The 71,278-nt window shown below is 45.9% G+C and overlaps 2 protein-coding genes across 8 annotated transcripts in view; both read left to right on the top strand.

Annotated features, from left to right (window-relative positions):
- Nucleotides 1-15,061: 15,061 nt before the first annotated feature.
- LOC147021007 (KH homology domain-containing protein 4-like) lies at nt 15,062-53,121 on the top strand. 6 transcript variants are annotated; one of them, XR_015061306.1, is made up of 15 exons: nt 15,062-15,291; nt 15,508-15,735; nt 26,655-26,802; nt 30,342-30,446; nt 30,755-30,831; nt 33,422-33,474; nt 33,608-33,762; nt 36,489-36,700; nt 38,093-38,153; nt 38,257-38,317; nt 38,968-39,152; nt 40,307-40,486; nt 40,851-40,923; nt 51,356-51,471; nt 52,643-53,121. XR_015061306.1 is itself a non-coding variant. In XM_085893580.1 (15 exons), exons 1-15 carry the CDS (start codon nt 15,269-15,271, stop codon nt 52,753-52,755), a joined length of 1,794 nt encoding a protein of 597 aa, XP_085749706.1. In that variant the 5' UTR covers nt 15,062-15,268; the 3' UTR covers nt 52,756-53,121. The 6 variants fall into 6 exon arrangements, 5 of the variants coding, with proteins under 5 accessions (XP_085749706.1, XP_085749704.1, XP_085749709.1 ...); XM_085893580.1 differs by having other exon boundaries at nt 40,331-40,486; nt 40,823-40,923; XM_085893578.1 differs by having other exon boundaries at nt 40,823-40,923.
- A 6,501-nt stretch (nt 53,122-59,622) lies between these two features.
- Nucleotides 59,623-71,278, top strand: part of NSA2 (NSA2 ribosome biogenesis factor) — a 34,007-nt gene continuing 22,351 nt past the window's right edge. For both annotated transcript variants that reach the window (XM_085890787.1, XM_085890786.1), the window contains exons 1-3: nt 59,623-59,793; nt 61,143-61,330; nt 70,011-70,161. In XM_085890787.1, coding sequence (XP_085746913.1) covers nt 59,791-59,793; nt 61,143-61,330; nt 70,011-70,161 — 342 coding nt within the window. In that variant the 5' untranslated portion in view covers nt 59,623-59,790. The remainder of the gene's footprint in view (nt 59,794-61,142; nt 61,331-70,010; nt 70,162-71,278) is intronic.

Here is a 71,278-nt window from a genome sequence, read left to right as displayed (position 1 = left end):
ACTTCGAGAGTAGTTAATGCATGGAATGGTCTCCCTGGAAAGGTGGTGGCAGCAGAAACAGTAGATAACTTTAAATTATAATTAGATAGGTACCTGGAAGTTATGGAGATGGAGGGGTATGGGGATGTTGATCGGACTTTGAGGTAGCTTGAGCATTGATTGGTGGTTGTATGCGTGTGTGAGGAGTGCTGTTGGTGGGGGTCTTGTCAAGGGGGGTTGGTGGGTGTTATGTGGTTGATGTGTATTTTTAACAAAGCCCATGCCCCCCCCCCTGAAAAGAAAGAAAAACAAAAACTCACAAAAAAGACATCATTGAAAAAAAAAACATTTTGCATTTTCTTATTTTGATCTTGTGTTGATAAATTAGTGTGGGGTTGATGTGGTCCAGGCATGATTGGCTGAATGGCCTTGACCTGTGTCTGATTTCCTTGTGATCAGCAGGTAATTATTTTCATAGCATAGGGTGTGGGGGCTGGAATAAGGATTTCAGATTTCTTTTTATTTTTCATCAAACTTTCTGGTAATATTTTCCTTTGATTAAGGTTTTTTTATTGCTTGCATATAGTTAAATTTTTGTTAATGTTCTGATGTGGGGTTTTCTTTTTAAATGATTTGAGATATAACCATGGACTGTATTTGGAGAGAGGGGCCGAGTAGAAACACTGTGCAGCACAGCTGTTGACCCAGGAAAGGGGTGGGGGGGGGAGGGTAGGAATCACCTCCCCTTTCCCCATCCGCCATGTGTCTTTCCCTCTCTCTCCTCGGGAGCTTTGAGATAAACAAAGATATGGTGATTGCGAATGCAGATGTCCTGTGAAAGTGCCACGAACAAGGACCCTGTTGACTGTTCAAACCAGGTAGAGACGCCCATAAATGGCGCTTCTCCGGATCCACACTCTTATCGGCGAAACCATGAAACATGCTCTGTGCAAAAGCAGGTCAGGCCACTCACCGCAAAAAGGGTCTACTCGAAGAGTAATGCGCCAAAAAAAGTATATAAGCAGCGGTGACTGCAGATAGGCAGAGCAGATTGTTATATTCGTTCTGGCAATCTGTTCGACCTGTGCACAGGAGTTTGGTTAAAGTTAAATGCTTAGTTGGGTTGTTGGCAAATTTATTGTTTGTCCAATTAATTGTTAGTTTTATCGTCAGTTTAATTGTAAGTTCTTTTAATTCATTTGTTCAAGTGATTCTTTTGTTTGGTATGGTTTATTCCTTTGTTTGGTGTGGTTTATTCTTTTGTTTGGTATGGTTTATTCTTTTGTTTGGTATGGTTTATTGTTTTGTTTGGTGTGGTTGATTATTTTGTTTGGTTTGGTTTATTCTTTTGTTTGACATAGTTTATTGTTTTGTTTGGTTTATTGTTTTGTTTGGTGTGGTTTATTGTTTTGTTTGGTATGGTTTATTATTTTGTTTGGCATAATTTATTGTTTTGTTTGGTATGGTTTATTGTTTTGTTTGGTATGGTTTATTGTTTTGTTTGGAATGGTTTATTGTTTTGTTTGGTATGGTTTATTGTTTTGTTTGGTATGGTTTATTATTTTGTTTGGTATGGTTTATTGTTTGTTTGGTGTGGTTTATTATTTTGTTTGGTGTGGTTTATTGTTTTGTTTGGTATGGTTTATCCTTTGTTTGGTATGGTTTATTATTTTGTTTGGTATGGTTTATTATTTTGTTTGCTGTGGTTTATTATTTTGTTTGGTGTGGTTTATTGTTTTGTTTGGTATGGTTTATTGTTTTGTTTGGTATGGTTTATTGTTTTGTTTTGTGTGGTTTATTATTTTGTTTGGTAGGGTTTGTTATTTTGTTTGGTATGGTTTATTGTTTTGTTTGGTATGGTTTATTGTTTTGTTTTGTATGGTTTATTGTTTTGTTTGGTGTAGTTTATATTTTGTTTGGTATGGTTTATTGTTTTGTTTGGTATTGTTTATTGTTTTGTTTGGTATGGTTTATTGTTTTGTTTGGTGTGTTTATTGTTTTGTTTGGTATGGTTTGTTGTTTTGTTTTTGGTATGGTTTATTGTTTTGTTTGGTATGGTTAATTGTTTTGTTTGGTATGGTTTATTATTTTGTTTGGTTTGGTTTATTATTTTGTTTGGTATGGTTTGTTGTTTTGTTTGGTGTGGTTTATTGTTTTGTTTGGTATGGTTTATCCTTTGTTTGGTATGGTTTATTATTTTGTTTGGTGTGGTTTATTATTTTGTTTGGTATGGTTTATTATTTTGTTTGGTTTGGTTTATTGTTTTGTTTGGTATGGTTTATTATTTTGTTTGGTTTGGTTTATTGTTTTGTTTGGTATGGTTTATCCTTTGTTTGGTATGGTTTATTATTTTGTTTGGTATGGTTTGTTGTTTTGATTGGTATGGTTTATTGTTTTGTTTTGGTATGGTTTAAGTGATTCTTATCTTGGGTTGATTGATTGATGAATAAAAGAAAATTATAGATCTGTTCTTGACATTTTGTGTGTGTGTATGTTAGTGTGTGTTTGTGTGTGTGCGTGCGCGCGTGCGTGCGTGCATGTGTGTGTGTGTGTGTGTGTGTGTGTGTGTGTGTGTGTGTGTGTGTGTGTGTGTGTGTGTGTGTGTGTGTGTGTGTGTGTGTGTGTGTGTGAAGGTATATTATCTTTGCTGTGATTAGGCCATTAAATTTGCTGATGATTGTGTCTCTGCAAATGGAAGCATTGTATTTCAAGGTACAGGGTTTGAGTCCCGACAAGGGTAACACTTGTGAGGAGTGCTATTTTATGGTCACATCTGATCTATAATTAATACATATATATTAGTAAGATGTAGGGATTCGAATCCATTCTTTTATACCCTGTAATGCATTTTAAAAACTCTATAGTTTTAGTGGCATTGTTCCTCGTAAGTCAGTCCACCAAATGCCCTCTAAAGGCACTGGCTGTGTTATTTTAGTGATAACAAACCGAGAAAGCTAAACTTTATCTTGGTTTTCCCAAGCATTCCACTCCTGGGCTCTTGTTTAGGTTGAACTGCAGTTTAAAATCTTCATAGCCTTTAGTGCTGCCAGTTAGCCCATCATAGGCACAGTGATCCTGGTCAACCCATATTCCACTCTTGAGAAACTAATGGGACTGGGCTCTTACTGTGAATAGGGCTGTGTTTTTACGGTGATACCAAAGCCAGACATGTCCTTACTCTTACCATTTCTGTGAATTAAAAGTGGTTTTGTGTGTCCTTCAAACATCCCACAGTGATAAGAAGCCTGGACAGGGGAGAGGGACTATCGAAGAGAATTGCTGGGCCCTAAGATAAGCTGTTTGGCTGTTCCACCCTCCCTTGTGGGAGGGCAGGAAAACTCTTAGCTCATATTTGAGGACACATTTGAAGCTCTTGTCACACCAACCAGGGTTAGAGTATAACCAGAGATAGATTGGAATTAGAGATAGAATATAGAAATGGAGAGTTTTATTTAATGTAAAACTCAGTGTGGTTTTGGTCGCTCTCCACTGTGCTGGTTGAGCTGCTAACATAAACTCCGCTGGCGTGTGGTCCTTCAATAAAGCTGCATTTGGGTGAATCCTCTTCGACTGACTCTCTTTATGCCGGGCCGGAGAACAGAGTCTTCACAGTTGGCACCCCAGAAGGGACCTCACGGACTCTGATGCTGTGGACAGGAGGAGCGCCGCTTGGTGTACAGCACTTACAAGGGTCTCAGCTAAACGGTACGTCGTGCGCAACACGTCGGGCACCTGCAGAACGATAGCTCTAATTAGGTAAGCACTGTACACCCAGCGGAGAGAGTTCCTTTGAACGCAGCTTCAGGTTCTGCTGAGGTGACGAATTAATAACGGTAAAGATATGAGGAAAGTCAAGTGCGGTTTTATTGAAGGACCACAAGGGGCTGTCAGGTTGTATTGGGTGACCAGGAAGGGTGGAGGATAAGGAATATCCAAGTGAAATATGGAGAAGCAGGTTCGAGTCCTGTATTCTGTGGTATTGTGTGGGGCCACGTGAAATAAGGTTGTTGTATGAAGAGGATAAGAAATATCCACGTGAAATAAGGAGAAAATAGGTTCGAGTCCCGTTTTCTGAGTTGGTGTGTGAAAGACAGATAGGTTAAAGTCCTGGAAGAAGGCTTAAAGGCTGTCGATCAGAAAGGGACCCCTGGTTCCGTGTACTAAAAGGAGAAATGTTTCAAAGCTATCAGGCTGTTGATAAGTTAACAACGAAAAATGGGAAAGAACACTGAGTTACCAAGAGGAACAACGCTGAAAGTTATCGGTGATAAGTACGGAATCGATAAAGTAAAGAGATGGAGATATGAAAACTACTTGCAGATAATAAACCAGCTCAGATGGGAGCTGAGCGAGCGTGTCCGATGAATGAACAAAGGGATTCATTGTGTATGGAGCAAATGTGATCTAATGTAAGGTGTTTATGTTGAGTTAATGTTCTGAAAGGTGTCTGAAATAATTTGCATACAGTGTGTGTGTGTGTGTGTGTGTGTGTGTGTGTGTGTGTGTGTGTGTGTGTGTGTGTGTGTGTGGGGGGGGGGGGAACACATACGTAGTGGTTATACAAGCGTGAGAGAATTAAAATAAAATCTGCATGAAGCTTGAGTGTGCAGCAGGCACGCAAGGTCTCTGTGTATGAAATGCAGGGTTGGTTGTAAGGATGACTGACCTTCAGATAAAGCATGAATGTGTGAGGTCATCAAGCTGGATGCAGTGGAGAGGTTATTGGAACAATAACATCCTATTTCAAGAGAATATATAGTTATAGTTTGGTTTCAAGAAAAGGATAAAAGAATGGATCTTCATCTTAAAAAGAAATGTAAGCAACAGCTGTTCTTATACACTGAAGCGAACTGCAATGAAAAGTGAGGCAGGAGGCAAGAACACACCCTACTGTGAATTTACCTGCTTGTCAGGTGTATGTGAGAGATTTGTCTGATAAGGGGAAAAGAACTTGAGGGCAGCTCGTCTTTGAAATACTAGGGGAACTGGTTTGGAAATATATATATATATATATATATATATATATATATATATATATATATATATATATATATATATCTTCTTCTTCTTCTTCTTTCGGCTGCTCCCGTTAGGGGTCGCCACAGCGGATCATCCGTATGATCCGTATAGTGATTTGGCACATGTTTTACGCCGGATGCCCTTCCTGACGCAACCCTGGTCGCCTCTTACGACACAGGGATATGGTACACCTATTTTAACCGGGGTATACACCGGCCCAGTACACTGGTACTCACTTCACCGACCTCGGAAGGATGACAGGCTGAGTCAACCCCCTGGTGTATTAATTCAGTGGCCCAACGGGGCTTGAACTCAGGACCTTTTGGATCCCAAGCCGCTGCCCTAACCACTGTGCCAACACCAGGCTCACATATATATATATATATATATATATATATATATATATATATATATATATATATATATATATATATATATATATATATATATATATATATATATATATATATATATATATATATATATATATATATATATATATGTATATATATATATATATATATATATATATATATATATATATATATATATATATATATATATATATATATATATATATATATATATATCACTGCTCATGTTGTTGCGGTCGAATGGCAGCTTAGCTGCCAGTGTGGCTGTTATTTCTTGAGGTGCAGCTGTGTTGATGATGCAGTGCCCCTCTGCTGGTGCACGTGCTGGAGCTGGTGTTCGTTTCGCCAGCCTTGGGAGGGATGACAGGCTAAGTCATCCCCCTGGTGTATTAATTCAGCGGCCGACAGGGTTTAGAACTCAGGACCCGGGTAGCTCGAGCCGCCACCCCAACCACTGAGCCAGCATCAGGCTACAAGTTGCGTTTACCTTCAAGCAAGTAAATTATCTTTGAGTTGAAAATTCCACGAAATAATCATTGTTGTTACAGTCAAAATTAAAACGCAGATTATTTTTTTAGTAAAGCCTTTTATGTTGTTAAAACATTTGCACTGTTCCGAAAATATACAATATTTCCTAAATGCTGATATATGGTTTTATATGTCTTTTTCCAGTAATAAAGCACGTTATTGACATTGTATCTATTTTTGTGTTATTTTTACAAAATTTCCTAATGGGTATTGGACACAACTCGTTACATAATAAATGTATTACGTATTGTCCCCAAATATAGCCGATATTGAAAATTTAAAACTTGAATATCTCGAAAAATATTGTCATTTTCAAAAATTCCAAAAGCTATGAGTTCATTTTAATCTATGCTATTAGAAAATAACATAAAATAAATATATATCTTGGGTTTTGAAATTTTAATGATAGTGCCTAATATCACACAACTGATAAATTAGTCCAGCAGCCATTTCTCATATGAGGCCAAATAAGGAAATTCGTTTAACGCCCCCAAGACAGAAAAGGTTTGACTTGACAGGGTGGGAGAATAGACCCTATAGAACACCTCCAGGTAGTATGTGGTTTCAAATTGTGGTATCATTAAAATTCTACAGCTAATTATACATAACAAGGCTACTTACCAAGAGGGTCACTGTGGGCTCGCAACATTTAGGGGGAGGGGTAACGTAAACGTGAATATCTTTGTCTCGACTCAACCAATTTTCAATATTTAGTTATCATTGGCTTCCTATTATAATTCTCTATCAGAGTATGTGCAGTTATTTGAAAATGGCCTTTGCCATGGCATCACCAAAGCTAAAATATCACAACAATTTCAAACTTTCTGACATTTTAAATTGTGTTCTCATATGAAGGTGAACGGTGTTTCTCAATTACGACTGGTATGTATACATTTTGGAAATCAAACGCTTCAGAAAGTATTGTTCTGCAGAAATTCATATACATACAGAGGCACGCATAAAGAAAACTGAAACTGTTATTTTTAGCCTTCGTCTTTTACTAGTGTATAGCAACACGGAAGTACATTAGTGAAAGCCGAGTATAATAGTTGTCTCTGGCAGCACGGAAGCTACTCATTCATCATAGTGGATGATAACACTGGTCAACAACAAATTTGTTGTCTGCATTTTTTAAGCTGATTTAGGACGAATCTGATGCGCTGAATCCAAAACTCACATTAGTTTTGTTCAATCAGGTCAAGTTTTTGAGATATGGCCACATGTCGTTTTTTACATTTTTGTTCACATGTACGCATGTGTGGAGCATTTTAGAAGAAGTTGGTGGGGGTAAAATGTCATGTCAAATAATTGTTTTGATTGGAAATAATTATTTTAATGACAAGAAGTATTCAGGTACGATAGTTCTGGGTGATTATGTCGAAAAGGGATCAGTTTGAAGTCATAAAACCTCAAAATCTTCCAAAAATTGGTGAGGCAAAGCATAAAGTTCGTGGATCAAAACTAAAGTTAATGGGGCAGATTTTGTAATAATGTGATACAAAAAGTTGTATTTCTTGAAATAACGAACTCTGAAGAATGTACAATACCTACATGCGCCAATTTATGACATGCGCTTCTGCTCAAGCTTGGAGTGCCACAGTACGAACCCAAAGATTGGAGACTGTTCATTGACAGCAGCAAGCGATCACTGAAATGTGTTCTGCTACACAACGGCAACCAGTTTGCCTCTGTACCCATCGCTCACTCGACTACACTGAAGGAGAAGTATGAAGCGGTGAAGTACGTGCTGGAGAAAATTGGTTATGATCAGCATAAGTGGTTTATTTGTGTTGACCTGAAGATGGTGAACTTTTTGTTGGGACAACAGTCTGGCTTCACCAAGTACCCATGTTTTCTGTGCATGTGGGATAGTAGAGACCGTGCTCAGCATTACACGAAGAAGGACTGGCCTGTGCGGGAGGAATTGGTGCCATGCAAAGAAAGGAACGTCATCAACGACCCTCTGGTGGACAGAGACAGAATACTCTTCCCACCGCTGCACATCAAGCTCGGCTTAATCAAGCAGTTCATCAAGGCTCTGGACAAAGATGGTGACTGCTTCACTTACTTGTGCCAGGCTTTTCCAGGATTGACCATGGAGAAGTTGAAAGCTGGCATCTTTGATGGTTCTCAGATCCGTCAGCTCATCAGAGATCCAGAGTTCAAAAACTCAATGAACGAAGTGGAACTGGAAGCGTGGAAGACATTTGTTTTGGTAGTGAAGAACTTTCTTGGCAACAATAAGGCCAGAAACTACGCAGAACTTGTCAACAACATGCTGACTGCTTTCAGAAACCTGGGCTGCAACATGAGCATCAAGATGCACTACCTATTTTCACATATGAACCGGTTTCCTGAGAACCTGGGTTCAATGAGTGACGAGCAGGGGGAGAGATTCCATCAGGACATGAAGGAGATGGAGACCAGATATCAGGGTCGCTGGGACGCAGTCATGATGGCTGACTACTGTTGGAATCTGAAGAGAGACCTCCCTGCCGCTGAACATTCCAGGAGTTCGAAGAAACGGAAGTTCAAGCCCTGAAGTTTGAACAGTGGTGACGCAACATGCAATTTACTTGTACTTACCTTTATCAATGCCCACCATTCAGATGACAGTAATCGATGTTTCTATCATGTAATCAATAAATGGTGTTGGCAAAACATTTTTTTTTCTTAAAAACATGTTTAGGATGATATGTGTTGACAAAAATCAGCTGATAATGCCACAAAAATGTAATTGATTTTGTCACAAGATCTGATTTTTTCAAATCAACTTAGCACAAAAACCTGACCTGATGGAGAGAAACGGATGCCATTTCCTGATTCAGCAGTGCCAGAATACCCTAATTCACTTGTAGAAATCTAGACAACATTCAGAAAGTAAAAAATTGTTGACCAGTGTAATAGTTGTCATGGTCGACACTGGGAGCTGTGCATGACAACACAGAAGCACATTACTGAGAGTGAATCATAATAGTTGTGCATGGTTGCACGGAAGCACATTCGGCAGAGCGGTTTGTAATATTTGTGTCTGGCAACAAGGAATCACATTCGCCATGGAAGCATGAAGATGTCATCTGTTGTAACTTTTAGTCAGCGTCTTCTTCACCATTGTATTCAAAGATTGTTCTTGGATTTTCACAAGTTTCTTCGGCCATACATGCACATGCTTCTGTGCATGGCATGTGGTTGGTTCTGCATGTGCAGTCGGCTCGGCGACATAGAGACTTCTTGCAGTGACAGACAGTCAGCTCCGGAAGACCCCATGGTGCTGGATCTTTGGTCATGAGCACAGGCTGCAGGGCCCCATCCTGAATTTTCCAGCCATGTCCAGCTGCTGGTGGAAGGCTCTGTGAAGGCCCCAATGCTCTCTTCCATACATAGGCCTGGTAATTTCCTTGCTTCATATGTTGCTGTAAGCTGTCGAATGTAGGGGGGAGATTTTCATTTCTTTGTCCCTTTTGACAGAAGTGCCAGTATCTCACATTGTTCACTTTCCTCCCAGCCCCCTTGGTTGTTGAGCACATTGCACATATGAAGGCTTCGCATGCTTCTGAAGTGCTGTTGCTGAGCTCGGGTTCTTCTCGAAGCTGTCCCAGACTGGTCTGATGCTCTTTACTGTCAAGTAAGACATTTAAACCCTTTTTCTTGCCGAGTCCTGAGAGTGCACTGTTTGAATCGCACCCAGTGAGTGCGTGGAAGCCGAGTAAAGCATTACACAGCTCAGGTCCTAGTTTGTGTGCCAAGCTGTGGATAGGAATATACCTCGCTTTATCCTTGATTCCAGTCCGAAACCACAGCTCCCGACACTGGAGTTTTCTGTAGTATGTGGTGCAGAGGACAGCCACATCTGTGTCAGGTGATTGACTCACAATCCTGTTGTGATAATGAGAGGCAAGTTTTGCATGTAGCAATATTCGTGTGTCTGCCTCTTCATGATCTGACTTGAGGGGAACCAGTTCTTCGCAGTGCCCTCTGATGACTAGCACAGACTTCTGCGGGTTCTTGAAACCACCACCGATGACTAGGTGTTGATCATCAAGCAGAGTGTCTACCCCCCATGTGGCACCATGTGTCTGCCAAGAAGGCACACAAGTTGACTTTGTTTTCTACATTTCCAATGTATTTGATCCACTGCTTTGGAATGGGAGTGGCTGGCCCTTGGATTGTCACCTCTGAGGCTGCAGATGTTCCTCGTTTCTCTCGCTTCCCAGCTTTGATTGAGAGGCTGGAGTACCAGTCGAAGACAACATTAACCCGCTGACAACCATTCCGACGTAGAGGGGCAGTAACCAGACTGTAATACTTGAATGCCATTTCATCGAAGTTTGCAGCACCAGCGGATTTTGTCATCTGTACCAGCGCCATCGCATCAACGATGTGGGCTGTAGACATCTGGTTGGTTGTGACTTGTGGCAGTTTTGGATGGACATCTACCTTCTTCTCTAACTCAGCAATGAGTACGCTCTTGTTGGTCTTCCGCAAGCTGCCATCGTAATGGGCCAGGGATAATGGCACTGTTGATAACTCGTAGCTGAGGAGTTCTCTCAGATTGATGTCCCTTGACTTTCCTGTGATCAGAAGGCGGCCAAAGAGTTCATGGTCAGCACTAAGAGTGATAACTTTCTCATCAGTTAGCTTCACTGTTTTCTTCTTGCTTAGTGTGGCAAATGTTTTGATCTTCAGGTTTCGCAGGGAATCCCAAAATGCCACTTCATTGGTATTCAGTCTCTGTTCAACAAATGTTGCGAGCCCACAGTGACCCTCTTGGTAAGTAGCCTTGTTATGTATAATTGGCTGTAGAATTTTAATGATACCACAATTTGAAACCACATACTACCTGGAGGTGTTCTATAGGGTCTATTCCACCACTCTATCAAGTCAAACCTTTTCTGTCGGGAGTGTTGAATGATCTCATTTTTTTCAGGTCCTTGCTCCTGGACTATATAGTGAAAAATGCATATTTGTGAAGATCGGTAGGGTCTGAAGAATTTATGCCTTAAATGGGCAGGATTTGTTGTACCTGGTTTTGTTTGGTATGGTTTATTGTTTTGTTTGGTATGGTTTATTGTTTTGTTTGGTGTGGTTTATTGTTTTGTTTGGTATGGTTTATTGTTTTGTTTGGTGTGGTTTATTGTTTTGTTTGGTGTGGTTTATTGGTTTTGTTTGGTGTGGTTTATTGTTTTGTTTGGTATGGTTTATTGTTTTGTTTGGTATGGTTTATTGTTTTGTTTGGTATGGATTATTGCTTTGTTTGGTGTGGTTTATTGTTTTGTTTGGTGTGGTTTATTGTTTTGTTTGGTGTGGTTTATTGTTTTGTTTGGTATGATTTATTGTTTTGTTTGGTATGGTTTATTGTTTTGTTTCGTATGGTTTATTGTTATGTTTGGTATGGTTTATTGTTTTGTTTTGTTTGGTTTATTGTTTTGTTTGGTATGGTATATTGTCTTGCTTGGTATGGTTTATTGTTTTGTTTGGTATGGTTTATTGTTTTGTTTGGTATGGTTAATTATTTTGTTTGGTATGGTTTATTGTTTTGTTTGGTATGGTTCATTATTTTGTTTGGTATAGTTTATTGTTTTGTTTGGTATGGTTTATTGTTTTGTTTGGTATGGTTTATTGTTTTGTTTGGTATGGTTTATTGTTTTGTTTGGTATGGTTTATTGTTTTGTTTGGTATGGTTTATTGTTTTGTTTGGTTTGGTGTATTGTTTTGTTTGGTATGGTTTATTGTCTTGCTTGGTATGGGTTATTGTTGTGTTTGGTATGGTTTATTGGTTTGTTTGGTAGGGTTAATTATTTTGTTTGGTATGGTGTATTGTTTTGTTTGGTACGGGTCATTATTTTGTTTGGTATAGTTTATTGTTTTGTTTGGTATGGTATATTGTTTTGTTTGGTCTGGTTTATTGTTTTGTTTGGTATGGTTTATTGTTTTCTTTGGTATAGTTTATTGTTTTGTTTGGTATGGTTAATTAGTTTGTTTGGTATGGTTTATTGTTTTGTTTGGTATGGTTCATTATTTTGTTTGGTATAGTTTATTGTTTTGTTTGGTATGGTTTATTGTTTTGTTTGGTCTGGTTTATCCTTTGTTTGGTATGGTTTATTGTTTTGTTTGGTACGGTTTATTGTTTTGTTTGGTGTGTTTGTTGTTTTGTTTGGTATGGTTTGTTGTTTTGTTTGGTATGGTTAAAGTGATTCTTATGTTGGGTTGATTGATTGATGAATAAAAGAAAATTATAGATCTGTTCTTGACATATTGTTTGTGCGTGCATGCGTGTGTGTGTGTGTGTGTGTGTGTGTGTGTGTGTGTGTGTGTGTGTGTGTGCGTGCGTGTGTGCGTGTGTGTGTGTGTGTGCGTGTGCGTGTGTTTATGTGTGTGTGTGTGTGTGTGTGTGTGTGTGAAGGTACATTATCTTTGTTGTGATTGGGCCATTACATTTTCTGATGATTGTGTCTCTCCAAATGGAAGCATTGGAATTCAAGGTACAGGGTTCGAGCCCCGACAAGGGTAACACTATGTCGGGTTCCCGAAGATTTGGAATACTTGTTTATGGAATACCCTCTGTGTGAGGGACCCAGATCGCGCTTTGTCCACAGTCGTACAGGGATTGGTGCTTGGTTCGTTTCGGCCTACGGGATGGACCTCTACGTTCTCTGCCGGTTGAATCACAACGCACAAGCATCCTCGACTCTGCAAAATTGTATCAAAATTCGTGAAAGAAACGGGACCAGATATCGACGTCTCCTTGATCTCGATGACTCCCTTTCCATGTCGACGTGTTAATTATCCTCGTCAGAGGAGAGGGAATTGCATTTGGTCCGTTTGTCTGTTTGTTTGTCCCCACAGAACTTTCGTGTTTTTCTCTGCAACCGCTTGTCGGATTGAGACAAAATTTTCACGCATGCTGCGACGACTCATTGTGCCAATGAAAATTATTGACATCATAGGTCACATGGTGTGGCAGCCATATTGGATAAACACCAAACTTTGGACCTCTGCATCTCTGAAACCGCACCAAGGAAAAAATTGAAACCGCACGCAGCAAGTACTCCTCATGGGGAATGAGTCTGATTTTTTTTAATGATGTCATAGGTGCCCTCGTTATGACGTTATAATTGCATATGTAGAACGCCACATCTGATCAGTATGAAAAATTTTGAGGGTTATTTCGGGATAAAATGGTCCACAGAAAAAAACAATTCACAACGTCATCGGTCACGTGATTTGGCATCCATGTAACTCTTTTTTTTTTTAAACCTTCAAAAATCTTCTTCTCTGAAGTGGCTGAACAGATCGAGGCGAAACTTTACACGTCGGAGTGCCAGTCCATGAAGAACAAAAGGTTCACACACATGACATCATCGGTCACATGGTTTGGCAGCCATATTGGATTTACCCGAAAACCTATAAAAAATACACCGCTCAAACGAAGTCCTGGCGAGGGTCTGCAATCTCTGATTGCTCTTTATTTTGTTCATGCTGTAACCACTTTGGTGAGTGGCGAAAACGGAGTTCACTTATAAGAATTATTGCGTGGTGTATAAGAGCCATGCGGCTTTGAAAACGCCATTTAAACTCAGGATAATAATAATAATAATAAGTCGAAGTAGAACCTGAAGGGTTTTATCCCATATCATTTTATTCACCGTAATATTGCAAAACAGTGGTGTTTGAGTGTAGCCATTTTGAACGTTTTGACAGAGGAAGAAGAAGAAGAGGAAGAGAAAGAAGAGGAAGGAGAAGTAGAGGAAGAAGAGGAGGAGGAAGAGGAGGAATGAGAGGAGGAAGAGGAAGAAGAGGAGGAAGAGGAAGAGGAAGAGGAAGAAGAAGAAGGGAATAAGATGAGGAAGAGGTAGAGGAAGAAGAAGAGGAGGAATAGGAAGAAGAAGAAGAAGAGGAAGGGAAGAAGAAGATGAGGAAGAGGAAGGGAAGAAGAAGACGAGGAAGAGGAAGGGAAGAAGAAGACGAGGAAGAGGAAGGGAAGAAGAAGACGAGGAAGAGGAAGAAGACGAGGAAGGGAAGAAGAAGACGAGGAGAGGAAGAAGAAGAGGAAGCAGAAGAGGAAGGGAAGAAGAAGATGAGGAAGAGGAAGAAGAAGAGGAAGGGAAGAAGAAGACGAGGAAGAGGAAGGGAAGAGGAAGAAGGGGAAGAGGAAGAAGAGGAAGAGGAAGAAGAAGAAGAGGAAGAAGAAGAAGAAGAGGAAGGGAAGAAGAAAACGAGGAAGAGGAAGGGAAGAGGAAGAAGGGGAAGAGGAAGAAGAGGAAGAGGAAGAAGAAGAAGAGGAAGAAGAAGAAGAAGAGGAAGGGAAGAAGAAGACGTGGAAGAGGAAGAAGAAGAAGAAGAGGAAGAAGGGGAAGAAGAAGAGGAAGAAGAAGAAGAGGAAGGGAAGAAGAAGACGAGGAGAGGAAGAAGAAGAGGAAGAAGAAGAGGAAGGGAAGAAGAAGACGAGGAAGAGGAAGAAGAAGAGGAAGGGAAGAAGAAGAAGACGAGGAAGAGGAAGAAGAAGAGGAAGGGAAGAAGAAGACGAGGAAGGGAAGAAGAAGACGAGGAAGAGGAAGGGAAGAGGAAGAAGAGGAAGAGGAAGAAGAAGAAGAGGAAGGGAAGAAGACGAGGAAGAGGAAGAAGAAGAAGAAGAAGAGGAAGAAGAGGAAGAAGAAGAGGAAGAAGAAGAAGAGGAAGGGAAGAAGAAGACGATCGTGGGAATGTCGCCTGTTATCTGGCGGCAAAGCAAACCCTTAAAATTGATATTTACCTCATCCCTCTTGGCGCATCAGAAATGTCGTCGAGTCAAGGAGCTGATTGTGATAAAAATGATAATTTCAATGGGACACCAGCACGAAGGAAAGATTCTGTCACAAGGTGTATCCGGATGAGATTCCTCCAGTGAAGCTTCCCAGGCTTGCCCAGAGAGATCAGGTAGTTCTGTGGAGGTAACGAATCGGGCACTGTGACCATTGCAGGAAGCCCGAATATTTGATGCACCCATTTAAAAAAAAAAAATGGCCGCTTTTTGAGCGCTGTAGACGGCGTCTTATACAGAATATTAGAGCGATGGAGATCAAAGTGTCGGATCTGCCGGGAATTGATAAGTTCGTTGAACTTGAATCTTCCTCGACTCTAAAGTCGTACTAAAATTCTTAAAGGAGAGCGAGAAACCCAATAGCTCTTTTGGTATGACGTCCAAGGTTTTAGGAGTGGTGTATATAGAGCCTCGTGGTTCTGAAGCATCAGCTGAACTTCATGAAGAAGAAGAAGAAGAAGAAGGAAAAGTCGAAGAGGATTGGTCGCGAGTCGTGCGGCCTTGTTTTATTTCTTCCATTTGATTGCCGAGCTTCGGCTGATTCGTTCGTGATTAATTGCGTCACGAGATGTTTGCGCAAGCAGCTCAGGGGTGAGTGGTCAGCACGTTCATCGTTATGTGTGTGTAATGTTGGTGTGGAGGGTATTGAAATGTCTGCTCTGCCATTTTGTTTTCTTAGTACGTGGTGGTTTTTATTTATATCTTTATTTCTCTCACGATTCACTTGTAATACCCCCCCGCCCCCCACCGCTTCCCCCTTTGTGAATACATTTGGTATTTGATGGTTTATATTCTGCTTCCTTGCAGCGGGAGACGCAGTAAATGGGACCAGCCTGCGCTCGGCGCTCTGGCCCTGCCACCCTTCATGGCTACCCCGAGTCCGTTACCCACCCAGGCCTCGTTACCCCATCACGGCGCGGGACAGTTCTTCTCCGCTTTGCGGTTACCCACCGCCGTCGTGGCTCCCATGCTCAATGTTCTGCCGTCCAGTGTGAACCTGAGGCACGGAAACTTTCTACCAGACGGGTCCCTCGGGTAGGCTTGATCTGTTTGGCCTTCGAGGTTTGGGCTTCTTTCTTTTGTTTTTAGCTCACCTGGACTTTAATCGGTGAGATTATGCCATCGAGTCGTGTTCAGAGGTGAGTGAGTGAGTCCCCCCCCACGCTCCCCCAAAAAAGTACTCTCCCCTTCCTCTTTCCCTCACTCCCACCCTGCCTCGCTCTCTTTCCCTCACTCCCACCCTGCCTCGCTCTCTTTCCCTCACTCCCACCCTTCCTCGCTCTCTTTCCCTCACTCCCACCCTGCCGCGCTCTCTTTCCCTCACGCCCTCCCTTCCTCGCTCTCTTTCCCTCACTCCCACCCTGCCTCGCTCTCTTTCCCTCACTCCCACCCTGCCTCGCTCTCTTTCCCTCACTCCCACCCTTCCTCGCTCTCTTTCCCTCACTCCCACCCTTCCTCGCTCTCTTTCCCTCACTCCCACCCTTCCTCGCTCTCTTTCCCTCACTCCCACCCTTCCTCGCTCTCTTTCCCTCACTCCCACCCTGCCTCGCTCTCTTTCCCTCACTCCCACCCTTCCTCGCTCTCTTTCCCTCACTCCCACCCTTCCTCGCTCTCTTTCCCTCACTCCCACCCTTCCTCGCTCTCTTTCCCTCACTCCCACCCTTCCTCGCTCTCTTTCCCTCACTCCCACCCTTCCTCGCTCTCTTTCCCTCACTCCCACCCTTCCTCGCTCTCTTTCCCTCACTCCCACCCTTCCTCGCTCTCTTCCCTCACTCCCACCCTTCCTCGCTCTCTTTCCCTCACTCCCACCCTTCCTCGCTCTCTTTCCCTCACTCCCACCCTTCCTCGCTCTCTTCCCTCACTCCCACCCTTCCTCGCTCTCTTTCCCTCACTCCCACCCTTCCTCGCTCTCTTTCCCTCACTCCCACCCTTCCTCGCTCTCTTTCCCTCACTCCCACCCTTCCTCGCTCTCTTTCCCTCACTCCCACCCTTCCTCGCTCTCTTTCCCTCACTCCCACCCTTCCTCGCTCTCTTTCCCTCACTCCCACCCTTCCTCGCTCTCTTTCCCCTCACTCCCACCCTTCCTCGCTCTCTTTCCCTCACTCCCACCCTTCCTCGCTCTCTTTCCCTCACTCCCACCCTTCCTCGCTCTCTTTCCCTCACTCCCACCCTTCCTCGCTCTCTTTCCCTCACTCCCACCCTTCCTCGCTCTCTTTCCCTCACTCCCACCCTGCCTCGCTCTCTTTCCCTCACTCCCACCCTTCCTCGCTCTCTTTCCCTCACTCCCACCCTGCCTCGCTCTCTTTCCCTCACTCCCACCCTTCCTCGCTCTCTTTCCCTCACTCCCACCCTGCCTCGCTCTCTTTCCCTCACTCCCACCCTGCCTCGCTCTCTTTCCCTCACTCCCACCCTGCCGCGCTCTCTGTCCCTCACTCCCACCCGGCCTCGCTCTCTTTCCCTCACTCCCGCCCTGCCTCGCTCTCTTTCCCTCACTCCCACCCTGCCTCGCTCTCTTTCCCTCACTCCCACCCTGCCTCGCTCTCTTTCCCTCACTCCCACCCTGCCTCGCTCTCTTTCCCTCACTCCCACCCTGCCTCGCTCTCTTTCCCTCACTCCCACCCTGCCTCGCTCTCTTTCCCTCACTCCCACCCTGCCTCGCTCTCTTTCCCTCACTCCCACCCTGCCTCGCTCTCTTTCCCTCACTCCCACCCTGCCTCGCTCTCTTTCCCTCACTCCCACCCTGCCTCGCTCTCTTTCCCTCACTCCCACCCTGCCTCGCTCTCTTTCCCTCACTCCCACCCTGCCTCGCTCTCTTTCCCTCACTCCCACCCTGCCTCGCTCTCTTTCCCTCACTCCCACCCTGCCTCGCTCTCTTTCCCTCACTCCCACCCTGCCTCGCTCTCTTTCCCTCACTCCCACCCTGCCTCGCTCTCTTTCCCTCACTCCCACCCTGCCTCGCTCTCTTTCCCTCACTCCCACCCTGCCTCGCTCTCTTTCCCTCACTCCCACCCTGCCTCGCTCTCTTTCCCTCACTCCCACCCTGCCTCGCTCTCTTTCCCTCACTCCCACCCTGCCTCGCTCTCTTTCCCTCACTCCCACCCTGCCTCGCTCTCTTTCCCTCACTCCCACCCTGCCTCGCTCTCTTTCCCTCACTCCCACCCTTCCTCGCTCTCTTTCCCTCACTCCCACCCTTCCTCGCTCTCTTTCCCTCACTCCCACCCTTCCTCGCTCTCTTTCCCTCACTCCCACCCTTCCTCGCTCTCTTTCCCTCACTCCCACCCTTCCTCGCTCTCTTTCCCTCACTCCCACCCTTCCTCGCTCTCTTTCCCTCACTCCCACCCTTCCTCGCTCTCTTTCCCTCACTCTCCCCTTCCTCGCTCTCTTTCCCTCACTCCCACCCTTCCTCGCTCTCTTTCCCTCACTCCCACCCTTCCTCGCTCTCTTTCCCTCACTCCCACCCTTCCTCGCTCTCTTCCCTCACTCCCACCCTTCCTCGCTCTCTTTCCCTCACTCCCACCCTTCCTCGCTCTCTTTCCCTCACTCCCACCCTTCCTCGCTCTCTTTCCCTCACTCCCACCCTGCCTCGCTCTCTTTCCCTCACTCCCACCCTGCCTCGCTCTCTTTCCCTCACTCCCACCCTTCCTCGCTCTCTTTCCCTCACTCTCCCTTCCTCGCTCTCTTGCCCTCACTCCCACCCTTCCTCGCTCTCTTTCCCTCACTCGCTCTCTTTCCCTCACTCCCACCCTTCCTCGCTCTCTTTCCCTCACTCCCACCCTGCCTCGCTCTCTTTCCCTCACTCCCACCCTCCCTCGCTCTCTTTCCCTCCCTCCCACCCTCCCTCGCTCTCTTTCCCTCACTCCCACCCTGCCTCGCTCTTTCCCTCACTCCCACCCTGCCTCGCTCTCTTTCCCTCACTCCCACCCTGCCTCGCTCTCTTTCCCTCACTCCCACCCTGCCTCGCTCTCTTTCCCTCACTCTCCCCTTCCTCGCTCTCTTGCCCTCACTCCCACCCTTCCTCGCTCTCTTTCCCTCACTCGCTCTCTTTCCCTCACTCCCACCCTTCCTCGCTCTCTTTCCCTCACTCCCACCCTGCCTCGCTCTCTTTCCCTCACTCCCACCCTGCCTCGCTCTCTTTCCCTCACTCCCACCCTGCCTCGCTCTCTTTCCCTCACTCCCACCCTGCCTCGCTCTCTTCCCTCACTCCCACCCTGCCTCGCTCTCTTTCCCTCACTCCCACCCTGCCTCGCTCTCTTCCCTCACTCCCACCCTGCCTCGCTCTCTTTCCCTCACTCCCACCCTGCCTCGCTCTCTTTCCCTCACTCCCACCCTGCCTCGCTCTCTTTCCCTCTCTCCCACCCTGCCTCGCTCTCTTTCCCTCTCTCCCACCCTGCCTCGCTCTCTTCCCTCACTCCCACCCTGCCTCGCTCTCTTTCCCTCACTCCCACCCTGCCTCGCTCTCTTTCCCTCACTCCCACCCTGCCTCGCTCTCTTTCCCTCACTCCCACCCTGCCTCGCTCTCTTTCCCTCTCTCCCACCCTGCCTCGCTCTCTTTCCCTCACTCCCACCCTGCCTCGCTCTCTTTCCCTCACTCCCACCCTGCCTCGCTCTCTTTCCCTCACTCCCACCCTGCCTCGCTCTCTTCCCTCACTCCCACCCTGCCTCGCTCTCTTTCCCTCACTCCCACCCTGCCTCGCTCTCTTCCCTCACTCCCACCCTGCCTCGCTCTCTTTCTCTCACTCCCACCCTGCCTCGCTCTCTTTCCCTCTCTCCCACCCTGCCTCGCTCTCTTTCCCTCACTCCCACCCTGCCTCGCTCTCTTTCCCTCACTCCCACCCTGCCTCGCTCTCTTTCCCTCACTCCCACCCTGCCTCGCTCTCTTTCCCTCACTCCCACCCTGCCTCGCTCTCTTTCCCTCACTCCCACCCTGCCTCGCTCTCTTTCCCTCACTCCCACCCCGCCTCGCTCTCTTTCCCTCACTCCCACCCTGCCTCGCTCTCTTTCCCTCACTCCCACCCTGCCTCGCTCTTTCCCTCACTCCCACCCTGCCTCGCTCTCTTTCCCTCACTCCCACCCTGCCTCGCTCTCTTTCCCTCACTCCCACCCTGCCTCGCTCTCTTTCCCTCACTCCCACCCTGCCTCCCTCTCTTTCCTTCACTCCCACCCTGCCTCGCTCTCTTTCCCTCTCTCCCACCCTGCCTCGCTCTCTTTCCCTCACTCCCACCCTGCCTCGCTCTCTTCCCTCACTCCCACCCTGCCTCGCTCTCTTTCCCTCACTCCCACCCTGCCTCGCTCTCTTTCCCTCACTCCCACCCTGCCTCGCTCTCTTCCCTCACTCCCACCCTGCCTCGCTCTTTCCCTCACTCCCACCCTGCCTCGCTCTCTTTCCCTCATTCCCACCCTGCCTCGCTCTCTTTCCCTCACTCCCACCCTGCCTCGCTCTCTTTCCCTCACTCCCACCCTGCCTCGCTCTCTTTCCCTCACTCCCACCCTGCCTCGCTCTCTTTCCCTCACTCCCACCCTGCCTCGCTCTCTTTCCCTCACTCCCACCCTGCCTCGCTCTCTTTCCCTCACTCCCACCCTGCCTCGCTCTCTTTCCCTCACTCCCACCCTGCCTCGCTCTCTTTCCCTCACTCCCACCCTGCCTCGCTCTCTTTCCCTCACTCCCACCCTGCCTCGCTCTCTTTCCCTCACTCCCACCCTGCCTCGCTCTCTTCCCTCACTCCCACCCTGCCTCCCTCTCTCTCCCTCACTCCCACCCTGCCTCGCTCTCTTTCCCTCACTCCCACCCTGCCTCGCTCTCTTTCCCTCACTCCCACCCTGCCTCGCTCTCTTTCCCTCACTCCCACCCTGCCTCGCTCTCTTTCCCTCACTCCCACCCTGCCTCGCTCTCCCACCCTTCCTCGCTCTCTTTCCCTCACTCCCACCCTTCCTCGCTCTCTTTCCCTCACTCCCACCCTTCCTCGCTCTCTTTCCCTCACTCCCACCCTTCCTCGCTCTCTTTCCCTCACTCCCACCCTTCCTCGCTCTCTTTCCCTCACTCCCACCCTTCCTCGCTCTCTTTCCCTCACTCCCACCCTTCCTCGCTCTCTTTCCCTCACTCCCACCCTTCCTCGCTCTCTTTCCCTCACTCCCACCCTTCCTCGCTCTCTTTCCCTCACTCCCACCCTTTCCACAGGCAGGAAAAAAGGATCAAATGAAGATTATTTACAAATTTAATTTTGAGATCACTTTTTATTGTAAACATTACAAAAAATGGAATGTACAATTTCATTTTATTTTTGTCGTTTTTATAAGTTTTAAAAATTATTTTCGTTATTTATTTATTTCCATGGGAGGGGGAATGGGCACAGATCTTGGCTAAAAATAAAAACACATAAACCACACAACACCCCTTTACGAGACCCCCACCGTCAACACTCCGTGCACATGCATACAATCACCCATCAATGCTCAAAAGAGCGATTTTTTTTTTTTTTTTTTTTTTTTTTTTTTTTTTTTTTTTATATCGCACGATATTTCAAAAAGGTTGTGTACGAGTTATGACAAAACTCGGTGGATGAGTTGTGTGGGCGATGATAAGCCGGTTCGATTTTGGTTAATCTCCAGATGTATATCCAGCCTTTCAGTGGGCAACAACCGACATGACTTTTGTGTCCTATTTATGTGTGAATTTTAACTTGCTTTTTAGGTCATCTCTATCATCTCAGTAGAGATGACCTAATAACCCCAGTCTCGAAGTCTGTCCGTCCTTCCACAATCAAACCGAGTGGAGACAAATAACCAATAGTGGAATGGATAGAGGTCGATGAGACATGCACAACGATATAACTTCCAAGGTCGAGGTCAATGTCACGAGGCTGTCAAAGTTGCGAAAATTGTCGATTTCAAATCGTATCTCCTCCCTCATTTATCAAGAGATCAAATGTTATTAGTGATTCAGAGACTCTGGACAATTATCGAGAACAACACGAGCCATTTTTTTGGAAATTTGCTCTCGTCCCGATTTTTATATCCCTTCAAGCTTCATTCTGATTCCCCATATGGGCTGTTCATAAAGTACGTACATATTAAAAAATTAAGAACCGGAACTCTCCGAGACAAATATTACATTTGAAGCTTTTGTCAGATTTAACAAACAATGGAACACAAGTTTATATGCACACTCACTTTCATTGATGACATTAACATTGTTTTGAATGTCAATTTGTACTTTTATTTTCATAAATGACATGTGCTGTGATATTAAAAGAAAAAGATAAATTACACCGCTTGGGACTGCATTGTCATGGCTTACAAACATCGGTTCTTAAGGAACTGCTGGCTTTGCAAGCGATTAGCGATGTATGAGGGGGGTGGGTGGTCACTCGCCTGCATACAGAGGGGGGTGGGTGGTTTTGAAACCCGGAAGTAGAGCGTACGTACTTTATGAACTGCCCCTATTCCAGTCTGGCACAGAGTTACTTTCGACCTCTGGCAGAGATGACCGGCACTCCCTCTTGGGGGTATTTTTTCTTGTGTATTGTGTTAATTTTGTCAACATTATCAATTGTCAAACTTACCTCAATTTGGCCCTTGGCAGCGATGGAAGGTGAATTGAAATGTAGAAAGAAAGAAGACAAAACGTAAACTATACAGCCTGAAGGAGGTATCCGATCTTCCGAGTGCCATTCTATATATATATATATATATAATTTTTTTTTTTTTTTTTAATTGTCCTATTTTATACTTAACATGTTTCTCAACAAGCGCACTTCAAAGGAATGTAGTTAGGCCTTAGTTATTTTATAACTTGGTTTCCCGATCCGCCGACGGTATATTTGCCGAAATGAAATATAAATATAAAACACATTTTTAGCCTTTTATATTTATAAATTTTCCGCCGAAGGTGCAAAAGTTTCAAAACCCAAAATGTAAACGTTGGCATTTATTTTCAAAAGATGATTTCATGCGCGCACCAAAATGCCGAGTCCCCTTTAACCAAACTGTGCAGTGGAGCTGCGCAGTAGTCTTCGGTCATGGCGTCTGAGCAGTGGCCAGCGTGGTTCAGATTGACTGTGGTTTCTGGGGCGAAAGTGATTGTTAAGAAGTATGTCAGCGGTATAAATTCGAGTGACTATTGGTGATTTAATCACGCAACATCTTGACGACGAATATTCTGGCTGAACTATTGCATCAATTCAGTGCAGCAGCAAGGATGATTCGCAGGCTACTCTCAGGGTTCGCACGCCTCCTGGAAAGTCCTTAAAACTCCTGGAATTAAATTCCTCTCCTGGAATATGCTCAAAAATCAAATTGAACTCCTGAAAACTCCTTTAAAAATTATATTTTGGATTTCCGACGATCACCTTGTTAACGTCTCGTAAATATGCCAAGGGAGACTACTTTGTAGTTCAAATTTGCACAAATGTGCCAAGGGAGACTACTTTCTAAACGTTGTAGATTGTCGTAAGTAATATTAATTTACGACATTAATGTTGTATCTTATTAGTGCCAAAAAGTGGTCCTTTACGACCGCATGTGCGAGTTATCCCGCGCTTTCTTTCTGTTTTGTGAATTGGATTGTTTACACATTTCAGCGATCGTGAACTATGACCCCCCGGGAAGTGCATATTCAACGAGCGCTGGCTCAAACATCCGGAATACGTATCTTGGTTGGAGTGCGGCACAGATAAATACAGTGCAAAGTGTAATATCTGCCTGAAGATTTTTGACATTTCGAACATGGGCGAGCCTGCCATTCGGAGCCACGGAAAAGGATCGAAATGCAAGCAGTTACTGGCGCAAAAGAAGGCAGCTGGTGGATGCACCATTCGAGATTTCTTCTCGAGATCATCGAAGGCAAATTAAGGGCAGGGGAGCACAGCTGCTCCAACTCCAACACAACCGAAGCCCTCAACTGCGCCACGAACCTCATTCGTCAGCCGTAACGATTGTCTTGCATCGGAAGTATTGTGGACTCTTAAAGTGGTGAACTCCCACTACTCTTTTAATTAATGTACAGATGTCTTGTCCTTGTTTGCGCAGATGTTTCCAGATTCAGAAATTGCGAAAATGTGCATACATGTGCAATTACGGTATTGCACCGTACTTCAAGCATCAACTCACGAAAAAAAATTCAGAAGAAGATGGTTATGTTCTTCTCTTCGACGAAAGTCTTAATCAAAATACAAAGAATAAACAAATGGATATGCATGCCCAAATCTGGGAAAAGGATCAGGTCCTGTAATTAATTATATTATACATGTAATGCAAGTTCCAAAGATATAGTTTGTTTTAAATGATTTGTTTTGTGAATCAGATAATTTTAATAGAATCTGAATACATTGATGATTGTGTGTGTGTGTGTGTGTGTGTGTGTGTGTGTGTGTGTGTGTGTGTGTGTGTGTGTGTGTGTGTGTGTGTGTGTGTGTGTGTGTGTGTGTGTGTGTGTGTGTGTGTGTGTGTGTGTGTGTGTGTGTGTGTGTGTGTGTGTGTGTGATAAACAATTACTTGCACAATAATATAATCTATATATTTCATCTGATTTTAGAGTTGTTATAATTGAGAAAAAAACAAACAATTTTCTTGTTTATTCCATTAGCTTATGTATGAATTTTATTATATTTATTAAAAATTGTGCCAAAAACTCCTGGAAAATTGAATTTATTGTCCTGGAAAACTCCTGGAATTTTATTTTAATGCAAGTGTATGAACCATGCAACTCGAGATCGTGCCGATTTTTGTTTCCGTCGAAAGTTGTACACCGCTGTTCGTATTGAAAGATTTCGGTGCCAAGTACATCAAAGCTTCCCTGCGAGATGCTGATATTTCAGCCTTCAATGGACCAGAAATCAGCCTTTGATGTGCTCATGGGGATGGGGAGACTGTACGATCAGATGCCTGCCGAAAAGTAAGAGCTGGTTATGGCTCTGATTGACCGTTTTCAGTATGTTGACTCAAGTAGACACCTTTTTAGGTCATCTCTACCGAGATGACCTAATAAAGCCAGACCAAATGTCCGTCCGTCAATTTTTCTTTCCGATCTTGATGAAACTTAGTATGTGGGTCGAGGTCGATGAGTGTTGCACAGCGATATAACTTTTGTCCCGGGTCAGGGTCAGGGTCAGGGTCAAGGTCACAGTCACGTAAGTTATAAAAATCGCCATTTTCAAAACCTATCTCGTCTGCCATTCCACAAGATATTCAGCAACTGTTTATTGATTGCGATAGTAAAAAATACTATCTTGTATCGAACCGGACAGATTTTTGAATTTCCGTCCCATTTGGCCGCCATGTAACCTGGAAGATGGTCAAAAACACCTCCCGGTACAAAGAAAACTTTTTACATCCGATCTTGATGAAATTTGGTATGTGGGTAGAGGTCGATGAGTGATACCCAACGACATTTTTTTTTTCCCGGATTCGAGCTCAGGGTCAAGGTCACGAGGTCACGAAAGTTGTGAAAGTCGCCATTTTCAAAACCTATCTAGTCTGTCATTTTAGGAGATATCTGGCAGTGGTTCATCGATTATGATAGTAAAAAAAAAACATTATAGAGATGACCGTCACCCCCACACGGGAGTAATTTTATTTTAATCAGATCCAGCACTATGCACTAGTGTGCACGCACACATCTTGGACAGTAATTTTCTCAGCATTGTTTCCATTTGTTTGATGATGCAACAGGTTTCTATAAGAAAAACATTCCAGACGATATTGTAAAAACAAGTTTTAATCCTTCTTTATTGTTTTTCACATCAGATGATACAGTGAACATGGGCATCCTGCATTTGAATGGTCTTCCATCTTCAATGTTTTCTTGGATCCTCCTGGTCTGGGATTTATATATTTTTTTTTCCCCCCATCCACCCTTGTCTTTTCCATGGACCATCCGAAAACGCATCATAAAAATATATAATTTCTAAAAATTGAAATTTATATTATTTCGACCTACCGACTCTACATTTTAGCTGAAGAACTGTCAACCAAGTTATAAAATAAATAAGGCCTTAGCTCCACCACCGAAGGTGAAGGAGGTTGTTTTCACACCTTTCTGTCTGTCTGTGTAGGATATCTCAAAAAGTTGTGGATTGGTTGGGTGTGTTACAAGGACGAACTGATTTGATTTTGGTGAAGATCCGGATCTGGATTTGGGAATTATTACATTTTTTTTCAGTGGTTCTTCATTGAGAGATCGGGCCAAAAACGAGACAAGGCACGATATGTCAAAAATGTGTTGGGCCCGATATGTTCTCATTGATCAGGCGTTACGTGGCAGAGGATGCGCTCGACCGAGCACCCTTCTAGTTTTTAACTGGAATGGCCTGAACATGGCCCGTGCCATTTGAAAGCTCAACGCTCAAACTTCTTCCCGTAGTTGTTTCGAGGTTGCACCCCATATGATTGATAACCATAACTACACAATTTTTGACAAAACCACAGATGATCTCTGAAATGTCATGTCCAGAGATCAATTGTTTTTTTTTTTCTTTCATGGATATAAATTAATTAATTAATTTCCTTTGTTATAAGTACAGTTGGACTAGCAGCAGAAGTAATTCCTTTAGTGGTGTTTTCCAGAGGGATCTACTATGTATGGTACTTCCAGCAAACAGTTTGCTCTAAACGGTGTGATGTGAATAATGAAATGATTAAATTACCGAGCAATCCTTAAAAAAATTGCTTTGAAGTTCTGTACTTCCAGTTTGTGGAAGGAACTTTGTTTTGCAGGGAAATGCCCACACGGTCATGAAGATGTGTTTTGAGTATTGAGCATGGATTATTTTCATCTGGTTGCTTTGATGGATGTATTGGAAATGGTGATGCACATGCCACCCTTGTTTGCCAGGAAAAAAGCAACAAACAAACGGGCAGGCCCTGTCCTGTAAGCGTGCCACATGTTATTCACACAAATGTCTGGTTGCCTCGCATAAATCTAATGTGTTCAATCCCTCCCGATTTGTTGCCGTGCCTAGGGCCGTCTCAAAGCCTGTGGATAACCGCAACGATGGAAGCACTGCTCCAGCCGGTGCTTTGGACGCAGCAGCCGCTGCAGCCGCACGGATCAATGCCATGCTGGTAGCGAAAGGCAAACTCAAAGCTCCACCTAACGTCGATAACCAGGTATATAGATTGCGGCTCTTGCATACAGCCAGAAAGATATGTGCAGTGAAACATGTTTATAACAATCGCCAAAGGGAACTGTTAAAAGGCCTTCATAGAAAGAGTTTTCCTTTCTATTCAAGTGTGGTGGCCATTTTGTTTTATTTTCGTTGAATATTCTATCTCTGTGGACCTTCTCATCAAAGTCCTTAACTCTCTCTCATAGGCTTTTGTCACCCTGGGTGATGATTATGAGCTCGATTTTTCAGAAAATTAGTGGCAACTTCATGTGTGGACTTGTACTTGACTGGAATATCCTCACGTCGCTTCCTTATTACTGTCCACGTCACGCTCAGCATTATTCCCTTCATGCGGTCTCAACAAATGCACAATTACCTGTGATGTCTCGGGAAGAATCTATGGCGACAGATTATTGAATAATTTTGTTGCATTCAGCTGCCATGTCAATTGGCTTATGCAGGGAGTCCAGCATCGCTATCACTGATGCTGCAGCGACTGAAACCCTTCTGAATTTGTTTACGTATCACCTTCCCTCCACGATTGGTGAAGCCAGCAGATTGCTTCAAGCAAGTTTGTCTGCCTTGGAACCTGGGGGTGGGGGGGGTCTGTCAAGTCCTTGTGAGTTTTGTTCAATACAGCAGCAAACTGTCGCTTCCTGAGTTTGAGCTTCAGACCTTAATCGGTCCTTGTTCCATTGCTTGAGTGATAATGTAGTGTTTTGAGGTAGATATAGACGCTTACTGTTCTTGAGCTGAAGATGTCAGTGGAAAGGGGCATTGTCCAAAATCATCAGAATTTTGCAACACTTTCTTCCCGTCTTGCAATCAAGCTTTCTCTTGTCGAGCTCGGACACATTGATTGTCGTCCATGCCTTTTTTTATTAGCATGGTTGTCCACTGGCAAGTTCTTCCTGTCAATTCTCTCCAGACAGCGAGGTTTGATCATCATTCTGATAACTTTCAGTTTCTCCTTCCTCCTCCTCCTCCTCCTCCTCCTCCTCACCTGCCATGTTGGTACACAGCATCAGCGTTCCGCTCCTTAGACCGCTTGCCACCGGCAACCTTTAGCTGCTGTGCTATGTCCAGAGCTTTCTGCTGAAGCAAAGGCCAGCCAACAGGAAACCTCACAATGGCATACATGAACCATTCAACGTCGGGTGTTGATTTATTTGCTCAAACTCTTTCCAGTCGGTTTTGCTTCTGGTTATGCTTCTTTTTTCACAATGTTCTGCATCTGTCGTGCCGCAGCAATGTCCCTGCAAGTTCCTCCTCCCAGCGATGTTCTGGGCACTCGATCGTTGCTGCTCGTGCATCCAAATTGCTTCGGTCTTGTCCTTCAAAGAAAGCTGATTTTAGAACCAGCTTTCCAAGATTTGCATTTGTGTCCATAATTGTAGCAGAAACGGTGCAGTTGAAATTGTACTGTACAGCATGTGTGATCTCAATCGTGTCTGAGTGATCCGACGAATTGCCGATTGGGCAGGAAATGTTACCCACCAATACTTCTATTGGCTCAATATAGGAATGTGCTCACCTAAGCTCTTCCTGCAAAAACAAAAAAACAATAGATTACATCACTGTAATAATTTTGTTTTTGTCCCAGCAATCGATTTTCCAAAAACAAATGGAAGGCAAGTTTAAAGAAGAAATCTCCATTTACGATAACCAACTACTGGGTAGGAAATGTTACTGTTTCTTTTCTTTTTTTTTCTCTTTTTCTTTATTTTTTTCCCTGGCTTGACATGGCTATCAGGAGAAGTGAATTCTTGCAGAATGTTTTTTTTTTATTTTTTTTATTTTTTTTATTTTTTTTTTTTTTTTCCCTGTAAGGCTCACTTGGCTGCGCATGGATGGGTTTGAGGGTAGTGGAGTAGCGGCTGAAACCCGAATCCTATCCAGGTTCCTCCTGGTGACTCCATCTTTGCTCTTGACTTCTTTGGGTTCTTTCATGGTCCTGTGCTTGATTTGCCATTCCTGCAAAAAAAAATTTTAAAAAAATAAAGATCAGTTACGCTGCTGTATATTTTCCTGACTATTCAATTTGACAAAAAACAAATGGAAGTCAAGAACTGCACTGAAGTCTGTGGTTTTGAAAGATTGATTGCGAATGAAAGGGCATCTGTAAATGGATGACTCTTTCTAAAATAACGTCAACTGCAATTTATTTGTCTGAATATTGACATGAAAATAGAAACAAAAATAAACTGTAACGGCATTCGGTGGAGCACGTACCACCACCAGGCTGAGCAGCTTAGGTTTTGTATCCCACCGAACCAAAGTCTAATCGGCTTGTTCTTGTCACCTACCCCCGAATCTCTACCGAGTCTCGTACGAATCAGTCCGCAACATTTTGAGATATCGTGCTTTTTATTGTTTTGAGCCTGATATCTCGATAGTGAAGAATCACTTTAAAGATTAAAAAAAAAAGTCTCAGATCCAGATCTTCAACGAGATCCAAACAATTTGTCCTCGTCAGACACAGATGCATCATGTCCACAATTTATTTATTTACTTATTATTATTATTTTTTTGTGTGAATCTGTCCATAACCTTTTGAGACATCTTGCTCACAGACACAGCCAAACGGGTGAATAACATCACCTCCATCCATCTTTGAAAGCAGAGGTAATTAAGATTGATATTTTATCCCCCGTGCAATGATGACCATGTACAGTAGCGATTTCACCATCTCAACTGTACACAACGTAATTTTTATGGCTGCTGACTGCATTGGACGTGTGGCTGTTGCGTGAAGGGTATTATTATTATTACCTCTGCCGCCAGAGGTGGAAGGAGGTTATGTTTTCAGCCCTTTCTGTGTTTGTTTATGTGCAGGATATCTCAAAAAGTGGACGGATTCAGATGAAATATTGTGGACAGGTTTGGTGTGTGACGAGGACGAACTGATTGGAATTTGATGAAGATCTGCATCCCGATCCGACTACTAAAATTTTAAAAGTGATTCTTCACCATTGAGAGATGGCGGCCAAAAACGATATATAGCACGATATCTCAAAGTTGTGAACGGATTCGGACAAAACTTGGTGGACACGTTGGGTGTGTAACAAAGAATTGATTCAATTTTAGTGAAGATCCGGATCTGACAATTGTTTAATTTTTGAAGTGATTCTTCACCATTGAGGGCTATGGCCAAAGGCATTTTTTATTTCGCCTGATAGTTCAAAAATGTATTGGGCCTGGTTACGTTCTTGTGGATCAGACTTTGCGTCGTGGAGGTCTTCTTCTAGTCTTCTAGTTATTATTATTTTACGTTGGTTTTTCATCGGGGGATTTCAAGTAGCTGCGAAGAACAGGTTACTGTTTTGAAGAGGTGGCTGCTTCCGCAGGTTTGACTGTAATTGATGATCATCCATTTGTGCCAAACGACATAGGAAGAACATAGCAATTTCTAAATGCTGATACTTGCATTGTAACTTTGGTTTGGGTTGTACAAATGTTTTCCTCTCGTATTGGCCTTATTGTGGGATATTCTTACTTTGATATACCTGTACCGATTTGCAAACATCTCCTTTCTCCAAGGCAGAGAAGTCGAGAAAGGATGAGTTGATCGTTGCGGAGGTGGAAATAAACGACATACCCATTGGCTGCCGCAACCTTCTAACAAAGGGGCAAATTCAAGATGAGGTTTGTCTTGGAAATCCGAAATACACTTTTTGACATTGTTCTTGGTTCTGGTGAATTGTTGCTGTTCTTTAAAAAAAATAAAAAAATAATTTATTATTATTTTAATTTTAATTGGAATTCCTTTTGTTTGTTTGATAGCGTAACTGTTTCCCTGAACATTTGTCTTATTGCTCTGGATCAATGTACAAGACGAGTTATTTAAAATGGTTCATTGATGTTCTGGTCAAACTGTCTCTGGTGGAATGGTTCATTGTGGAGTTTGTGATTCTTGAAATATGGTATAATAATGCTTTCCTCATTGAGTGCAGATAAGCAAGATGAGTGGGGCAGCTGTATCAACGAGGGGTCGGTACATGTCTGCAGAGGAGAAGGGCCTTTCTGCAAAGTACGTGTGCTTATTCCTTACAAATGTTAAACTTTATTTGTTGACTTGTCTGCCGTATAGGGCACGCAACAATCGGTAATTACTTCTGAAGGTTCTCAACATGACCGGAGCTCATAAGTAAGGACTTTGCTCGAGAATCAACTTCCATGTGGAGTTGTGCTGGAGGCGGAGCAACTGACATCGACAGCTTCATGGTCTTCCACAAGGCAGTGTACGAGCACCCTTACTCTTTGACTTCCACAGGAATGTCCAACAAATCCAACCCAAGCGAGAGAAACTACATTTACCTTGATTGCTGAGGATAGAGCCTCAGTGTTAAGTCCACATTGCCTGTGGGCTAACCTGACCAAAAAGCAAGCCACTCACTTCATTTAATGGCAGGCTAAATTCCAACTTGAGATCTCGTTGAATGGGACACAACTTGACCACTAACAGTCCAACTTATCCATGAGCGAGATTTGCCTGAACACCAACATAGTGCTTGTCAACTCATTGGGGAGCCAATTGAAAGATGACACAAACTATCACCATTGTTAAGTTCACTTGACATATGTGAGAGATCCACAAACCCCAGGAAAATTGACTCCATTGAATTCTGATTATCGTGGTCTTACCAGATGTCTCGAGCCAATGAATATTTATGTTCCTGTCTGAAAGAGAGGAGGGCTTTGTGTCTGAAGAGGGTTCACATGCTTTTCTTGGTGTAGCGGTTGTGCAAGGTATCACATGTTGAACACTCCTGTCACTGACAGAGTCGGAACGTAAGGCTTTGTGGTAACATGTGGAACAGATATTTATCTCGTGTGATTCAACGTCTGAAAGTACAAGGAGTCCATTCGTCTTAAATGTATGGAGACGTGCATAATAGTCATGTCACAACACTTCAGGTGCGTACACGTGATGTCATAAGACACGTGATGTCGCAACCGCCTCGCCCACTGGACGGACAATTCAGGCGTGACTCTCCTGGAACTACCGCCAGGAGCCAGTCACGGGTGGGGGTTTAACCTCACCACGATCGTGCAAATTGCCCACCCACGCAGGATAGTGTTGCTCGCCAAATTCGACCCACCCAAGTACCTGCGCGAATAGTTGACTGGGCGATCGTACCTCGCCGCAGGTCGGCCTCGGACACGAACCGCTTAAGCAGTCCGTTCCGTGCTACAGTGATAACCAAGCGGTGTTATCGCCGACCTCGACGGATCAGATTCTCTTCTTTACCCGGGTGTTCAAAACCCACTACTAATTTATTCCGTGATTCAAGATGGCACTTTCAAAAGGGAAAAAAAGACGACGAACGGGATACATTTCACACAAGAACATTTATTATAACACACGTATTCAGAAGCAAGGCAGTCATGCAATGTACAAGAAACAAATAGAAGCAAAAGCAATACCACTGAATACGAGCAATGTACAGTCACTTACACAGGTCTACTTAAAGGGACACAGCGCCACAGCAATCACACAAAAGCAAAGAAAAACCCTCCCCATAGGCAGAGAGGTAGACGGGGTTCATAAACCTTTATGGCACGGGACCTGGAGGACCGAACGGGTCCCGTGAGACCGAAGGGTCTTACCCGCGCCCTCGTGGCGTGACGGTGGGCAGGTCGTGACGTCGACTCCCCACGGCCTTGCGTAGCCGCGCCTGACCTCGGGCCCCTAGCGTGGTCAGCGAGTTCTCTCCGGCGTTGCTGCTGGTGCCTTCACGACCTACGACCGATCACTTCAGTTACAACAGTTACAACACTTGCGAGTAAGGACTGAAGGGCAGAAGGGGCTTCAGGACCAGAGAGAGATAGAGCAAGCTCGACCCTGGCCACCAAGAGAGAGTGAGAGCGAGCTCGACCCTGACCACCAAGAGAGGGGATCACTCGACCTCGACAGAGCTGAGAGCGAGCTCGACCCTAGCCACCAAGAGAGAGGAGCACTCGACCCCGACAGAGAGAGTGAGCCCCGCGTGCGGTCCGCCTTGTATAGCGCGGGGCTCTGCCCTTCGCTCTCCCCGTTTTCGGCTCCACCTCTCTTCGAGAAGGTTCCTGAAAGGGGCGTTTCCTCACCCCGACCGTCTCACGCTGTTCATCTACCAATCGGCGGCGAGCTGCCCCCTCCCCCTTTCCTTCACACCAAGCGCGGGGAAAAAATAGGCGGGAAAAAATCCGCACGCCTTTTTCGTTCGACGGTTTTCAACGCGGCTTGTTGCTTGCATGGAGGTTTGTTCAAAATAACAATAGAAAAAGAAAAATGGCTATCTCAGAGTCGCAGCCCGGTGAATACGAAGAAAGCCCTTTAAACAACGGGTAGGGAACTATCTGCACATAAACTTAGCGTCAACTGATCCAAGGATCCTTTATGGTGTATTGCGAATTTCCACAGCCGTAACAATATATGTAAATAAAACAAAGAAAATTCCAGAAGTTTACTGCCACTAATGTCTAATACACCACCTCATTTTAACATGTCCAAGAACTTCAAAACTGGATGTATTTGGAAGTGGTAAGATGGTGATTTGTGTTCTACAATGTTCAGTATTAATAATTTGTCTCTTTTTTAATTAATCTATGTGTTTATTTTTAAATCCACTCCGTAGTGATCGACCACTCTTCCTTAGTATTCAGGGGAAAACTCAAGAATCTGTTGACAGTAAGTTGTCCTTCACTCTATAACAAAAGTGTTTGGAATTTTTTTTTTTTAATTTTTGTTCTGTCTAATTTTTGCTTGCTCACGTGCACCCCTGGCCTCATTTTGGTAATTTTTTTTTTGCTTTCTTTTGCAGGAGCTGTGACCCGGATTAAGGAGATGATTGAGAGCACAGTGACCAGCACAGCCACCTCTCATTTTCCACTTTCATCCACCGATCCTGCTGCTTTTGTTCCCTCCTCATCGACTGTGCTGCCACCCCCGCCATCTGTACCGTTGCTGCAGCCCTGGGTACAAGCTAAGCCTTGTTGGAGCAAATTTGTGGGGATAATAATTTTGCAATGCTTTCTTTTGTATGTTTTCATTCCATGCAATGCTTAAAATGTTCATGCCTTTACTGTGGAAAACCAGAGGTATGTTTTTGGGTTGTTGTCCTGACCATTATTGATTTTTTTTATTGTTATTGTTTATTTATTTTGGTTACCTTGATAACTCGTGAACTACTGAAAGGATTTGAACCAAACTTCATGCAAGTCGGGACTCGAGAAAAGGTGAACAGATTGGTATATTGTTTAAAAATATCAAAGGTCATGCGTCGTTTAAGTTGTAATCATTTTTTCAGGCCAGAACTTCATTGAGGAGATTCTGGTGTGTGTCTGTCTGTCTGTCTGTCTGTCTGTCTGTCTGTCTGTCTGTCTGTCTGTCTGTCTGTCTGTCTGTCTGTCTGTCTGTCTGTCTGTCTGTCTGTCTGTCTGTCTGTCTGTCTGTCTGTCTGTCTGTCTGTCTGTCTGTCTGTCTGTCTTGGAACAAGCATGCGTACCTCTCGGTTATTCTTCCATGATCTGGCAATTCATGGTTTCATAAAACTTGAATTATTCCGACTGCTTAAAAATAAAAAAAAGCTTTCATTTGTCCAATTTGCACATTCTCTGATGGCCCTTCCCCTCCTTGACCCGAGTTGGATGGTGGAGGAGGGGGCTTGGCATGAGGGGAAGGGAGCACGAGGGGAAGGGAGGGAGTGGCAGCATGTGGGGAAGGGACGGATGGTAAAATGTGCCCAAACAGCAGTATTTTCTTTTTAACTGCCGGGTTCTATATAAAACTGGGCGGGAGCATTGAAAAACCCACACTATCTACCTGGCAAATTCAAAACTAAACAGTTAGTTCTTAACAGAGGTGGAGAGCAGGGGGAGAGAGAGGGATGGGAGGAAGAATTCTGACAGATGTGATGTCAAGTTTAATGGCACACACATTGATGAAACGCCATGATGACAATTTTTAGCTGGTTCAGGATTCAAACCCAGGTTAGACGGCTTGGAGCGAGCGTGCGTACCTCTCGGTGATCCTGCCGTGATGTTAACAAAATGTTTTTTTTTATTTTATTTTTTCATTCATATTTATGTATGCTGAAGTGACTGACGGGTTGTATCATGAAAGAAGATCGTACAAAAGCTAACGGGGTGTCGAATATAATTGCAAATTTTCAGCGAAGCAGCACCTGCCCGATACAGCGTGGGGCCAATGCAGGCGAGTGCACCTGATCGTTGTTCAAGTCTGCAGATCGATAATGCAGTGTTCAGTGATGGTGCGAATATTGTAGAGCGCTCTCTCAAGTGGCTTAAGAGCTCCAACAAAATGGTAAAGGAACGGCTGGCTTGGCAAGCAATTAGCGGTCACCGATCTGTCCTATTAAACGCACACATCCCAGAGGCACCCAAAATATCAATCTATGAACAAATTGACTTGTTTATCTATTTTTTTTTTAGCAGTCGGAACTGCTGCTAATTTCATTTCTGGAGGTTAAATTTTGTAACTTGGCTGAGTTTAAGAGATTCCCCAAGTTATGGAATGTGTGGAAATGAACTAAGCCGCGAACGCTGGCATCTCCCAGCATTGATAGGCATTGCGATGTACCCAGTGTTTCATAGCTATGATGATCAGGCATTTGATAACATGATTGAGGAAAGTGGGGGGAGGGGAACTATCGTAAGGAAACCGTTGCGGCCTGTTTCAAGTCCAGACATGGTTGAGCATACCAAAAACGTGGTGGCTTCAGACCCCAACAAGGTAGCCCAAGGAAACGACACCTTAAGATCCCAGAGAGCATGGTGGCCAAGGATCACTTGATAAAGGATAAAATTAAATGGGGCCATTGATCATCTTCAAAAGTGGAGTTTTAATTTACCCAAACACCCAATTTTCACTCGTACACTCCCTTGAAGTTATCTTTTTATGCATGCAAACTTTCATGCTGCGAGGTTTCATGGTTTTGGAGTAATGGAGGACACACACATACACACACATACATACACACATACACACATTCACACACTTTATTATTGTAGATTATATTTCCACGTTGCATGTAGGACAAATACATTGCTATTTGATTGACAAAATTGATACGGTAATTATAATTTGAGGACGGAATGTCAGCATCACGAGCTAAGTGCTTCGTTAGATAAGAGCAATAACCACAACCAACTAGAATGACACTCGGTAAAGTGCATACCTCCGCCAGGCTGAACAGTTCATGTTTTGTAGCCAACTGATAGGCTGGATCTAGATCTGGACCCGAACCAAAATTGAATTTGCTTGTTCTTGTCACATACCAAATTCATCCACCAAATTTTCTCATCTATCCGCAATGTTTTGAGATGTCATGTTATGTATCATTTTTTTTGGATCCGTGTCTTTGTTGAAGAATCTCTTGTAAATTAAAAAAAATTCTCAGAACCGGATCCAGATCTTCACCAAGATTCGTGTAAATCCTTCCATAACTTTGTGACACATCCTCCTCAGAGATCGACAAGGCAGGAGGTGAAAACAGAACCTCCATCCACCTTCAGTGGTGGAGGTAATAACGATTTAATAACATTAAAAATTGAGTTTAAGATGTTTATGATTTTATTGGAAAGTTGCTCATTCTCAAACTTCAAATATTCTCTTCCTGCCAGAAAAAATGGCTTCACACAATTGTGACCAAAGCTTGCTCTGACTGTCCTTCCCACTTACAGATGCACTATGTTCAGGACAAGGTGTTCGTAGGTCTGGAACACATGCACCCTTCGTTTGATGTGAAGGCACATGTCGAGGGGCCAGAGTATTCCTATCTCTACCACATTGTCAAGGAGACCGGTGCCAAGGTTCACCTGCGTGGTCGTGGCTCTGGCTTTATGGAACCTTCGTCCGGCAGAGAGGCTTTTGAGAGCCTTTACATATACATCAGGTATTTTGGTTTTTATGGCATCAGGCATAAAGTAGAATGAGTACCTTTTTACATCTTTGATATTTGATTTGGTCCTTTCACTTTCATGATATTTGCATGATGTGTCGGTACTATACAAGAGTCAGTTTCTGCTTCAAAAAATAAAATGAAAGTATAAATATTGTCGTGTCCAGAGGGGTTCACACCGACCTGGACGGATAGCCGAACTGTTTTACCTTGGAGGCAAACAGCTGAGCTCCTTGGAGATTATGGCGCACGCGGGATTGGAAGGCAGCAGAGCACGTACTGTGGATCATTTACCATGAAACGGTAGCAATACGGGTTTATCCTCGAACTCACAATGAACAAACACAAGGAAATGCAACGTAATGGTTTAATAACCATAAATCAAAGATTTATAATGAAAATTAATCTAAGCGTGAGGTGAACTAATTCCTTATTTGAGATGTCTCCAGTCAGTCATAAAAAAAACGGACAAAGGGAAAGGTGAAAATAAAAGTAAATTCCTCCCTTTATTCTGGCACTCGGCTTTGTCCAGGGACGACCTTTTTGAGCCTCAGTCGTCAAGCCTCAAAGCCACAGCACAGGAAAACGCACCAAAATGGTGCCAAGCTGCTCCTCGTGGCCACGTACGTGCGGTGATTCGCACGGACTGTCAACGCCAGGGCGCACAAACCGTCGCACAATTTCTTCTTACGATCGAGATTGCCACACCGTTCCCTCTAAGTAGCAAATGGCGCCGCCTTCTTCCTCGATCATACAACAAGGTGATTGCTGAGGCTCCGAGATAAGGCTGAGACATGCTGCTCCTTCTCTCCTCAAAGCGTACAAATTTCACGACCCAGCCGAACACTCAATGGCTTGCGTCTTTCTCCAGCACGTGAACATATTCGCATCAGTACAAACGAGAATTGTGTTGCTATTTTGTCGTGTTGAGAGGGACTAGAGCCTCAAGCTTTGCTTCCAACCACCCTCTTGTCTCTTTAGCGCCTTCTTGTCGCTCTTCTGTCACCCTGACCAATTTTTAGCCTCAGGCTTGGCCTGAAGGTACGAAGGCAGGATCTTTGCCTGTTCGGTTCCGTTCGGCTCTGTTGTTTTTAAGAACGTGATTCCTTTTTATAGCTGGCCTTGTAAATACGAAAACGTCGGAAAAGGTCACGTGGGGCAATCACAGACTCTGTTAGCTAGGTATGGTTTAAGGCTAGTTTCTCATAGCACGAACCCCAGTGTGGTGACATGTAACGATCTTAAGCTCTGTTTTCCCTACTTGATTTACATTGAGATGTCTCGTACCCATCCACAGACCATGCTGCACGATACAGTCCTACCTTTACGTTGAAATTCCTCCATCTACCCCACAAACATCACATTTTGCTCTTCCTTTTTCTTTAGCCATTCCAGACCTGAGGGCCTGTCAGCAGCAAGGAAACTTTGTGAGAACCTTCTTCAAACGGTGAGACTTGACAAGTTTTGCTTGGTTTGTCTCCTTTTGTGACTTAATGATTCACTTCGATTTTTATTAATTTATTTTATTTGGCTCGCTCTCCATTGAATAGGTGCATGCCGAGTATGCTGCATTCCAAGGCCGCATGGTTACAAGCAGTGCTCCTTTGCCTGGTAGGTACTGTGGATGAAATTGGTTGCATTGCTTTCTTCAGTCACTCGCCATCTCTCCCTGATAACCCGGGCATCATTTGTTTTAGGTGGGTGGCGTCGTTGCTTGGAGTGACGGTCGTCTCGCGGTCAAACTTAAGTTTGTGCCGAGAACCGCCTTTTCTATTCTTTTTTTTTTTTTTGGTTGCATTTTTGGAGTGACTGCAGCTGGAGAATTGCTTTCAATCCCACATTTGTTTGCAAAGATGTGTCTAAGCTAAAAGATGAGGTCACATTTTGCTTGTAGAATGTCAATGAAGCATGAAGTTATTTCATCAAGAGATGTGCAGTCTCCTTGAGGAATCAACTATTTGTTCTTTGGAGGGTTAAGAAAATAGATAGTTGTGAGATTCTATCTGTTGATACTACCCTCCAATATCAATATGTGAAAAATATAGGTTCTTCCCCTCTCTGTGGGGTTGGATTTACTACTTTCACAAACACTGATGCATCTGCAGAGAAATTTTGTTGCACTATTTAGACTTGTAAGGGGGGGCGGGGGGGGGAGAAGAATGGGGGTTGGTTGAATTCTTTGTGTGCCGGTTTGTTTTTCTTCGGTCTGATTTTCTTGTCGGAACTAATTTTTCATTGATTTTTTTTTTTTTGCTCCACAGGATATTCTCCAGCATTTCTCTCGATTCCTGGTTATGGTCAAATGCCGCAGTATTATCAACCGCCTGGTGCATCTCTTCCTGTTCCTTATGGGCCGCCGAGCTGGCCCATCTTGTCCACACCTGTTCCCTATCCCACTGGATACATGCAATATTATCAACCGTCTCTAATTCCACCGTCAAACCAGGTGTTTTGTAATTTTTTTTTTAATCAATCGTGACTGCACCTTGTTATTAGTCCTCAAGATTGGGGTACTTCGACTTTCGTGAAACGTCAAGCAGATTGCCGGTTACAGCAGTAGCAAATATTAATTCTGGAGTGCTAAATGGCCTCATTTCCTTGTTTATGGTCATGCAGGAGCGTCTAACCCCTTGTTATACGAGGTGTAGTCCTGAAGGTACTGTTGACCGTTTGTATATTTATTTCCATTCTGTACACTGAAAAATTATAAATGCAATCGTTTTGGTTCCCAACGGAATACTTTGAAATGGAGGCGAAAGCCAGTCTCCACTTGTCTTCCCACTGAGGGGAGTGTACGACGCTCGATTGCTCAAAGCGTCGACGGTTCATGTTGAACAAAATTTTGATGAGATAAATTGAAAGTTTTTTTTATTGTGAGTTGACCTTCGGCATTTGAAAATGTCGTGCAGCAATTTTTGGGAAAATTACATACTGTGGAACTTATCCTTGATCCCTACAAAATTAACACAGCACCACCCCCTCGTGTGGTGGCAAGTAACACTTGAGCTCAGTTTCCCGACTTGATTTACATTGAGATGTCTCCTACACGTCCACAGACCAAACAACTCTGTGCAGTCCTATCTTTCTTATGAAATCCCTTCATCTACCCTCCATCTCCCCTCATTTTGGTGTCTTCCACAACGCGAAGCGATCAGAACATGGGTGCTGACATGTTGCGTCACATGACTATGATGCTGCATGCTGATTGGTTAAATAGATAAATCTGGTTTTGCTAAAAAGTACGCATGGAATTTATCTGTTTCTGAAACGAAGCGTTAAATAGCAGAACATAATTGTATGGGTCATATATGAAGTTTTTGAAATTGTTGAGGAGGCACTGTGAGCTGCATCATGGCATGCATGCTGAGTTCAGTGTTGGTAGAAATGGCATTGATCGTTTTTTGTGTATGAAATCATGTACACCCAGGGTTTTCTCCACAGGATGGGCTCAGATGGCAACCAACACCGTCATGTTTCTGCTTGTCCAAAACGTTCGCTCGCTCGTGCTGCCGCTGGAGAGTGCCACAAGTTATTGGCTTGTTTGGTGTTGCTGTAGTTGTGAAAGATTACAATCTGTAGAATGTGCTCGTGTTTAAACAGACCTCACTGCTGCTCTGCCAACAGTGCAATGCTGTTGCTCCCAACGTTGATGGAGAAATCCTGAACACCGAATCTACCCAGTCGACTCCAAGCACTCGAGCAGTACTGCAACCTCAACCACAGAAGCGGCGTTTCACCGAGGAGGAGCCAGAGAAGGATGGGAGTTTGCTCGGTTACAAGGTATTGTCATCTGTTTGATCAGACTTTAAATAAAAAAAAAAAAAAGAACATTCGCCTTCTCACCCCACATAGCTTGGCAAACTTGTTGTGAATTTTCTCCAAGTAATAATGATCGAAAAAAAACTGTTTTTGGAGCAGTTTGAGCTGTATTGTAGCGTGGAGGGTTGGCCACTCGACTGTGCACATTTTGCAGCGAGTGTTGTAACCTTTTGGTGTGCAAGCACTCTCCTGGCTTGTATGCTGAGGGTGCCTGCATAGCATGGCGTTCGAAGATCAGAGGAGGGAACTGCTTGTCTTTATTGCTCATCACATTTTATTGTTTCCTTTGTTTTGTAGCATGGCCCCTTTCACTTGACTAATGCAGGTGCAGAATCCTCACAGTGCGTGATGCCCCCACTTGCAACGTCTACCCATGCTGCCTACCAGCCTGATGACAAGTAAGCTTGTATTTGGCCTGCTAATGTTTGTACCGATAAATGTGCCCCCCTTACCCCTCATTAGGATTATGTTGTTTTGTCTTACCATTTGGCTCTTTTAACCCTTAAAATTATCATGGACAAACATCTTGAGTTTATCACTTGTTGATGTGATATTTATCTTGGCGAGCCAGTTTTATTTCTGTCTTCAGATGTGAATGACTGTAAAAGTGTAAATTGTGCACCACACCAGAGAAGCGTGGATTTAACAATGTGGGGAATACATTGTCGCGGGTCTGTCCGGTTAGTTTAATCCCCACAACCCAATTGTGGTGGATGGGCGGTCAACACCGACCAGGTCGGATCGTCGAGCGGTTTTCCTTGGAGGGGAACACGTGATCCTCAGAGATTATGTGGGGTGGGGCGGGGGAGGGGGGCAGGGGCGGCATGTTGCACTTGCACGACGGAAGCATAGCACAAGGGGTTTGCACTCAAACCCACGACGGACACACGGACACCAGCAATTTAAAATAAACACAGGGATTTAATGAAAATAGACGAATATTTGCTCGAGTAATTCAAAATGTAATAATAAAACATGAGGTAAATTGAAGCCGAAAGTCTAGGTTCCTCTACACACGGCCTTTCCCCTTTAAGGGGAAAAAAATGAAACTATAGAAAATCCTCCCTTTATTCTGGCACTTAGCTTTGTCCAAGGATGGTCTTTATTGAACTTTGGTATCGATCCGCTTTGTCCTGAAGTGGGAAGATGCATTCCAATTGGCGCCGAGCCACTCTCTAGACGAAAAATGTGCGTGAGGTGGTATTTACCGTGCAGAAACCACCGTGCAGCCTCTTCGTTGATTGCGCTTACCTACGCTGCTGCTTGGAAGAATGGCACAGTCTCTCTCCCTGGATGACTTGACACGAGGCTTTGGCACTGGTCCCACACGATTCAGCTCGACAGTCGATGGCCAGAGTCTTGCTCCACCATGTGAGCCAATTCGCCTCAGCACGAATACGAGAATCGTGCCGCCGTCTTCACGCGTCGAAGGGAAGCCAGCTGTAACGCCCTGATCTTGCACGCAATCTCCTCGATCCATCTCTCGACTGCGTCCCTCACACCAAACTCAACCCAACTCCTGCTCTGTGCTTCTGAAACGTACACACTTCGCGGTTCAGCCCAACAGTCAATGACTAACATCTTTCCCGGCACGCTGACAAATTCACAGCACGACATTAGAATCGTGCAGCCGAGAGAGGAGAACAAAGCAAGATCCTCCATCCCAGCCACGTTCCACTCTCAACTGCTCCACCCAACAAAACCAACTGCTCTTCCTCTTAGCTTCTCATGTCTGACATCATGCCCATCAATCATCCACCTCCAGGCATGGCGTGCAGGCACAAAAACCGGGAAGGCGGGGCTTCCTTCCTTCCTGCTCGGCACGTTTGGCTTGCTTGTTATGGTTGTTGTTATAAAAAACATAATTCCTGTTATTGCTGGCTCGTAAATGCAAAAACGTAGGAAAAAGTCATGGGGCAATTAAATACTGGGGAAAATCGACCTTGATCCCAATCTAATTAACACAGCACCACCCCGTGTGGTGACTAGTAACACTTCAGCTCGGTTTCCCTACTTAATTTACATAGCGATATCTCCAACACGTCCACGGACCAAGCAACTCTATACAATCCGAACTTTGCTCTGACATTCTTCCATCTACCCCACAAACGTAACAATATATTGTCTTTTTAAAAGCGATTTATACCAGATCTTGCAAAGAGTGTGTGTGCCGTACGCAGACATTTGCTTGTGCCACAGTGGCAAGCAACATGCTTGGCCAGCACGGATAGCGTAGGTCTTCGTAGTTTGCAACTCCAGTCCAGTAAACCTTCAAATATCGTGGTGGTTAGGTTTGTGCAAAATGCTGCAATAGTAAAAACTGCAACGTTGGAAACCAGGGGCAAATGTGAAAGGGGGGGGGGATCTCTTCCTGGGATTTGAGGAAATTTAGAGGAAGGTGGGTGGCAGCCAGAAATAAAAATAAACATGTAAATTAAATACAAAGTATGTTAACATTGAAATAAACGTGAATAAAATATATTACGGTATAAATTGAGCCAAAACACAAGACTTACCTTTTCTTTAATTTATTCCAAAACAGCAAGGTGGGTGAGGGTAAACCTATTACGTACTCTGTCGTAAATGGAAATCACAAGACAGCTCGGGATGGTGATGATTATGCTGTTAGAGGAGGGAGGATGGAGGTTAGAAAGATGTGGATGCAGAACTTGCGATGGCTGTTGGATCATCGGGAACACGAAGAAGGCGCCTGCTACATTGCCACGTAGAAGAGGGATAAAACGATCCTTAGCCACTTTGACCTGGAGCAGATCTTTCCTGCTTTGACGGGGAGGTACGAGATGGCATCATCTTCCAAAATAATCCCGTCTCTTTGGTGTGAAACATGCCCCGGCGTAAATCCCTTCGCCCCAATTCGTTCTATGAGCTGCATTGGGTAATTTTTCACAGAATTATGGTTGAACTGGAGCTTTTGGTCTCGGGTGCCTTGTGGAAACGTTGGTAAATCCGCAATTATTTCTCCCATATCACCGGTCCCCTCAAAGGCATTTTGGTTTTTCTCTTTGGTCCTCGATCCAAACATCAAGAGCTTTTAGTCTGGGAACAAAAGGCAGATATTTTAGTGAACCTGGTTTTGCCGGATAAAGTTTATTTTTTTTTTTATTATTATTTTTTTTTCTATGCTGTTTCTTGTCACCTTGGGGTAGCTCTTCATGATTCAGGGGGGTGACCATTCGTAACCCTTGGGAAATTTGCTCTATTAACCATTTTTTGCCGGTTACACCCAAATGCGCCCAAAGTACTATTTTTTGCGATATCTTGTAAATAGCTGTGACCAAAAGTCATCACATTAATTTTTCATCATTATTATTCACAAGGCAAGTATTTTACAGCTAATTTGGACACAATTTGCCCAAACTTGATGATTATTAACCCTTTCCTGGCATTCCTTGGGGATCATATATACCCCAAACGTAGGCCTACATTTCCTGCTTTGATCTATTTATCACCCATGCATACTAAGATGAAGTATTGGCTGAGAGACTTCATTAGTTAGTTAAACTGACAAAAGGTGGCACCATTGCATTGTTTCAGATATTAGAAGCACATGGCTGGGCACCACTCCCACTCTGCTGTGCAGGTTTGTCATGGAATAGGCTACCAGACTTCCAGTTGTCAAGCTTTATATGAAGTAGTTCGTAAAATAGAATCTCCAGATTAAAATACTAGACAAATTCAGATTGTATAAATTTAGTCTTTACAATGACAGTTATCAAAATGGGCATGACAGTTGTTGTTGGGTGCTGCCCTCTTTTAGCAGGGAACCGAACTAATAAATGTGAACCTTTGTACGGTACCAGTATGCAAGGACGGAATGCGCACAGCAAAAGCAAAATCGGTACTCAAACCTTCACTACAGTCGTCTCTCAGGATGTGCAGATGTGACAGTCATTGATGGCTCAGCTCTTCTATGGACAATTAATTGGCCAGCAAATGGTACCGTAGCAGACTATGTCTCAAATGTGAAGACACGGGTTGCTAAATACCTGAAGGACAGTGATGTCTACTTGATATTCGATAGGTACCATGATTTCAGCATGAAGTCTGTCAGAAGGGATGGGAGAAACAGGAGTAAGCCACACCCACCAACTCCACCTGACAACAAAGCTGCCAGCGCAAAAGGTTGTCTTGTCTTCTGTGGACAATAAGAAGCAACTCATCAAAATCATCTGCGACGAACTGGCTCGAGATAGGTTGTTCCACACCAGTAGCACCAGGAATCACAAGTTGGTAATCACAGGAGAAGACCCTTTGCCCAGTTCATGTGTCCAATGAAGACATAACCGTAAGACATGACCTTGAGACATCCCATGAAGAAGCTGATATCATTATTGTACAACAGGCGTTGAAATGTGCAAGCGAGGCCAGCAAACTGTCAGTCGTGTCAGATGACACGGATGTCTTCGTGCTCCTTGTCCACTTTTACAAGGAGGCCAATCTCACCCTCCAACTTACCGTGGAATCCCCAAGTAAAGAGAAGACCATTGTGGACATAAAGCAGACTGTGGTAAAACATGACGAAATTGTTAATGAACTTCTCCCTGCCCATGCTATTTCAGGATGTGACACAGTTGCTTGCTACTTTGGGCTAGGGAAGGGCTGTGTACTTAAAACACTGAAGGCTGGCTATGAGTTGTTGGCTGGAGGCGACATTGAAGCACCATTCACAGCTGTAATGGAACAGGCCACAACCTTCATGCTATGGTATGAAAAAGCCAAAGACATGTCTGAGACAAGATTGCTTGTCTGGGGTAAAAAGAATGGGAAGGGTCACACATCATCACCCAAACTGTGCACCCTGCCACTGACAAAGGATGCTTTCACAGAAAATGTCAAGAGGGCTCACTATCAGGCAATCTTATGGCGAATGCTTAAAACCAGCCATCCACCGGCACTGGACCCTGTGGAATATGGATGGATGAGAGATGTCAAGAACAAGTCGCTGTCACCAATGACAGTCCCAGATGATGTGAAACTGGCCCCAGAATATGTTCTTGAAATGATCAGGTGTGGTTGCAAAAGTGAAAGTCCCTGTAATTCGAGAAGGTGTGGTTGTCAAGTCAGAGGTCTGCCTTGCACAATTTTCTGTGCCTGTTATGCAGTTGGCTGCTCACGTGTGCAGTAGCAAGGTTTGAGGAGATTGGGGAAGCAACTAGTAGTAGCAGATTATTTGTTTGTTTCACGAATTTGATTGATCTTACGGTAGGTCAAACGAAACACATTGAGGGTCCAACCCAGTCTATTTTGCATCAGTCAGCAGGTCGGAAAGCAAGTTGAGCGGGGATGGATCACGAGGGCATGAGTCCCGCCAGGTGCGGGGGAGGGGGTGCAAAGGATAAAGAGGACATCTTTTCTTTGTTCAAAAAAAGAGTCCCGTGGTAGGGCTGAGTTCGTGAAAGTCCTGTGTAAAGAGTTCGGGGGGAGTCCCATGGCAGAGTTCGTGTGCTGAGTCCCGTGGGAGGAGTAAGCTTTTTGCTTCGGCTGGCTCAGTGAGCTTCGGCTGCTGCTTTGTTTTGGAAGGAACTAGAGCCGGTTGTTCGGCTCGAGCTGTGAGTGGAGGCTTCTTCCTCTTCTTCCTCCCCTTCTTGGTTCGTGGAGCTTTTTGTTCTCCATTTTGTTTCCCGGCTTGGTGCGATGCATTGGCCTCTTCTTGGAGTTGGATCCTCGGGGAAGCGACGATCGACAGGAAGGATCGGCGCCTCGTCTCACCGGCACGTGTTGAGAAGCGCAGGAGGATTCGCGGGAGCTCGGGAAGGATCGCGGCGATTGGATCCAGCTCGCTATCGCTGGAGCCTGGGTCTGGACAAGTTGAAGACCACACGAGGTGGAAAGGTTCGAGTTAGGCTCTGAGTTTCAGCTCACCTGTCCGAGCAGGAGCTCGTGATTAAAGGCCTCAGCCACCGTTTCGTGTGAGTGTGTGTGTGTGTGTACGTGTGTCTGTGGGCCCGTCGAATAAGTAGGAACTGCTGTTAAGTGTAAATGACTACATAATAAGTAGACAGTTGTAGTTCTTTTGTCGTGCTTTTGTTGCTTGTATAATTGCATAAGTGTTTCATTATAATAAATGTCCTTGTGTGAATGTAAACATGCTCGTTGCGTCCATTCCCTCATTGACTGAACATTTCGTGTGTTGGGAGTTCGAAAGCCGTTGGTTTGCCGTAATCGGGGGACATTTGGACCGACGGTTCTCGGCGATTACGCCGCTCGGAATCGCGCACGGACAAGCTCGCCTCGGCAGTTTGTTCCGTACGAGATCCGTCGAGGGTGGAATTCTCCGGTAGTTGATCACGTGGGTATTTAGGTACATTGAAGATTGGCAATCGACCCTACCCCACGTGATCTGCCAACTGGCGTATTTTGGTTCTTGTAGAAGGACCCGTCGCTCGGAGTTATCCGGGCGATCGGTCGGGCCGACTCGACTTGTGGCTCTGTTCAGAGCGGTCGGTTGGCGGCTGACCCCCGGCCTGTAAGAAAATGTTTTTTGTGCTGGGTAAAATAAGTCAGGAAAGGGTTAATATTGAGTATTAAGTCATTATTCTATCTTTTAAGTTGTTTTTGGTTTCCTTAGTTGTGACGAAAGTAAGGATGAGGTGGTTATTGTGCAATCATATGTTGTCTCTTTTAAAATTTTATGTCCTGGGTTAAAATAGCCCGGAACGGCTTCAATTACTCAGGTTCAACTGAGTAATTCACAATTGTTTTATATCTTAAGTTGTTTTTGGTTCCATAATTTGTGAATAAACATCGACACAAGCAAATGTGGTGATGTTGGTTGGGTTCATTGCAATAAATAATGAAAAAAACTGATTTTTTTTTCCTTTATTTTTGCGTTTACCGGCACAAAAGAGTTGATATAGCAAATTGCCCAAGGGTTGCAAACGGTCACCCCCCCTGAATCATGAAGAGCTACCCCAAGGCTATAAGAAACTGCAAAGAAAAAAACTTTATCCGGCAAAACCAGGTTCACCCCCACTGCTCCCGGACTATTTTTCCATCCTTTCAAGATGACTATCGCGTGATTGGAATGAATGAAAGCCTTTGGCGCTTTGCTGGCAGGAACCCTCGCTCGGATATTTGACTCTCGTTTACTTTGCCGCACAGTCGATTCATTGATCCCACCCATAGGGGCAGCCTACAGATGCCGCTCTTTGACATCTTGCCAACCGAACAACTCAATTTTTTTCACACAATGTCATAACCTTTCTTTGCCCTTGGCACAATTAATTTTATCAATCGTTTTATGTTTGGGTGCCATTATTAACTGTGTGTCCACTAGATCTTGTAGATCTGGTATTGCAGGATCGCCGCGTGTCATTTCCTGTTCAACATACAGGAACAAAGGTAAATTTAATAATGAATCGTCATTGGTCTACAATTGACGGTGCTTTAGAAACGAGAAAAGGCTCGTAATGGGAGGTAATCGGACACACTGACGAGAAACAATGACTCGTCTCAGCTCACAAAGCGTTTGGCCAAAATTAAATACTGCGAAAACTAAATTAGAACGCAATGGGTTGCCTGCGATATTGGAACTCACAATATTTGAGGGTTTACTGTACTGTCGGACTCTGGTAGTCACAGGGGACATGTTTCTGAAGAATGCTGCAAATGTGGGCATTTTTTTTTTCTTCTACGTGGTCCAGGCTCGTAGAAGAGTGATAACACAGAAATGATCAGGACACAACAAAGGGAAAACACCAACAGCAGGGCTGGGGGGGGGGGGAAAGTATATCGAGACGGACAAACAAGGGATGCAGGTAATGATGATGGGTAAGGGAAAATGCAAAGGGTGGACAACATGGATACAAGAACAAAATTATTTGACCAGTTTGTCATTTTGTCATGGTCTGAGAGGGAAGGAAGAGGCTGCTGCCTGTCTGTAAGAAGGATGAGATGTCATTGCCAAAGATAGAGGATTTTCCAGAGTTGGTGAGAACATTGATGAAGATTAGCAATAATATGGGGCTGGGAACACTGCCTTATGGCACTCCAGCCTTGACAGGGAGAGGAGATGAAAGGTTTTCGTTGAGCCACACATTGTCGACAAGAGCGGAATTAGTCTTGGATTCTGGAGACGGACCATTTGGAGAGCAAGGCAGCATGCCAGAATATTGTTGTGGTTGAGGAAATTCGCAAACCACCATTCAGGTCCCATAGGTGAGATATCTCTGTAAGTATATGTGTAGTTCGCCCAAACCCGTTGTTTAGAGGGAATAAATGTCATTCATTCGGGCTGCGACCCTTCAAGATAGCCGTTTTTCTATTCTATCTTATTTTGAGCCAACCACGTCCCAACCGCCATCACACAACAACAACCACCGACCGCAACGCCGCTTCACAACAACAACGCCACAGCCACGACCTTTACCGTCACATCTCGCTCTCGCAACCATCGCATCACCGCCATTCCCGCGCCGCTTGTGGGCACCGATCCTGGACTCGTACAGGGCGTGCACCGAGCAGCGGGTGCAAAAAGCGGCCTTTCCGAGAAATCGGATCAAGAATGATTCACGCCCACTTCTGTTCCGTCCTATCAGCGAGCGTGGGGTGATTTGGCCCCGCCTCCAGGCGCGTCGGAGTATAATCGATATATGCAGATTCGAGGATCAGGAATGATTCACGCCCACTTTTCCTCTGTCCAATGGGTGAGCGTGGCTCCGCCCCCGAGCTGATCCTGATCCAAAAATCTGCATATGGTTTCTCCTGTCGCACTATAAAGCGCCGAGCGCGGGGCGAATCGAGGGAAGAGTTGGAGAGTTGTGGCGGCGGCGAAATCAGTCGAGAGAGTGTCTGTCGGGGTCCGGAGAGTCTGGAGAAGCCAAGGAGCTTTGTGGAGGTCTGCGCTCATGTCAGAGTCGGAGCTGCGGAGAGGGGAGGCCGGGAACGCGGTCGAGGTCGCAGTGGCGTCGCTCGTCGCGGGACCCAAGCCAGCCAGATATCATCTTTCCCCCGAGCATCAACAACCCCCTCCTGTTCCCCCCCGCGCTGAGTTAGTGTGAGAAGGGGGGGCCCGTTCCCACCCCATTCCAGGCAGTGCCAGCGAGGCCCGCGGAGTCGGGGCGCCGCCGCCATTTTGCGGCTCATCACCAGACGGGTAGGCTCGACGCGGTCTCGGCCCCAGGCCCGTCTGCCCCTTATCGTTGAGGGTGGCCCCTTTTTTCTTTTGCTTTGGAGTATATGTGTTGTCGGCGCCGTCTGTGAAGTAAAACTGTGTAAGTGTTGCCGTGTGCTCGCGTAGTCGGTAGTAGATCTGCATTGTGTTTCTTTTGTTGCATTTGCTTTTGGTGCATAATTGTGGTAATTGTATATGTGTGCTTTCCGTTTGCTGCGGAATAAATGTGCTTCATGTTGAACTGTTTCTCCCGTTTCGCTTCGTCTTTTCTCTAATTTAATCTCCATCTTACTTCACGTAAAGGGTTGGTCGTGGGCTAAATACGCCTGATAATTAATCGGAACCGTCGAGGTTGACGATAACACCGCTCGGTTATCCCGATAGTACGGAACGGGTCGCTTAAAGTGGCCCGTGTCCGAAGTCGACCTGCGGCGAGGTGCGATCGCCCGGTCTACCCTCCGTGTGGGTACTTAGGTAGGTCGAATTTGGCGAGCAACCCTATCCCACGCGGGGGGCCGATTGGCACGATCGTGGTGAGGCCGAAAGGCCCACCCGTGACTAGTTCCCGGCGTTAGTCCGAGAGGGTCACGACGGGATTGTCCGTCCGGTGGGCGACGTGCCGCGATTCGAGTTACGTGGCCGCTCGCACGCCGGCGGGTGCGAATTCGCAACAATATCAAGAGCTCAAGATTTGTCCAGAGACATGGCTCTGATCTCATGTCTGAGATATTGAGGGCCTCCACCATTGTTGGGAGAGTGGAAGCAGCATGTCCAAGGCGGAGTGACCAGGTCTGAATCCTAATTAATGATCTGAGATGAGGCTGTTAGAGAAAAGGACTGATTTTATGTCAACTGTGATGTTTGATTCCATGACCTTGCTGATGATTGGAAGTACAGTAAGCTAATTGGGCTGTAGTTGATGGGATCCGTTTTTGCACCTTTTTAATGTAATGCTGTGATGTTGACCGATTTCCAATTTTCCCAGGCAGATATAGGAGATCAGTCGTGAGGTGTATTAAAATGCAAAGCACAAATGTGGAAGCAGATTTCACGTTATAATCTGAGAAGAGCAGGGTCCAACAGTCCTGGACTTCAACGTAAAATGTACTTCGTTATTTGAAGCCAATTTCCAAATCGCACGAACTTTAAAGGTTCCTGAAACCTACAAGCTTGGTTAAAGCAGGGCTTGCTGCACTGTCTGTTCATGCTGTTACGAGGAAATATTGAAAGCTGGTCCGGGCAAAAGTCCCATACCAGCTTGTGGAGACGACAAGGTGACGATGCCGAGGGTACAGATTGAATGAATACAAATTTCCAATGCTCCCGGAGATCACCAATGGACTAATCGCTGCATTCGATGAAGTACCGATTTGATTCTGTTTCTCTTCAGTTCGAGTTACACTGTCAGTTATTTTCTCCCTTTGGAAATAACTGCTGGGGTTATCGATGTGATGAGGATTACGGTGTAACAATGCTCAGCAGCCGACAGCCGACAACAATGCTTAAATAATTGTTTGCCGACATGGGGAAATTTTCATTTTGTTCGGTGGGTTGATAAGCGCAGATATTGACTGTTGCTCTTCAAACTTTTTTTTTGTTGTGTAAGTTGGTCGTCCTTTTCGTCCAATTTCAATAAGATGTGTCAGTGTGGATAAAGATGGTTAATATTTACAAGCTGCTTTGTCTGTCCCCACCAGCAAGCAGGAGAGGGCCCCATCGCCACTTCCCTCGAGCCCCACAGCCAATAGTTGTGAAAGCAACAGAGACGCAGCCTTGATGCCACCACCCCCTCCTGGCCTCTCACCTTCAACCGGTAAGGTCCAGAGATACAGGAAGTGCCTTCGCGTTTTTTCGAGTTTGAAATTGTTGATTAATCCATTGTGAAGGTTTTGCCTTGAACACAGACTGCCCCATGTATGGAAATGCTGAGTTTTTTTTTATTCATTTATTTATTTCCTTTTTTATGCCTCCGTTGACTGAGTCGTTGGAGGTGTTACGTTTTATTTATTTTTTGGGGGGGTGGTTGTCCGTCCGTCCGTCCGTCCATGATAGGTTTTCGTTACCACAATAACTTGAGAACATCTGAAGGGATCTGAGTCAAACTTGGTGCTAGTATGTAATGATGCAAATATTAACTGATTAGATTATGGGGGCAAGAAGTCAAAGGTCAGATGTCCCCTTGGGTAAAAATTCTGTGACCCTGCTGATTGTGAACCATTGATCTGATTTTGACCAAACTTGGTCATGATGTACTTCAACCAAACCAAGCAGTGTATAATGCTGCAAAGATGAACTGATTAGATTTTAGTGTCAAGAGGTCATGTCAGGTAAAAATGTGATGCTTGAGAACAGTTGAGGGGACTTAAATTGAATTTGATTAAAATGTAATATTGTTGGCAAAGGCATATTGGTCGATGTCAAAAAGTACCGAGCTGTTGTTTGTTTGTTTTTGTTTTGTTTTTTTTTCTCAGGGGGGTGGTCGCCATATTTTCCAGCAAGGGGAGTGGAGGGGGGTGGGCATCTTTGATTGATTAATTTTGTCTTGATTGTTTCACAGAATGACCTTGGTACCACCTTTCATCAATATCAGAGCCTCTGACTTAATGAGGAAAGGAACCTGACCAGGTGGCAAAGCTTGAAGAATCCTATTTTATGCACTGACCCCTCTAACTGAATCACCTTTCCCTCTTTTGTTGTCCCTTTTTTCTGCTGTTTCTTCTTTTCCATGGATGCTGCTGCTGCTGTTGAACGTGGTGGCGTGCGTGTCACCTGCGTGCTCAACGCTGCCTCCCCTGGGTGCTGTCGTGCTGGAACCTCGATTTTGATTTAATTATTCGTGCGCTGGCATCTTCCAAAATTGTTGCATCTTTGTCTTATCAATACGTTGTGTGGATTTTTTTTTTTTCTTTTCGATTGCCTGTTGTTTTCCTGTTTGCTTGTTGTTGCTTCTTCCTTTCTTTTCCTTTTCTGATCCCTCCATTTAGCGTTAGAGCCTCCACTGGCTCCACCAAAGAAGAAGAAGAAAAAGGTCGAGATGCAGTGTCTTGTGCAGTATGGAGACTCTTCGGATGAAGATGAGGGGAAAACAAAAGAGTGACAGTCATGGACGGCAGCTTGGAGGTGGTGTTTCCTCTGGAATTTGTTCTGGAAACCTCCCGACGTTTTTCTTGCATCGTTTTGGGTGCATTTAATGTTTGAAGATTCATAAGACAGCTCATTCCTTCGACTGGTCTTTTTGGAACCAGACCTTGGGCTTGCGTAACCGGCATGTAACTGTCTGACGGTTTGACCGTGCATGAAAGGTTTAAGTACTATTTGGGAATGCATAAAAGTGGGGTTTTTCATTTTAAATAAATATATTGGTAGGTATAACTTGTTTGTGTGTATACTGTAAGGTTAGCTATTTAATAAGTTGAGTTTGCATACAGTTTCCTTCATTGTGCAAATAAACTTAATTTGTTAATACTATGTCAGGCCTGACTTTGTTATATATATATATATATATATATATATATATATATATATATATATATATATATATATATATATATATATATATATATATATATATATATATATATATATATATATATATATATATATATATATATATATATATATATATATATATATATTTTTTATTTAGTGCCAAGAGAAAGACTACACCCTCTTTCCAAATTTTCACCTTTTCTTACCTTAAAAGCCTGGAATTAAATCAGACTTTTTCCACCTTTATTTATACATCGTGACCCACAAATTCTACAAATTTCAGAAAATTATAAAACTAGAATATCTTGGTTCGATAAGTGTCGACTCCCCCCGAATTAATACTTGTTGGAAGCACTTTTGACAGCAATTACAGCTGTGAGTGTTGGGATAGGTCTCAATCAACTTTGCACACCTTGATTGGGCATTATTTGCCCATTCTTCTGAACAAAACTATTCAAGCTCAGGCAAGTTGCGTGGGGAGTGTTGATGGATAGCAATCTTCAAGTCATGAGACTATTTTCGATTGGATTTTGGCTGGGGATCTGACTCGGCCATTCAAGGACATTTATCTTTTTGTTCCTTAGCCACTCCAATTTATCTTTGGCTGTGTGCTTCGGGTCAATGTCATGCTGAAAGGTGAGCTTCCGTCCCAATTTCAGCTTTCTTGCAGAGGGCAGCAGGTTATCCTCTTGGATTTTTCTGTGTTGTGCTCCAGTCCCTGCTGATGAGAAACATCGCCATTACATAATGTTGTTGCCACCGTGCTTCACAGTAGGGATGGTGTTCTTTGGGTGATGTGATGTGCTGTGTTGGGTTTGTGCCAAACTTAACGTTTTGCATTTCGGAAAAAAAGTTCAATCTTTGTCTCATCAGATGACAACTCTTTGCCACATGTCTTCAGAATCTCTGGAGAAGTTTTTTGCATACCTCAAATAGGACTCAAGGTTAAGGTGGGCCTTTTTTTAATTAATGGCTTTCTTATTGCCATCCCACTGTACAGACCAGATTTGTGGAGTGCTTGGGATGTTGTTACAAGCACACAGTGACCAGTGTTTTTGGCACAAAGGCCTTGTAGCTCTCAAGGTTGTCAGTGGCCTCTCTGATCAGTCTCCTTGCTGGGTCACCTTGTTTGGAGGGACGGCCTGATCGAGGCAGGGTCTTGGTGGTACCATATGCTTTCCACTTCTTAATGATCGTCTTCACTGTGCTTCAAGGGATATTCAAGGCTTTTGAAATATTTTATACCCATCCCCTGATCTGTACCTTTCCACAACTTTGACCCAGAGGTCTTTTGAAAGCTCCTTGGTGCTCATGGTTGAGTCTTTGCAAAATGCACTACCCAGCAGAGGAAACTTAAGAACAGCTGATTACCTTTGCCACCAAAGGTGAAGGATGTTTGCTGTGTGTGTGCAGGATATCTCAGGTTGTGGATGAAGCCAGAGGGAGTTGGGTGTGTGACGATGACTAACTGATTCGATTTTGGTGAAGATTTGGGTACGACAGTGATGTAATGCTTTGTGATTCTTCACCATCGAGAGATTGTGCTCAAAATCGATACATAGCACGATGTATCAAAAAGTGGATGGATTCAGACGAAATCTGGTGGACAATGGGTGTGTGAAGAAGAATTGAGTCAATTTCTGGTAAAGATCTGGATCTGAGAATTTTTATTTTATTTTTTTAGACGTGATTCTTCCCCCTTGAGAGATGTGGCCAAAAACCATATGGCCTGATGTTTTAAACAGTTTTGGACGAGTTCGTGAAGTGACGAACAAGCTGATTTTGTTTCGAGTCCCGATCCAGATACGGTTTATTGGTGGGATACAAAATGTAAACTGTTCATCCGAAACGTGTGCTCTACCAAGTACCGCTCTCGTTCATGTTCAAATGACAATGGAGAGCTTTTCATCTTGCAGTTTTCTGGGTCATATAGTGCAGCTCAGGCAAGGTTACAAGAGGCGTCTGACCTATCACTCTACTCATGATTGTTATTGTTCCGTGCTTTGTCACCTGTTAGTCGTTATTCGGAGCTTGTTTGTGCACGAACAGACAGATGAGATTATTGTGAGAATCTTCACCGATATTTTATTTTATTTTTTCCTCAAAAACCAATCGTACTAAAATACATCGGGCTGTCAGCATGGCCAAGACCAGAGAGGTAGACACACTGCCGAGTCGGTTTGTCTGGTTGTGAATCTTGGGCCAGCTATGATCCATCGTACAGGAAGAGTGAATCCTCCATGTGTGCCGTCCTTGGAGGGACGGAAAACGGGTGTCCTGTCTGGCAACATGAGGTGGTGGCCATTCACAATACCAAGATTGTTCTTCATGAAGAGTCGGCGAGCTCTCTCTGGCACCCTGACTCAATCCATGCTCTCACCTTCATCGGCACACCTGTGCTCCCAGCAATGATGCAACCACCAGCCAAAGGCTGCATAGTAAACGAATGAAGTAAAATATGCCGTGTGTGTGTGTGTGTGTGTGTGTGTGTGTGTGTGTGTGTGTGTGTGTGTGTGTGTGTGTGTGTGTGTGTGTGTGTGTGTGTGTGTGTGTGTATACACCATGAAGAAACCAAACCTCGAGGCTGATCTCCAACTTTTACATGGTGGTCCAGCAAGGAAGGAGTGTATCCCAGTTTTTTTCGATTCCTCAGTCTGGAATGGGTTGGGTTGTGGCTTCCATTTCATGGTCTCCTGGAGCACCTCGCCCCTCCCCCCCATACTGATGCATGAATTTGGCCAGGGTGCCGGTGAGAGTTTGCCAACTCTTGGTGAAGGACACTGGGATCTTTCATGTTCACCAACGAATCTGGCAGACGAGATGCCCAGTTTAACATCCATCCGAGGGACGCCACACACTGGTGACTTGCCCTCTGAAAATCACGATGGGGGCAGTTTACAAGCTTTGACTGGATTCGAACCCCAGCTCGGAGGAAATGGGTGCACACCTCCAAGCTATCTTGACTCCAGCCTTCATATCAGGTGGGTTGACTCAGGCTGCCTGTCATACCAAGTGTGTTGACTCAGGCTGCCATACCAGGTGGGTTGACTCAGCCTGCCTGCCATACCAGGTGGGTTGACTCAGCTTGGCTGCCATACCAGGTGGGTTGACTCGGCCTGGCTGCCATACCAGGTGGGTTGACTCGGCCTGGCTGCCATACCAGGTGGGTTGACTCGGCCTGGCTGCCATACCAGGTGGGTTGACGCGGCCTGGCTGCCATACCAGGTGGGTTGACGCGGCCTGCCTGCCATACCAGGTGGGTTGACTCGGCCTGCCTGCCATACCAGGTCGGCTGGCCTGGCTGCCATACCAGGTGGGTTGACGCGGCCTGCCTGCCATACCAGGTGGGTTGACTCGGCCTGCCTGCCATACCAGGTGGGTTGACTCGGCCTGCCTGCCATACCAGGTGGGTTGACTCGGCCTGCCTGCCATACCAGGTGGGTTGACTCGGCCTGCCTGCCATACCAGGTGGGTTGACTCGGCCTGCCTGCCATACCAGGTGGGTTGACTCGGCCTGCCTGCCATACCAGGTGGGTTGACTCAGCCTGGCTGCCATACCAGGTGGGTTGACTCGGCCTGCCTGCCATACCAGGTGGGTTGGTTGACTCGGCCTGCCTGCCATACCAGGTGGGTTGGTTGACTCGGCCTGCCTGCCATACCAGGTGGGTTGGTTGACTCGGCCTGCCTGCCATACCAGGTGGGTTGGTTGACTCGGCCTGCCTGCCATACCAGGTGGGTTGGTTGACTCGGCCTGCCTGCCATACCAGGTGGGTTGGTTGACTCGGCCTGCCTGCCATACCAGGTGGGTTGGTTGACTCGGCCTGCCTGCCATACCAGGTGGGTTGGTTGACTCGGCCTGCCTGCCATACCAGGTGGGTTGGTTGACTCGGCCTGCCTGCCATACCAGGTGGGTTGGTTGACTCGGCCTGCCTGCCATACCAGGTGGGTTGGTTGACTCGGCCTGCCTGCCATACCAGGTGGGTTGGTTGACTCGGCCTGCCTGCCATACCAGGTGGGTTGGTTGACTCGGCCTGCCTGCCATACCAGGTGGGTTGGTTGACTCGGCCTGCCTGCCATACCAGGTGGGTTGGTTGACTCGGCCTGCCTGCCATACCAGGTGGGTTGGTTGACTCGGCCTGCCTGCCATACCAGGTGGGTTGGTTGACTCGGCCTGCCTGCCATACCAGGTGGGTTGGTTGACTCGGCCTGCCTGCCATACCAGGTGGGTTGGTTGACTCGGCCTGCCTGCCATACCAGGTGGGTTGGTTGACTCGGCCTGCCTGCCATACCAGGTGGGTTGGTTGACTCGGCCTGCCTGCCATACCAGGTGGGTTGGTTGACTCGGCCTGCCTGCCATACCAGGTGGGTTGGTTGACTCGGCCTGCCTGCCATACCAGGTGGGTTGGTTGACTCGGCCTGCCTGCCATACCAGGTGGGTTGGTTGACTCGGCCTGCCTGCCATACCAGGTGGGTTGGTTGACTCGGCCTGCCTGCCATACCAGGTGGGTTGGTTGACTCGGCCTGCCTGCCATACCAGGTGGGTTGGTTGACTCGGCCTGCCTGCCATACCAGGTGGGTTGGTTGACTCGGCCTGCCTGCCATACCAGGTGGGTTGGTTGACTCGGCCTGCCTGCCATACCAGGTGGGTTGGTTGACTCGGCCTGCCTGCCATACCAGGTGGGTTGGTTGACTCGGCCTGCCTGCCATACCAGGTGGGTTGGTTGACTCGGCCTGCCTGCCATACCAGGTGGGTTGGTTGACTCGGCCTGCCTGCCATACCAGGTGGGTTGGTTGACTCGGCCTGCCTGCCATACCAGGTGGGTTGGTTGACTCGGCCTGCCTGCCATACCAGGTGGGTTGGTTGACTCGGCCTGCCTGCCATACCAGGTGGGTTGGTTGACTCGGCCTGCCTGCCATACCAGGTGGGTTGGTTGACTCGGCCTGCCTGCCATACCAGGTGGGTTGGTTGACTCGGCCTGCCTGCCATACCAGGTGGGTTGGTTGACTCGGCCTGCCTGCCATACCAGGTGGGTTGGTTGACTCGGCCTGCCTGCCATACCAGGTGGGTTGGTTGACTCGGCCTGCCTGCCATACCAGGTGGGTTGGTTGACTCGGCCTGCCTGCCATACCAGGTGGGTTGGTTGACTCGGCCTGCCTGCCATACCAGGTGGGTTGGTTGACTCGGCCTGCCTGCCATACCAGGTGGGTTGGTTGACTCGGCCTGCCTGCCATACCAGGTGGGTTGGTTGACTCGGCCTGCCTGCCATACCAGGTGGGTTGGTTGACTCGGCCTGCCTGCCATACCAGGTGGGTTGGTTGACTCGGCCTGCCTGCCATACCAGGTGGGTTGGTTGACTCGGCCTGCCTGCCATACCAGGTGGGTTGGTTGACTCGGCCTGCCTGCCATACCAGGTGGGTTGGTTGACTCGGCCTGCCTGCCATACCAGGTGGGTTGGTTGACTCGGCCTGCCTGCCATACCAGGTGGGTTGGTTGACTCGGCCTGCCTGCCATACCAGGTGGGTTGGTTGACTCGGCCTGCCTGCCATACCAGGTGGGTTGGTTGACTCGGCCTGCCTGCCATACCAGGTGGGTTGGTTGACTCGGCCTGCCTGCCATACCAGGTGGGTTGGTTGACTCGGCCTGCCTGCCATACCAGGTGGGTTGGTTGACTCGGCCTGCCTGCCATACCAGGTGGGTTGGTTGACTCGGCCTGCCTGCCATACCAGGTGGGTTGGTTGACTCGGCCTGCCTGCCATACCAGGTGGGGATCATCCTACCATGATCGAGATTCGTTCTCCATCCTGAATAAAAACATCGGGCCAATATCCCTGGACGCTCACCTGGAAGCGGCTGCATAAGAGAACCAGGTAACCGCTGGTTCGCATCTGGATGACCCACAAAATATACAACGGATAAGAAAGTAAATACCGAGATGGATTTTTTTTTTTCATGCCGTGATAAACTTTGGTACATCACGGGTGAGGAAGGTTGTGGTCAAGTCTCATCGAAACCGTGCACTTAATGTGGTTTCGGAGAAGTTGAAAGTGTTTTTGAACCGGCGGACGTGACGACATGCCGTCCTCCACGAACTCCCCGGAAGTACGTCACAGGTGAGCGAAAAACGTCTCGTAAACTCGTCCACTCCGTGTGCAGCTTTCCTTGCCCTTGGAGCTGTTGTCGAGGCTTCTGGTGGAGTGGACTGCTGCACGTGGGAATCGAATTATTCATTGCCTTAAAATCATCCTCCAATTTGTTTGGCAATCTTTGAGGCATCTTGGGAGTTCGAATTGTATTTATATTTTAAACAATGTATGACGGCCATGTCGGTATCATTGGTAATAGTTCCTCTATAATTTTTTTTGGCGGGGTTTCCCCCTCTTTTAAAAAAAATATAAGTTGCATAGAATAGACTTACTTTTTATCTTGTAAATTCTGAAATAAATACATGTTTAAATTTTAGTTAAAATTAACCACGTGATTTCGGCCCCCTTTTTTTTTTTCTTCTTGCCGGTGTGGATTAGGATGACGTCAGCCTGCGTGGTTCCTCGTCTCATCGGTGTTTAAGGAATTTTTAAATATTTTTGATAAGGCGATCGAGTTGAAGCATCAACAGCAACAGCAGAACGAACCACCGCCGCAGTCATGGTAAGTTTTATGGGAACGTTGAGTGGTTTGTTAGTCAGGACCGCCGATACGTGACTGGGATTTTTTAATTTGCAACTAAATTAATTGCTGATTTGATTAATTTTTTTTCATTCTGTGAGGCTTCTCAGGCTGATTGTCGAACGTTGTTGGTGTTTGGATGAAAACTCATGAATTCCAACCTTCCTTGGGAGGGTATTGCAGTTCGAGATTGGCAGTTGAATTGTTTTGTGGTGGTTGGTTTGGTGGTGGTTGGATGGTTTTGTGGTGATTTTGTGGTGGTTGGATGGTTTTGTGGTGATTTTGTGGTGGTTGGTTTTGTGGTGCCTTAAACTGTCTTTTGTGATGTTTGCAATTTTCTTTCTGTGGGTGTTCTGTCTGTCTCTCTGTCTCTCTCCCTCCATGTCTCTCAACCTCCATGTCTCTCTCTCTCTCTCTGTCTCTGTCTCTGTCTCTGTCTCTGTCTCTGTCTCTGTCTCTGTCTCTGTCTCTGTCTCTGTCTCTGTCTCTGTCTCTGTCTCTGTCTCTGTCTCTGTCTCTCTCCATGTCTCTCTCTCTCTATGTCTCTCTCTCTCTCTCTCTCTCTCTCTATGTCTCTCTCTCTCTCTCTCTCTCTCACTCTCTCTCTCTCTCTCTCTCTCTCTCTCTCTCTCTCTCTCTCTCTCTCTCTCTCTCTCTCTCTCTCTCTCTCTGTCTCTCTCTCTCTCTCTCTGTCTCTCTCTCTCTCTCTCTCTCTCTCTCTCTCTCTCTCTCTCTCTCTCTCTCTCCCTCCATGTCTCTCTCTCTCTCTCTCTCCATGTCTCTCTCTCTCTCTCTCCATGTCTCTCTCTCTCTCTCTCTCTCTCTCTCTCTCTCTCTCTCTCTCTCTCCATGTCTCTCTCTCTCTCTCTCCATGTCTCTCTCTCTCTCTCTCTCTCTCTCTCTCTCTCCATGTCTCTCTCTCTCTCTCTCCATGTCTCTCTCTCCATCTCCATGTCTCTCTCTCTCTCTCTCTCTATGTCGTTCTCTCTCTCTCTCTATGTCGTTCTCTCTCTCTCTCTATGTCGTTCTCTCTCTCTCTCTATGTCGTTCTCTCTCTCTCTCTATGTCGTTCTCTCTCTCTCTCTATGTCGTTCTCTCTCTCTCTCTCTCATGTCTTTCTCTCTCTCTCTCTCTCTCTCTCCATGTCTCTCTCTCTCTCTCTCTCTCTCCATGTCTCTCTCTCTCTCTCTCTCTCTCTCTCCATGTCTCTCTCTCTCTCTCTCTCTCTCTCTCCATGTCTCTCTCTCTCTCTCTCTCTCTCTCTCTCTCCATGTCTCTATCATTGCTGACGCCAATCCGTCCTTCTATAATCTTTTATTTCTGTATTGCAGCCGCAGAATGAGTATATTGAGCTCTTTCGTAAACGCTATGGCTGTCGCTTTGACCACCATGAGCGTAAGCGCAAGCAGGAGGGCCGGGAAGCACACACGCGCTCCAAAAAGGCAAGGAAGATGATCGGCCTGAAAGCCAAGCTGTATCACAAGCAGCGGCATGCTGAGAAGGTTCAAATGAAAAAGACGTGAGTCTGCCCATTGATGCACTCCACTATAATCACCTGGAATGTTGGACATCGAGGAAAACCTCGGGTTATTGATTCACAATCTTTATTAAGTTTGTAATGGGTGGTTGTTGTTATTAATGCCAGGTACAAACATGGTAGATACCAGGAGTGGGGTCAGACCATTCCTCTTCCAAAGCAAGTTTGTGTAGATTCCGCTCTGTGGAGCTTCATCCTCAGTCAGTGTGCCAAGGTGGCCTCGAGTGATTTGATTGGGCTGGGCCTCTGCTGTTATTCCAGAAACATACCACTTTCACTTTTTTTTGGGGGGGGGGGTTCCCCCTCCCACCCTATAAAACGTGTTGCTTTCCATTGTGAGTGGGGATGTAGAGTCAGAGCGATCGAGTTGAGAATGTTTATTTTGTGTTTGGGTGCGCGTCACAAGAATGTGACTTGCATTGATTGATTGATCCAGAATGACAGGCGAATGTTCCAAATCATGCTGGGTGATATCTCTAGTATCTCTGCGATAAGATATTGAAATTGGAAGGGAACTCAGTGGAGTGCATATCTCCGCCATGTAACGCCGAGATCCACGAGAACATATCAGGCCCAATACATTTTTGAGATATCGTGCCATACAGGACCATATCGTGTTTAGCCAGATATCTCGATGGTGAAGAATCACTTTAGAAATTAAATAATTATCGTATCTGGATTCAGATCTTCACCAAAATTGAATCTATTCGTCCTTGTCACACATGTAACCTGTCCACCTGTCCACAAAGTTTCGTCCGAATCCATCTGCAACTTTTTGAGACATCGTGCTATATATCGGTTTAGCACTTGTCAATGGTGAAGAATCACTTTAAATATTCTAGTAGTCAGATCCGGATCTTCACCAAATTCTAATCAGTTCGTCCTTGTCACACACCGAACCTGTCCACAAAATTTAATCCGGATCCGTCCACACCTTTTTGAGATATCCTGTACACAAAAAACAAACAAACAAACAGACAGACGGGGGGTGAAAACATAACCTCCTTCACCTTTGGTTGCGGAGGTAAAAATACCAACGCGATACTACATTTTTGAAACTGTCGATTGTATCGGCACGTTCGATAATGGAAAAAGTGGTGTTCAGTGTCGTAGACTCCCTCCTACCACCCACCCCTACCCACACCATCGTGGTCAATGCACATTTCAACCACCCCCAACCCTCGCCATGCACCTGTTGTAAATGAAGAAAAAATTTTTTTAAATAAGCACGGGCTGGGTTGAGTACTCGACGTCGGGTTGACGTGAACAGCGCTCGACCCTGCCTATCCAGACGGACGTAATGCCGTCCCAGACATAACGCCCTAATGACATCCCAGCGAAAAGACCGTGACAGGTGAAGCGATGGATTGAGACATCCGGCTACTTTAATATACAGTAAAGATGAAGTCCGATGTCGGGCCACAACAGCTTGTTCACCCCGCTGCAAAAGTGCAAGTAATGTTCAAAAATACCCATTCATATTGTTACGTTTGAGGGGGGGGTATGCATTCAAAGGGTAATTAGGATGTTTAATTAGGTATGCCATGCTGTTCGAGTTTACCAGGATCTCGATGTAATAAGTAGCAATGCAGTGGTGATAAGTTGTCTCGTAAATGTTCATTTCTTCAAGGGGGAAATGATAAATGTCACGTAATTAGATAGGGACACGGGATAGGGTAAGTGTGTCTGCGTAAACCCCTTTTTGGTATTCTCTGAAGACTGGCCGTGACGTCACAGGACAGTGCAGTGGATGGCTCCGCCCCGTGATCACGATTGGCGGAAGGCGATGGCGGTGGGCCAATAAACGGCTCGATTGGGAGTGACGAGGACGAAGGATAAAAAGGTTCTGTTCGGGGTCGAAAAAGAAGAAGAAGAAGATTACAACCAGAACGCTCGTGTTTTTTTGGTGTGGAACCTGTGGCGGCAGAGAGCGTCCTGGTTGCTGTGCTGAGTCGATCGTGCTCATGATCGTGTCTGGGAGCCTTGCCGAGCCTCGTGCCTCGCCTCGGTTGGCTCTGGGGTTCTGCTGACTCGGAGTACGGGGTCGGGCAGCGGGCGGACCTGCCTCCCTCTCCTGCTCGCGGCTTAGCGCGGGAGCTGGTTCCCTGGCGGCTGTGGGCGGACTTGGGCCAGGACCAGGAGGTCGACAGCACCGCGGTTTGTCTTGCCCCCCTGGCGAGAGCAAGGCCGGCTCGTCCGGCGCCGATCCAGGGACAGTTGCGTCCACACCACGGTCCAGCCTGACCACCAGAGATAGCTACGTTTTGTGTGTGTGTGTGTGTGTGTGTGTGTGTGTGTGTGTGTGTGTGTGTGTGTGTGTGTGTGTGTGTGTGTGTGTGTGTGTGTGTGTGTGTGTGTGTGTGTCGGACGGGAGGGAGGTGTGGGGGGGGGAAATGGCAGGCGCTCCGTCCCACGAGCGGGGTCTCGGGACTGCACCGGCTCCGATCGACCCTCCGACCAGGAACAATCACCAGGGACCAGGTTCGACGACCCGTGGCAATTTGACGACCTTCACACGACCAGACCCGAACGAATGAACAGAACCTCAACCTCTTCCTCCGAACGAACGAACCATAAGCAGGGACTCTCCAACAACTCTCGACAATTCTCATTCAGGGACAAGGGACAGGGACAACCGACAACTCTCGACAATTCTCCTTCAGGGACAAGGAACAGGGACAATCGACCAGGGACTCTCCACGCCCACGCCTTTTGTAGGGTCGGGTTCCGCCCTTCGCTCCGTCCCGTGCCCCGCCCTTCGCTCCGTCCCGCGCCCCGCCCTTCGCTCCGTCCCGCGCCCCGCCCCGTTCTTGGCTCCTCCTTCCTTCGAGACGCTTCCAGAAAATGCCTCGAAGGGGGGGCGTTCCTCTCCCCTGGCCGCGTCACACCGCGCATCCGCCAATCGGGAGAGGACGCGCCACCCCTCCCCCTTTCTCACCAAGCGCGGAGAAAAATGGCGGGAAAACCCCACAGGCATTGTTGCTTTTCTTCTCCATGTGCCGAACGACGAGGGAAGGAAGATTCGGGCAGGAGATATTTGCGCGGGCGTTTTGGGCGGGAGATCTTTAAGCGGGAGTTTTGGGTGGGAGATGCCCCTTCGCACCCTTGTTGCTGCTGCCACTCTGCTCCTTTCATCCGTCCCGCGGAGATCGTGACCGCACGGTGCTCGTTGAGTGGCGAAGATGGTGGTAGCGTAGTTGTGAAAGGTGGCGTCATGGTGTGAATGGCGTAATTGTTGGCGTCGCGTAGTGAATGGCGTGATCGTTGAGATGTTGGTTGTGGCGATGTTCGTTGTTGTTCTTGCACCAAAATAACGACAGCAAAAGAAAAACGGCTCACTGAAGAATCGCAGCCCGAATGGATCACATATATTCCCTCTATACAACGGGTTTGGGCTAACGACACATGGACTTACCGATATATCTCACCTGAGGACCCTTTATGGTGTAATGCGAATTTCCACAGCCGTAACATTACCCCATCCCCTTTTTACAGACTCGTTCCGAGTCGTCAAAGTCTCGTGTGCCATCATGTGTAGTTCTCCCCTCATACGTTTTACCTTCGGATCCCTGAGTGCGACATTCAGTGTATTCGTGTCCCCAAAATAACCTGAGGGCTGAGTAACTAACTAACAAACACACTCATGCGAATGACTGAAATAAATTGCCGGAGCTATGACATACATGCCGGGGATGCACTCATCTTTACAGTGCATCATAACAACTTAACCTTACAAATCTTACACTAAACCATGGCCCAGGATCAATGGACTCTGCTAAGAGAAAAGCAGTTAACAGGGAGCCAGGCTGCTCGCATGCAGTCTCTGGCTCATGAAATGCAGGTGTGGGGAACGTGGCCGGCTGCTCACATGCAGTCCAAGGCCTCCCCCTTTTAAATGGATGCCGTGAACAACGAACGACGCACGGGCCGCCTCTGCAGGCCCGTGTTGTAGCTGCCAACAGGACAGTTCTTGCGGCTTCACGATGATCCCGGTGCACATGGTAATGAACCGGGGGGGGGAGGGGTGGGTGGCAAATCGAAACAGAACCGGGGCAGAAAGTAGATGAGGCCAGCAGGTATGACATGGCAAAGGTGGCAGGCACACACAGCCCGCAGAACTAGGCCGCTGCAGGCGGACGATCCAACCGGCACAGGCCTTGAAGCAACAGCCGCAGACGATCCGGCTGGTACAGGCCTCGCAGCAAAACAAAAGCTGCCGATGAAGTTGGCCGGCCTCCCGCCGTGCAGTGCAGGTTGGTGGGGGGAGTGCGGTGGTGCTGGCCACACAAAAGTCGGGCTCGGACCTACCTAACTATTTCCCTCCCACCTATCGCCTTTGCCTGTCTCCGTCCATACCAACTCCCTTAATTTGTAAAACCCACTTTAGCCCCAACTTATTTTTTTGTTATTATTATTATTTTTTTTTCTTTTTTACTTCCCACTATAAATCCGTCCCCTAACCCCCTTTTTCGTCATTGTTCGGCTAACCTATCTCGTCACCGAGCCTACTCCCAACCCCCTACATTCCCTTCCCGGAGGGGAATGAGGGAGGGCTAGCTTCCTGCATCGAGGCCCAACTCAAGCCTCAGGATGGCCTCCCCAGAGTTCAGCGATCTTAACCCAAAGTGGGTCCAGCGGCCCACAACGAGAGCGAAGGGATGGATGGTGCGGAGGGGTACACTTCCTATCTACCTTATCCATTTACTCTTAAACTACCCCGGGGCTTTCAACAAGCGCCTCTCGCTTAAACTATCGGTTCTCACAACCAAGATTCCCGTCGCCTGTGTTGGTGTCCTCGCAAATTCCGGGCCATGCCCTCCAATCTTCTTCCCGTGCCCTCACACGGTCTCACGGCTGGGACGCGTGGCTCCCTTGGGAGGAACTACCCTCTGCCGATTTCCCAACGATGGCACCCCCGGGCACTACACTGCCTCCGAGCCTACCAGCTCCCTAAACACCGGGGAGTGCCCTCCATGGCGACTCCCCTGAAATGCTCACGTGGCAGGCTGGCTTCCCGGGCCTCTTTCCGATGGTCACCCATGCCCACGACACTGCCCACGCGGCCAATGGCGCCCCAGGCCCCCACATCATGCGGGCGCACCTGTGCCCACTACGCTATCCCGGCCCCCCATGGGCCCTTGGCCTACCACGGCCGACTCGCCCGGGGTACCCACTCGGCGATACTCACCGTTCGTAGCCACGCTCCCAGCCCGTCATAAGGGCTCCTGCACCCCTCCAAGCGGGTATCGAGCCTACTTTCCCACCAACAGCAAAACGACCTCCATTTTGTCAATTTGACTAACGCAGCGAACTCGCTCTACACTGAACCCGGGGTCCCTTGGGCGGGAATCACTCCTCCTCCCAATCACTCATCGTGCCATGCATTCCCCATTCACTCCATACATACAGACCCGCTGGCCTCACTCACTCACCAAGTACAGTTTCCACTCTCTTCACACACATCGCTGAACTCGGCCATCCTTCTGACTACGTCCCCTAACTACCTCCTGCTCCCACGTCATCCCTTACACTACAGCACGTTCCATTTAACCTATGTAGCTATGCAACGTCCCCACGACACATCCACAGTCTGTCACTGTCCTCAAAATAATTCCCATCTCCCATCCTAAGTCTAAACTGAATCCCTCTAACTAATCCATTCCACGGACTCCATGAGGACTTACCCCTGCCCCATGAAGCCGGTCTCGTTAAGCTAACCCATCCCCCTAACTGGTTCCATCCTGTGCCCTGCCAGGGGGGTCTCCCACCCTTTGCCTGGGAATCCTGTTCACCCAAAAGCGAGGCTTGTCTTTTTTTTTGGAAATTGCGCAGCACCAGCGCGGCTTTCTTTCTTGCGTGTGACAAATAACAGATCTCGGTCGAAGTTGGCAGCCAAGTAACATCGCTGTCTGTCAGGCGGATTGCCCCAAGTCCTTCATCAAATTTTCTTTAGGTCACGCTCGTTCACAATGTGATGTATAATCTGATCTGGGTGACCGCAGTCACATGCTGGGCTGTCTTTGAAACCCTCTTTGTGGACGTGGTGCGATATCCATGCACGGAGAAGACTGATCTGGCTAAGCGCAGAGCCCCGTTTCCAGGGAGGTCGAAATCTGGACGCTCTTCTGTCGAATCGCTGACCAGTTCTTTGTTAACAATGTTGTTGTCCATCCAGAGATTGCACCACTTGTCCCTTGTGCTAAATCCCTGCATCGCTGAAAACGTTTGAAGAGCCCCAGAGAGGTTTGCGTAATTTGTCGCACGCTTGGTGGACTCTGCAGGTCTTGGTGTACACACTGCCACGTCTGTGAGCTTCCACGGGCATTGTGATCACGATCTAATAAACCCCTCGTTTCCCTCACCCTGATGGCAAAATCCACTAGCGGTGCCGTCGAGGATTTTGCTTGTGGAGATTTGAGGAAAATTGTATTATTACTTACGAAATCTAAAGATTTCATAAGTATATTGATGACTTCCGTCATCTGTTTGTGTGTGTGTGTTTGTATGTTTGTTTGTAGGTATGATAACTCGAGAACGGAAGAAGCTACCAATGTCAAATCACACCAAGTGATTCAGGAGGGTGATGGCTCGTGCTGATTAGAGTTTGGTCAAAATCGGTCAAAGGTCAAGGTCACAGTGAGGTCAAACATTCGATTTTTGATGGTTTGGTACAGAATCATCGTAGAAACTTCTGGTTTGCGTCGCTACCTTCTCTAGAGACAGCTTTTATTAGACAAGGTCAGAGGTCAAGTTGACGATTTCGTAAGTACCAGTCTATGACTGCTTGTTACTTACGAAATCTAAGGATTTCGTAAGTATATTGATCACTTCCGTTTCTGTTTGTTTGTGTGTTTATTTGTTTGTTTGTTGGCACGATAACTAAAACGGAAGAAGCTACCAATGTCAAATTACACCACGTGATTCAGGAGGGTGATGGCGAGCGCTGATTAGATTTTGGTCAAAATCGGTCAAAGGTCAAGGTCACAGTGAGGTCAAACGTAATTCCGTAAATTAATGTGGAGAAATGGAGTATTTTTGCTTCGCTGGACGTTACGAGTTCGTTTTAACTTCGATTTTAATTTTGTCTTTGGTTTTTGCGATAGCTTGGGACGCTTTAAACTCGGTTGTCGAAATTCTGGTAAAAATCGGATGTTTTGGAGACGTTTTAAGATTGTATAAAAAATATTTCACTCGACGCGTCACGGGTCGTCCCATGATGCAGTGCGCTCGAGCAGACGCGTCGTTGAGTCACGTTAAGGTTTTCCGTGTGCGCTGACGGTGTTTTCGATAAAGATGGTATTTTTTTTTATCATTTAAAGTCATTTTTAAAAGTCATTTTTTTTTATCCCAATAAAGGTTATCGTCGCATGCCTGACTCGCTGAGCCGTCGGATTATGTAAAGATTGTTGGTGGATGGCCGAATATTACGGTTTTGTGACTTTGATAAAATAATATTGAATACTTGCGTGGAGAAATGGAGATTTTTGCTTCGCTCGACGTTACGAGTTCGTTTTAACTTCGATTTTAATTTTGTCTTTGGTTTTTGCGATCGCTTAGGACGCTTAAAACTCGGTTGTCGAAATTCTGGTTAAAATAAGACGTTTTGGATATATTTTAAGATTGTATAAAAAATATTTCACTCGACGCGTCACGGGTCGTCACGTTTTGCAGTGCGCTCGAGCAGATGCATCGTTGAGTCGCGTAAAAGTTTTCCGTGTGCGCGCTGAGGGTGTTTTCGATAAAGATGGTGTTTAAAAGTTATCGTCGCATACCTGACTCCTGAAGCCGTCGGATTATGTAAAGATTGTTGGTGGATGGCCGAATATTACAGTTTTGTGACTTTGTTAAAATAATTGCGTGGAGAAATGGAGATTTTTGCTTCGGTCGACGTTACGATTTTTCATGGTTTGGTACAGAATCATCGTAGAAACTTCTGGTTTGCGTCGCTACCTTCTCTCGAGACAGCTTTAAGTAGACAAGGTCAGAGGTCAAGTTGACGATTTCGTAAGTACCAGTCCATGACTGCTTGTTTATTTATTTGACTTCCAAATTCAGTTTCGCTTTGACTCGGATCTCCGAGATTGTTGGATGGAATTTTATTCGGTATTGAGTGCCAGCAATTGAGATCCAGTTTCACAGCGATGCTCGTCAGAAGCAGTTGCGATCGACGTGATGGGAACCTTGGCTGTGCTCCTGTTCTGGGTATCAACGGAATTCTTTGTGTATCGGATTGTGGTGTTAAAAAACAAACAAAAAGACGAAGAAGAAAAAGAAGAAGCATTTCCTAATTACACTGTAGGAATTGAGACTTGAGAATCACTTGCACGAAATCAGAAGATTTCGTGAAAATTTTATTTGTAATTTGATCTAATTTTCACTTATTATTATTATTTTTTTGTAAGTTTCCACATTCCGGTTTTTTCTGTTTCAAGTCACCGATTCTGTGATTTCCGTCTGTTCACCTGAGCACGGAAAATCACTGGCTCGACAATTTTTGACAGGAAACGGATGAAATGTGTGTTTGATTTTTTTTTTTTCCTTTGGTTTGAGCTCCCCGATGAAAAACATCTCTTACACGTGGGGTTTTATTTGCATATGTTTATCTTAATTGGTCTTCTTACGTTTTCACAATCTTTGGTAATCTTCAGTCTCTATTCTCCAGCATCAAGATGCATGAACAGCGGGCGACCAAGCAAAAGGACGATGACATGACCCCGAAGGGGGCGGTGCCACCGTATCTGCTGGACCGTGAGGGCCAGAACAGGGCAAAAGTACTCTCCAACATGATCAAGCAAAAGCGCAAGGAAAAGGCTGTAAGTTGGTTCGTTCGTTCTGTTGCGGTTGTTTGCTCGCAGTCGATTGGGGAGCAATGAGTGCGTCATGGCACGGGTTCACTTTCGGTGCGAAAAGGGGGTGTCAGCGTGGTTTGGAGGCCCCAATTGGACTGCTCCACAATTCGACCCGTCTTATTTTTCTCTCACCGCGATGGGCTCCACCATTCCAAGTTTTGGGTTGATCTACTTATTGAGTACACAAATATTGTGATTTTTTAAATAAACAAAAGATATATTTATTGCCTTCTTACTTCATCGGAGGATTGCGCAGTCCCCTTTTTTTTCCTCCATTTTTTTAATCATTTTCTCCCAGGCTCTGATCCTATTCCACCTTCTACTTCCAGTGCCTGTGATGGTCTCCTTACAGGATCATCTGGTAGAGATGATCCAATGCAGTTTGTGTTCTTCTTTGATTAACTTTTGACCAAACACTTTCCCAATTACTAACATCGCTATATGCCTGGTGTTGGCTTTTTGGTTCGGGCGGTGGGCTTGGGATCCTAGGATCCTGACTTCAAATCCCATTCTTCTGTTGAATTAATACCAGGTGGGGTTGACTCTGCCTGTCATCCTTCTGAGGTCGGCAACATGCGTGCCAGCTTGCTGGTATACTCTGTCGGAGTGGTGACCTGTCCAGGATTATGCCCAATTGCCAAGGAGACTAATTAAGCAGCACCAACGCTCTGCATAGACCATAGACTCATGTAGAGAAGGACTGGAACCTCACGATCTCGGGGTTTGCAACTTGAATCTGAAGGATTAACTTGAGTCCGGGGCTAAAATGACTTCGAGAAGGGCTAGAGACACGATCTCGAGATCCATACAGGGGTTTTGAGGATGGCGAGTTCAATAGTGTCATTTTCAACACCACCTGAGGTCATCTTCAAGGTCAAAAGGTCATATTTCAAGGTCGAGTTACTGAATTTTGGTATTTTTTGCCCGTTTTTGTATCTAACTCATAGAGGAAAACTTTTGTAAAGTCGATGACAAAACATGACATTGTGCACCCACTGCACCGACTTGCTGATTTCTATCATCGTTAACTAATGTATGTTTTGTTTGTTTCAATTTCAGAAACTGTCCAGCTGGTGATCTC

Source organism: Eptatretus burgeri, chromosome 8 (genome assembly GCF_056783735.1).
Source record: "Eptatretus burgeri isolate ZD-2024b chromosome 8, Ebu_testis_v1, whole genome shotgun sequence".
NCBI lineage: Eukaryota > Metazoa > Chordata > Myxini > Myxiniformes > Myxinidae > Eptatretus > Eptatretus burgeri.
Note: the sequence above shows the minus strand (reverse complement) of the source record. Positions and strands in the feature narration are given on the sequence as shown.

What these genes read in the sequence shown, in the direction of transcription:
- LOC147021007 (XM_085893578.1), top strand. Translation starts at nt 15,269, where the DNA reads ATGTTTGCGCAAGCAGCTCAGGG. An exon ending in AGGGGCAAATTCAAGATGAG is followed by an intron (nt 30,447 to 30,754) that starts GTTTGTCTTGGA and finishes CATTGAGTGCAG; the next exon opens with ATAAGCAAGATGAGTGGGGC. An exon ending in AGCCTTTACATATACATCAG is followed by an intron (nt 36,701 to 38,092) that starts GTATTTTGGTTT and finishes CTTTTTCTTTAG; the next exon opens with CCATTCCAGACCTGAGGGCC.